General features: G+C 46.8%; 2 protein-coding genes across 2 annotated transcripts in view; both read left to right on the top strand.

The window, feature by feature from the left end:
- Positions 1–21,480: 21,480 nt before the first annotated feature.
- On the top strand, positions 21,481–55,070 carry LOC126522933 (uncharacterized). The gene is made up of 3 exons (XM_050171780.3): positions 21,481–22,620; positions 41,782–41,930; positions 52,746–55,070. The coding sequence occupies exons 1-3, from the start codon at positions 21,914–21,916 to the stop codon at positions 52,937–52,939; spliced, it is 1,050 nt and encodes a 349-aa protein (XP_050027737.1). The 5' UTR covers positions 21,481–21,913; the 3' UTR covers positions 52,940–55,070.
- Positions 55,071–69,736: 14,666 nt separating this feature from the next.
- The window catches only part of LOC126522932 (uncharacterized), a 12,008-nt gene continuing 9,655 nt past the window's right edge, over positions 69,737–72,089 (top strand). The window contains exon 1 of the mRNA XM_050171779.3: positions 69,737–70,103. The gene's annotated coding sequence lies outside the window, so the exon portion shown is untranslated. The remainder of the gene's footprint in view (positions 70,104–72,089) is intronic.

Genomic DNA, 72,089 nt, shown 5'->3' on the forward strand with positions numbered 1-72,089 from the left:
CATTTTTGCTGTAATTAATTGATTATTAAAATAGAAAATGAAGGTCAAACTTCTATTCTTTTTAATATTGCACCAAAACCCTGGCACCAGTACATTGATGTGACGTTAAGGATTGCAAAGTATTCTTTTCGTATTTGGGCAGTTTGCAGTGAAAGGTCTCAAAACTTGTAGAATATGTCCTTGTCTGTCTTAAAAAAAGATTCCAGTTGGCCTTGCTGACACAACATTGGCTAGGCATGAGCAGATGCCCTAAAAAATTTCTGACGTCGCTGCGAGCTCATACAATAACATTAAGGTGCTGTCGCCTTCCATCTTTCGTTCTCGTGTCGTTTTTGGCTTACCATGCCTCATTCCAAACTGAGCGGGTTTTTGTGTGTGTGTGTGTGTGTGTGTGTGTGTGTGTGTGTGTGTGTGTGTGTGTGTTGTAGAAGGCTAACTTACTTGCTAATAGGACTCGAATAGTTTTTCTCTTCAGAGTCCCTTTTGAGGAACCTCAAGGGATCAAACCTTATCCGGTGGCCTCCACTACATCGTCCCCGATAACTCGCTGTGTAGTTTTGGGACGTTAAAGCAGCTCACAATTAAGTCAGTTGCTCCCTAGTCCTCCACCCCCAGTTATCCCCCAACTGCAACCCCCCACCCTCCCTCTCCTTTGTTTTGCCATAGCAATTGTACATCGCCGATGTGAATGTGCTTAAGGCGCATTCACGTTGGCAGCGGCATTGTACTGTCTTGCTGGCGCCACTTATACAGCTCGTGCATGGAAGGGCAGAGAGTCTCCAGAGATGTGGAGTAGTCTGGCTGCATGTACAACAAAGCAAAGTGGACGCACCATCAACGATATGGTCGATCGTCGGGTGTGCTTGAAGCAAGTGGCAGCATCCTGCCTTCCACTTCTTTCATGAGTGTTGCGTATACACACACTATCAGCACACGAGTGTTCTTGCTGAGCTGCTGTGTGTGTGATTGGGTTTGAGCAGCAAATGTCAAGCTATCATTATCCACTATTTCACTGGACACTGAATAATGCCAGTGGTTTCCTGTCAGTCTCATCTCGTGCACCGTTGAGGTGCAATGCCTGGTAGCTGCAAGGAGGCTGTTCCTGCTGCCCTGCAGGAGTTTCCTTGCATGCTGCGTCATACACGCATATAGTTAGCACACCATCCAAGGATTTCAAGCGCCACCTTTAACCCTGAAATTTCTTTCACACCAAGTGTGTCTGAACGTCCTTCAGCTAAAGTTTGCAATGAAAAAAGCAGCATAAGGCACGATTCTGCAGTTTGATAGTTTATTTCGAGACAAGTACTATACAAAGAACACAATATATATGTTGCAAGAGGTATTGAAGTAAAGTATATCTTGGCCCTCCTATAAAATTTGTGTTAGCCATATACATTGTAAGCAAACAGGAAGTTCAATACAAATGGATGAAGTGGATAACTATTCTTTTTTTTATTTATGAGAGAACGCAGTATGGAAAATAGAACGCAAATATAAATAATGCAAGGTTCACTGCATGAAGGGAGGGTGAACACATGATGTTGTTTTAGCCTAACAATGTATGTTGGCAGGGCTGCAGTATAATACAGTACTATAGCTCTGTGAAGGATGCAATGAATGCATAATAGTGTCCACATTCCCCAAAAGTACAAACATAAGAAAGGCAAAATGTAATAGCAGCTGTAGGGCACAGTTTGCAACAAATACTTCTTGAACGCAGCTTGACACTACGATGGTGTATTTCATCACTTGGTGGGAGTATACGAGTAAGAAACAGCCGCTCCAATACCGCTGTCTCTTCCTCTCTTACTTGTACAACCTGCTGTCTGTTCCTGTGCCTGTTTGGTGGATTTACTCATAATCGCACCACGTAGGAAGAAAGCATCACATTTACTCTGTGCCTTTCTTGTTTCTTTGTAGTGTCAACCATGGGCTGGGCTGCCTGTAGTTCTGACAGGGCCAGCGCTTTCGCTCAGTACTTTGTAGCAAGAAGTAAGCACACCTTGTGCAATGACCATGCCATTGTAGTGAGCCTTTTCCTACATGCATAGGAAAACACTAATGTGAGAAAAGTGAAATGCTGGAGGAAGTACTGCACTGTGATTTTGGTGTGATCTACGTACACTAAACACTGGAGTTGTACAAACATTCCAAGTACAAGCAGAATAGCTTAGCCTTCAATTTGAATTCAATTCAAGAACTGTGCATTAAATATCTTCAAATACTCCTCTGCGGCTCACTGTAGACTGGTCATTAGAACCCACCTGGGCAAACGGCTTTACCGGGTTGCCTAAAATGCTTTTTAATTATGTAACACAACCGAAAATACAGCAGTTGGCAATGACTGCTCCAGAGAACTATGCTTTGGGAGGCATTCTTGCATCACAGAGGCACATGTTTCTCAGCTAATTTGTGGGTTAGTATACTATTCTCGCACAAAATCTTGCAGTCATCCCAGTGGCTGATGTTTGCTCCATAAATTACATGTATGGTAGCTCATTGTATCTGAAATATTATCTTTGTTTCATCTTGTTACTGTTGCAAGTGATGTTTCATTTTTTTTATTTAAAATAATACATGGGGAAATGCTCAGCATTGAACAAGGTAATTGATTATGAAACTGCAGCGTGCAGACAACAACTGAGACACAAGGCAAAGGTAACAACACACAAGTGCAGTGCGTTACCTTTGCTGCAGTTTCATAATGAATACCTGCCCACTCACCCAGCTTTCAGCACATTTATAAGATAATTGAAGCCCAGCTTTTCTTGGATACTCAAATTCCATTCAGTTAAGAAATTTTAATATTTGAGCACCTGTAAGAAACATGAAGCGTGTAGAGGCAAATCTTGCAAGTCGTAGATGCGCAGACAGTGTGCTGTGTACCAGCATATTTCACTGCATAGGACTCTTGCGACTATGTTTCCTAATTGCCAGATTTGCGTTTAGACATTTTGCTGGCGAACTCTTTGACGAAGCTGATGATTTCGGTCATTGACACCTTGGTACCCTGCAAACAGAGCAAAAATAGGAAAGGCAAGAAAGCAATCAGTAATTGCAAAGACATTCATGTACCCGTATGGTACCACACATTTAGTAATGTTTGTACTGTTCTAATGGTTCGATACTGGAAGTTACTTTTTGTGTACAGGCTCGTTATGACTGGGTTTTAAGCCAATCTTTGTAGTGTCTCGTTTGGTGCCAGTTGTGTGGGAAACACACAGGTTGTGGCAGTAAACTTTTAAATCTTGTAAGGGAAAGCTCATACTGCAGGATATATGGATTTTGGAAAGAGAAGGGAAAGGTAACAATAAAAGAAGAATTTAGGAAAATGGAAGGAATGACTAGTGCTTCCCAACATGGCACCATGAAGCAATCGCAAAATTCAGTTAGCATTACTTACGCTAACAGATGAATCAGGTTCTTCTGCGTCTTTTTCTTTTTCAGCCCTTTCTGAAGCAATGGCAGCTCGGTCTTGATGTTCTCTTTATAGGTAGTGGTAAATATAAGAAATAAATCATTACTGGATACATTCTCGCAATAGACACATAGAAACATTGTTGAATTTCCAAATCAAGTTCTTGTTTTGGAACCTTTGCAGATTATCTTATGAGTTTAATTGCGAAAACACTACAATATGATCACTCACTTGTTCTGATAAATATACTTGTTAGCTCTGGCAAATTCGTGTCAGCACTATGGCCTCTGAGCTCACACGACCCGAATCACGGAGGCCATGCTGGTGCCGTGGCCTCAGCTTGAACAAACCATAGCTGTCCTGCCCTATGCATCAATATTTGATGTACTTAAATTTTCGACCTCGCCTGTAGCAACGCCGCTACCTATCTAAATTTTGGAACAGTCTTGATTCTGCTGTGTTTGAAAACCATAATTCTCCTAACACATTTCTAAAAAGGCTGGAAATGCTTTTTGTAGAAGTACTTTTTCCCACCCTGTAACAGCCTGGAAAGTCTAAAGGTATTGAAAATAAAATAAAAACACTCTACGGAAGGACCACCAGACAACGTCTGTTGCTGAAGTTGTGACTGACTGGTCTAAGGTATGTCAGAAGGAGACAGCCCCCCCCCCCCCCCCCCTTTCCCCCCAACCTATCATCACTCTAGTAGCATGTGAAATGTTCATGTCGACTAAGTGGACCACTTACAAAATATACCCCCCCTCCCTTCCCCCTGTCTCGCAATAAATAGAAATGCAATGTCATCAAAGTGCATGCCTGGTTCCCAGAAAATAATGCTGCAATCGAAACCTGGTACGAGTCTGTTGTTTCTGAACTAACGACGTCGGGAATAATCCAGATGAAGAGAAACTCAATAAGGGCAGCTATATGGGCTTGTTGGTACGGCATGGATCTTCTTTGTGTTGTGCGTAAATATGTGCCTCTCAAACTTGCGGTAAAAATTCACCGTTGTTTCACTTTAAAAAAACTGTTTTATGCATAACGCACAGAAGTAACTGGAACAGCAGTGTATTTCGCCACACACATTGAAAATCTCGAAGCTGGTGTCATCTTGAGAATTCATTTCAAGTAGTATGCCTTGTGAGCTCCCCGGCTATAAACAGTAAATTGCTTTTTGATGTAAGGTACTTAGCTAAAAACTTAGTGAGTGAATTTTTGTTAATCAGCTCTACAGTTCGATTTCTTGTGCAAATAATGTCCCTACATTTGAGCAATGCGACTCAAGGACTAGAATTGTGCTTTCTGTTTAAGACAAGTTTTAAAAATTGGCTCATATCTTCAGAGAAACACCTGGTATATAGCTGCTTTTACGAGCAACATATACGTGTATGTATGTCTTTAAGATGTGTATTCTTTTATTCTTCAGAGGGTGTCAGTCGTAGTACGAAGTTCACTGGGTTCACCTACGATTCCGTGTTGGCAGTTGGCATTATCAGCATTACGTGTGGCGCAAGAAAAATAGATGTGTGTTGCGGCGCACTTGCCCAAGTTCACGCAAAAGCTAGTTTGATTTCAGACAAACTGTTGGGCAGATTGTACTCATTATAAAATTTGTCTTGCCGTGCAGTGCGTAATGCTGGCCAGTGAGTGGCCCAACGTAGGCCCCCCCTGACGACCGACCTATGTAAAGCCGCTGTTAATCTCGAGCTATTTTGTCATGCCTGCCCCAACCACTCCTTCGCTGGCTACCCATATCTGACCGAGGTTGGGCTAGAGGAGCTTTCCCTATGAGTTCGCATCGTTGAATCTCTTTCAGAGGATGATCACTTCATGCTGACGCAGACATATCCATCAAGGGTAACGGGAGGAATCTCATCATCAACATCAATTTTATTGCAGTAACAATTATATGGACACTTCAAGCGCATTTCTGCCGTCGCCGTGAGGTTCCGTATAAATTCCGAGGGCGATAACACCGTCGGCGCACGTCCTACGCTGTATGTGCGAGTGGAGCCCACGATCGCGGCTCAATCTCGCCGGCGCGTAAAGGCCCGTTCACACTACACGATATATCCCGCGAGCGAAGCGGATTCGGCCGCTTTTGACGCCGAGGAGGGCGGAAAGCGGCGCGGTGAAGGTAACCGGTCCAGGACCCATTTTTCCCGCTTTCGCCGCCACCGGAAGTTGCCTTTTGACGTCGCAACCCGTCTAATCTCAACATGGGATCCAGAATGTCTGAGCGACCGGCCTTCTCCGGGGAAACGGCGCAATACAAGCAGACGCAACAAAAGCCCGCGAACGAGAGGCACACACGGGAACTCTCGTCTCTGTCGCAAAGTCGCGAAACCAAAAAAGAAACTGCCGCGAGACCTCGCTGTCGTCGCGGAAAGGCTTGAAGCGACGGCGGATCCGCCGATGCACGCGTCAACAGATGAGAACACGCTCTCTTTTTTCCGGCGAGCGGATTCGCTTCGCTCGCCGAATTTTTGTAGTAGTGTGAACGGGCCTTTGAGACGGAAACGGGGAGGAAGCGCGCTGTCTCGGTCTGTCGTGCGCGAGGCACCGAGGGTAGGGGAGAGGGGGGGGCGGTGTTCTATTCCGGCTGCGACTGCGCATGTGGCTTCTGCGCGCTGTCGCGCGGCCGTATCCCGAGAGCGATCTGTGCTCGCGGAAGGGTTTAGGGGCGGCGGCGGCTCGTAACATGGTGCGTGTCGTGTGTTCTCGGCGCTCACTTTGCGTTGAAGCGATAGGCAGCACGAATGTCACTTCGCTCGCTGCTGCTGCCGCGTTTCCTCGCGCCAACGCTTTGACAGCGAGTTTCCGTGGTTTAAAAGGAAATCATTAAGACAGTTTTAGCAAAGCGTTTGCTTGCGCTCCGCTCCGCACACGTTTCACGCGCACCGGTGGCTGCACAGAATGCACTGATTTCGCTTATCTAACAAGAGCGTCTTCCAGAGATGCCACTGACGTGCTCTCAGCTTGGCGGTAAAACGATTACGAAAGCAACTACACGCTCCCTGACGCACCGCTAAATCAGTTTCCTAGCGAAACGTGGTCAGCGTCCCACGTTCCGCTGCCGCTATGTGGGCTGTGCGCACGCGCGTCAGTGTTCCCAGTAGCGTTTTGCTGAGCGGCTGCGTGCCAATTGTTGTGATATTCCGGTCTGAGCGGAGCGGGCCGTAAGCGCTCTGCTAAATCTCTCTATTATGAGGTTTTACGTGCCAAAACCAAGGTCTGGTTATGTGGCACGCCGTAGTGTCCCGGGCACTCCGGATAAATTTGGACCACCGGTGTTTTTTTTAACGTGCGCCTAAGTCCGCGGTTGTTTTCGCATTTTGCCCCCATCGAGATGCGGCCGCTGTGGCCGGGATTTGATGCTGCGACTTCGTTCTTGGCAGCCCGACACCAGTTTCCGCGGTCATCGAGTGAGATGTGTTCATGTTCTTTCTAGCGCGCGTAGCACCGCGCTTATTAATTTAGTTAGTATGCCTATGTTTACAAGTTTATACGGCCGATAAAAACTACTATCTTGACTTCGTAAAACTGTGCACTAATTTTGCTGTCGCAATGGATGCTTCGCTTTTAGGGCGACACTGCTACATTTTATTTTTATTATTATTATTATTATTATCGATTTTTCCGGTCGCGCCAAGACTGCGTAGATCTGTGACATAGAATCGCCCATGTGGTCCAAAAGAAAGAGAAACTTTCAAGGAGAAAAGTTTCACACGACTCGCGTGCCGCAATTCGGGCCTACGAAAGCGGCAACGTATGTAAAGAAGTGGCGCACATACTACTAGCGAGCTCAAAGGAGAGCAAACGACGCCTCTCCTGGTTCCCCGCTCACATGGGGAAAGACATTCACCCGCGGAAACCAAACCTCAATGAGACGGCCCACGACCGTGCGCGAGAACTTGCCCGCCGCGACGGTCCCACGGCCTCCGAGGGGCTGGACATTCAGTTTAATGACCCGCTACTCACCTATCACGAAATCACCTCATACTATCGAAAAGGCAGAATGAAATATCCGCTCCCGCACTCCAAACTCGAACGCGCGCAGGCGGCCGCGTTTCGAATGCTACAAACAGACTCGTATCCGTCACGAGGCCTACTAAGCCACTACAACTCAGAAATCCCGGCAAATTGCCCAGACTGCCCAGAACTCTATTGCTCACTTTCGCACATGCTTTGGCAATGTACCGCGTTACCAGAGGGCCCTCTCTCCAGTGAGCCCGAATGGGAAGAAGCCCTCAAAAGCCCGGACCTCACACTCCAGCTCAAGGCCGTCCAGAGGGCCCAAGAACTGGCGGAGCGTCACCACGTTCCCGTCCCGACTTGGGCGTCGCCTACGGTTTCGGCCCGAGGAGCTCCCCGTATGGGATCTCTAACGGCTTGAAACTCCTCAGGACCTCACTGAAGTTCTTGACTGACTGACTGACTGACGAAACTATGGACAATATGCGCACAGCGTTTCTTGCAGGAAAAGACAAGCCACATAAGAGTAAATGAAGAGTATATAGCCAGAAATACTCGTGATGTGCTCTGTAGCTCAAAATTATTACTTGCCGCAGTAGCTTATGCATGGCGCGGCGTCTCAGGCGTGGATCCAAGTTTTCTTTTTTTTTTTTCAAGGAGCCATCTCAATCAATTACCCATCTCATAGCTGCCTTTGAGATGGTTATTGATGATGATAGCGATGAGTTTTTTACATGCTTGCGGATTCTCTTCAATGATCATTAAACCTTTCTTGTCTCTTCAGAACAAAAGAAAAGTAACAACTTTGAAGAAGGACTTCATGAGTTTGTCACGCATACAAATTTTTAGGGGGGGGGGGGGGGGACAACATCCGGGCATCCCCCTGGATCCGCGCATGATTTCACTGCTGAGCTCGAGGTTGCGTGTTTGAACCCAGCCGCATTTCGATGGGGGCGAAATGCAAAAACGCTCGCTTGTGTACTTAGGGTTAGGTGCACCTTAAGGAACCCCAGGAGGTCAAAATTAATGAATCCTCGCACTACCGCGTGCCTCGTAATCAGATAATGGTTTTGGCACGAAAAAAAAAAAATTAGCCCAAAATAATTATGGCGATCAGCGTGCGTTGTTATGTGCTGAAATGCACCAGAAAGGAGTAAGACTTGTTCATGGGTGTATGTGGAGCTTCGGCGGAAAAAAAAAATGAAGCTGTACTCACTTTCTCAATCCATTGGCTCCTGCAAAAGCGGCAGAAATTACAGCCGTCGTTAAATGGCGCCATGTGGAAGAAAAAAAATTATTAGCGCTATTTCAGTATACTTTCATTCTGTAGCTCAACCACATTTTAGACGCCTCTTTCACTTGACGTCTCTCCGCTGGCGCATTATCGTATACTTCACAGTATGATCTACAGTGGTCGGACTAGGGATATCTCGCGCTGCAACTCACGGTTTCGACACTGCGACTTCGTCAGAGCTGTCTTCGCCCCGACGTGGAGAAGTGCCCTTGTCGAAACTCTAGCTCCATGCAGCCTGAGGTATATATTGTTCGACCAGTTTATCGGTTATCAGCTTAAGCCTCCGTATATTTCTGCCAACCTCCGCCTTGCTTGGACAGTAAGTTTAAGTACTCCGACATTAAACGGTGTCACCCGATGGAAATGTGGGCACGAATGTTAAAATAGTTCGCGGTACCCCATCCGACGGGCAAATACGAAGTCAGAATGTACAGGCTGACCCGTGTTCGCCTTTTAGCTCATCCTTGGGGGCGTTGGCTTCACATATGGTTGTGGCTCTTAAAAGCCTAATGACTGTTGTGCTTCCGCTCACGTCCCCAAGCGTTTCGCGTCGCTACAGATATAAGGGAATCTGAATTCAGGATTGCTATCAGTGTCGCGTGCATCAGAGGCTTGTTATCTCTTCAGCTTTTCATATTAGTCCGCATTGTTGAGAGCAGCTGCGTCTTCACTCCCCGCGTTTTTCGTTTTTCCATGTCTATGATGGGTGACGAAAATATGAAATAAATTGAAAGCTCTTCAGGTGAAAGGGCGACTGAAAGGAGTAAAGCGATAGCAGCTTCAGGTCTCGTACACTCTAAGAAGAGTTTACACCCTTTGGAGTGTATATTTGTCACACAACGATAATCGTCATCTGTCCTGCCCGCATTTCCTTTCTTGAAAACGCTGCGCTCGTTACTTTCCTGTCGGTAATGCTATGTCATGCTGATATCACGCATGCCGTTCGTTACTGGAAAGTACCGGGCTCGCCGCGTTAAAGTTAAACAGTTAAACGTTAAAGTTAAACAGTTGCACTCAAAGGGTGCAACTGTTTTTAGAGTGTACATACGGTGCCGCTGAAGTATGTCCTCTTGCTCATCAGAGGTGGACGTTGGATTTTCCCTAGCCACGTACATATACAACGCACTTTAGTGATCTTTCCGAGTATGCTGTGACGTGGTATTGTGGCGCCATCTAGGATGCATTCGGTGTATGGTCGATGTATCTCCTGTGGCGTTGACAAACGCCTGCCCTGAGTCAAAAGGGATCAGGACCACTTACTTACTTGCTTACTTACTTGCTTACTATGATGGCTGCTACCTTCGAGATATCGGTGCACGCACATCTTTGCGTTTTTCCCGCCTTTTTTGTACCCTCTGTGACTATACATATGGCACCCAAAAGGCTTCAGATAAGAGCATTCACAAATCGCTGAGTATAATTACCTTGCTATGGCAAGTAAAAAGGAAAGCGCAGCCCCCACTTCCTCCCACTCTCCATTCAACCTTCGATGCCACTGTCTTTCACTATTCGCCCTGTGTTGGTTTGCAGCATGTTTGCAGCTCGACAAATGCAGTTCTAGCGCTATATTCCAGGGAGTCTACACCACAGAGTCTGCGACCGCCATCGCACGTGCCGCGTACCAGTTTCCTGAATCTAAGCTCTCTCCGGCAAAACAGCAAAGCTGGTCAATTGGCGTCGGAAAGGTTACGCGTCCGACAAGTCTACTTCGTGTGGTATCAAATTGCTGAAGTTTTATGCACTCACCGAGGCATGCGTTCAAAGCGACAAGAACGCAGATGACGAGCAGACACCCGACACACTTCATTGCGTCTGTAAAATATTAGAAAATAGAAAGAAAACGACCACCGTTGTTTTTTTACTCGCTCTTTAAACGCACCATGCATTCGCGGTTGTCTCTCGCAACCACTACTATATACTGCTACTAAAGCGAAGGCTTCTTCGTAGCGTCCGATGGGTTTAAGTGTAATTGTACATGGTGGTGGTTCCACTATGGAGAGGAGCGCAATGGGTGGTGAGGAGGGTGAGAGGTGCGGAGTCGTTCGCTTGGCGCAAACGATGACGTCATCAGGCAAGTGGACAGACGGCGCGCGCCGCGGCTGGGTATCATGCAGTGGCGTAGTAGATGTCAGAGCTTCGCCTTATACTCTTTCCCAACTGTACTCGGGATCTGCATTATGATTACGATTATTAATTTATTATTTGTAACTGCTTCACTCTCTTTTTCAAAAGGGGATAGAAAGGTATCGTGGGTTATTTTACAGAAATGATGTGGGGCACGAAACTTTTTCTAGCTGTTAATCACGAGATCATATATAATTTTTGTTTTAATGCTGAGCGCTTACGTTTCCGTAACACCACTTCCTTCATTCACTCTCGTGAACGTCGTAAGCGCTCGTAACTGCCGAAGGAGCCAACATTTATATTATTTGTATTTCTAAGCATTTTTTTCATTAGCCAGTGCCTCGGCTATCGACCCGTATACCCATAAACTCGTATGCACATAAAGATTGGTCGGTTACCGTTACGAACAGAGTTCATTTCTTAAGTGGGCGACGACGCCGTATTTTCGCACTGCCACTCTTCACCGTGTTGTCGCGGATAGAGTGACCTCCAGGTGAAGTCTCGGTCAACTTGGTGGACAAGGTTTTTCTTCTTTTCAACCACGTCGTGACGTCTCTGCCAGTACGGCAACTGCCGTACATTCACATCCGCTGCACTTGCATGCAACTAAAGCAGGACGTCTTGATAAGTACGACAACAATCGTACATCCGTAACGGATGACCGCAAGCTGCTCTTCGATTCGTTCACTCCGTGTACCATATATCGTACATTTAATGCCCACGGTGATTGTAGATTCAGCCAGAAGCGGTATATACGCACTGCGTATAGGGTAGGTGCTACGCGTTTCAGCTCCATACATGAACTGTTCTTGCTTCGTCGCCTCTCGCAAGGCCACGCTTATCACCGCGCTGTGGAACTATCGAGTCCCGATAAGCGCTAACTGTAACCTCAATCTATATCTCGCTACAGATATCGAGGACGTAATCTCTAAACTGGCCTTACGCTAAGCACATGATTTCTTCTAAACCGATGTGGACTTCATTGGGTCTCGGCTTCAATCCTGCGATTGGGACACGTGTCCTAGAGCGAATAATCTCCAAATTAACGATCGTGCTGCAATGTGTCGCGCGTGTCAGATTCTGCGAGTAACACCGCTGATGTAAGAGACAGAGCTCACAACCACATCTGCAAGATTTATGGCTTTCCTATTGCACGGAACAAGGTTGCTGCGCATACCTGGCTTGAAGAGAAGTAGTTCGACGTGTTGGGCGTTCCGCTTGGCGTTTTTTTGTCGACGGATGTACCGACGATAAAACTGGTTTATCTTATACCCATTTCAAAAGCGGTCACCGTGCCGCAGGTTTCTGGAACGCAGCTTGCGTTGATCCGCGCTGCTCTGGAAAGGAGCAGTAAAAAAAAAATAAATGAAATTAAAAAAGAAAAGCTCCCGTGAAAGCACGGTGCATGTCGTTTTCCGAATTTAGGGTCACTTTATTCATGCCCTACTTCTGTGTGTCTGGAACAACTTCAAAGGGGAGCGCCTAAATTCCTGCTGCCTGCAGTTTTTGCTTTACATAGTGATGACGTGCCGGTGACATAATAGTCTGATTTGTATGCCTCCAGCTATGCGAACTACGATTGACTATATGCATAGGAATGGTCACGAAATAGATTTTTTTTTCATGTTTTCCTCTGCGCGAGTCACGTCATGGTCGTTCATTTAATTAGTAAGCCAATGCTTACTGCAATTTGTACGGCCTAAAAACTACCGTGCAGCTGTCCAGTACTTTGCTATTGCTATGCATGGTACGCTTTCCGGAAGAAACTGTCACATTTTGGGGGCAAAATTCTGGTATTTTTAGTCAACAAACATGCTCAAATAAATTTTCAATATGCTCCTTCCGTGTCAAAAGGTTGAAGTGATCATGCCCATTTGCGCTATCTGTTGTTCCAGCGCAGCATGTGTATACCGCAAGGTTAATCTCTAACGGATGTTCTCACATTTTTTTTTTTTTTGTAGGTTTCTGCCTGAAAGATCGACTGAGCTTGAGATTAACATAATAGAAACTGGCGACGTCATTCATATACTGCTAACAAGTAATGCTACTTCCGCCCAAAATGATATAATTAAAAAGAAGCGTGAAAAAAAAAAAAAAAAGAGAGTGACGAAGAGGATCAAGCACACATCTACAGGAGTCGGAATACTGAACAGCCTGGACTGCTTCAAGAGAAAAACAGCATATGCGCTGGAAGCAAGTCGTGTTCGATATGTGAAAAAATATGAAAGATCTCGTCCGTTACAATTTGCTTATCTTGGAACGTATTCTAGTTATTTTGTGAAAAATTGACGTCACTGCAACCAAGTCAGCGTTATTATTATTTATTATTACTTTTTCTAAAATTTTCGGATGGGGCCGAGGGTACCTTGTAGAGATCAAAAGCGTGGCAGTTTGGGCGAGTTGGTATGTCATTACTTTTTTAGGCTTGTAGCGCAGCTCAGAAATAGCAAAAATGAAGGTGGAAGGTGTAATGAAAGGGAACGGAGAACAGAGTGAGTGCTAACTTCCAACTGATGGTTTATTTCGTGACACAGAAGGCTTATACCTATGTCCGAGAGCCCGATGTGCGACTCCTGTGGGTGCGAGGAGACCATCGAGCCCCTATTGTGTACCTGCCCCCGCTACGATGTACAACGCCTCTATCTGCTGGCAACTTGACACCAACTGGACTTAAGACCGTTCACCGAGTCAAAGATACTCGGGCCGTGGCCAAACCCGTCACTGGCACGAAAAGCTCTTGCACTAGGGCAATACTTGAAGTGCACCGGCTTAAGATACCGTTTATAGTGTCCCTGTGTATAGTGACCCGCCCACACGCACTCGGTGCTCACTCTCTTCCTTTTTCCTCTTCCTGCTCCCCTTTCCTCCAGCCCCAGTGTAGGGTAGCAAACCGGGTGCTCTTCTGGTTGACCTCCCTGCCTTTCCTGTCCTTGCTTTCTCTCTCTCTCTCTGAGCTGCGCTACAAGCCTAAAAAAGTCCTTGTTGAGAATAATTTTGTCTTGGTCAGTGACTTCAACTGCTCACTTTTTGTGACATGCTACCTGACCAGACGAGCTTTGTCGAACTCTCGGCAATGAAAACGCGCAAAGAGAGAGAGAGGGGGAGGGAGGGGGTAAGGGCGGGCAGTACGTGTAGACTTTCGCCTTTGCTTGGGAGCTCGTATATAAATACATATACGGGAACGGGAGACATCGTTTTTCTCGGCAACGTACCGCTGCACCGAATTTGACGAGGTCTGCTGCATTTAAAAGAAAAAGTTAGAATCTACCAACTGTATGAATTAGATGTTTAAATTACGCCATCAATTTAAGATAGTTATAAAAATTGCATCAGAATAAACAAAACTATCATGTTTACAGCTTTTTAACTCGGATATAAAGAACGATATCGCAATTCTGCAAACTGCGTCCAGTATTAAGGCATCTAAAGAGAACATACTTAGTGCACTTACACCACTCTGTAATATACCACTAATTTGTAAGCAGGATTTTTGCAAAAACCCTAGGCATTGCGGTAACTTCATGCACGTAAGCTATAAATTCATGTATCACACTTGTCCGCTTCAGATATGCTTGAGCAGATGCAGCTTATAAACAGCGGCATCTGTTTTTAGTACTGAGTTATGGATTTGTAAACTTCCTGCTACAAGTGTTTTTTTTTTTTCTTTTTAATGTTGCCGATCTTTGGCAATTTTTGTAAAGCATCGAAATCCATGAAACTAAATTCGGCATCCGACGGCCGGTAGAACGTAGTTTTCTTTCTTAAATTCCACTAATCTTATTGAAAGTGGTCCCCTTATAGGTTGGCGTTCCTCTTGAAACCACCTACTTTCGTTCTACGCACCGTGTTTTGATGTCGTGATGGACTTCGCGATGCTGCGTCGGACAAATTTGGCGCTAATTGAGTCACTCTTTTACGACAAGGTTATCGTTCTCCGAGTGTCTCACTCCTTCGTGGGCTCCTTCGCGCTCTGTTCAAAATTAAATTTTGGCGTTTCAGGTTTGCCAGAACCACGATCTGATTGTGAGGCCCGCCGGATATAGTGGGGGATTCCTGTTCGATTTTGACCGCTCGCGGGGTTATTTAACGTGCAGACCACCGCACGGTATACAGAAGCGTATTTGCCAGCCGAGAGGGGAAGGGGGAGAGTTGTCATCTTCGCCAATGCCTCCGCCCCGCTGTCAGACTAAACGACGCACGCAACAGCCGCGTGACATCAGGGAGGAGCTTTGCGCGGATCCTCACTCTCTTGCCTGCGCAATCATGCGAATGATAATTAAAATTTGGAGTGGGATATCTCCGAGCACAGACACGCTATAGAAAAATTCTTCCAACTGATACCGTGTAAAAACACGACTGCCTCTAACTTTTCATTACAAACATACCAACTTACTGTAGTCAACAAAAAGTTAATTATTCAAATTTAGTTTATTGGGCTGCTGACAGCGATAATTATCATCTCAGTTTGTGCCCCCCTGGCCACATAACTTATTTGCACAGGTGGTCTTCGCGTGCCTCCCAGTGCCTAACTTTAAGAAAATTTTGAACATCCTGTATAGTTAGCTGGTGTACCCTGCAGGCCACGACATGATATTTTAGTTGGCAGTGTTATTTAGGGTCTCGTTCTGCCTTTTTGCTTAGAAACCAATTTTGTTACTTATTGATTTTTCACCCTTTGACTGTAACAAATTCTGTTATTCGTTTTTTTTTTTTTACACACAGTATATCTTTTCTTTTTTTCGCGTGTTTCGCGCCTTACTGTATGAAACAGTTTTGTTAGGTACCACCCCTGCTCTATGATCTCTCTGAGATCGCGGTATTCATAAACAAATACGTGAACCCAGCATCGAGTCCTGTCGCAATTGGCTCCTCCGGCCTCCATGATACCTCTCGTCGAGGGGACGCATATTTCTGCAGTGCAAACAGCATTTCCCGACATATACCACTGCAGGAGCGTGTCTACAGCTTGCACCTTTCTTCTCGCAACAAGCTGACGGGCGTTTCTCGCGTGGCTTGCGCGAGTGCTGTTTGTTCTAGGCTCGCACTCGTTTCCACTGCCGACAAACATGCGCGGTTAGAAAAGCCCGTGGCCCCACAAAGGCTGTCCCGTCACTATCTTTTCGGACAGGTTGTGGGGAAGGCTTGCGCAAACAAGGAACAGCCCGAAGTTACACACTTCGCGTGCTAATGGTTTTGTTGCTGCCCACTTTTCCACGCATTTCCTGGAGCAGTAGACAGACACAAAACAAAGCAAGAAAAAGTCAGACGAGTAACAACGTTTTGAGCGTTAAGCACCCGCATGTATATACCGCGTCCACGAATGGCAGGGCATGAACACGTCATTTTTCTTCTAATGCGAGGGTAAATGCCTCAGGGCATACATGGGTATGGGATGGGGGTGAATAAGGATGACTAAATGAATGAGAAAAGATTTGCTGATCCAATGAAGTCCAAGAGGGATCGATAATGTGGCCCCTGCGTCCACGCAATGTAATCGCTTAGATTATGCGTAGAAAGTCCCGCTGCTGCGAGTTGCCGGAGCCTCGTCGGTTTCAATGCATGGCAAACCCACAGCGGGTGGTGGATGTCGGCTTCAGCATTTCGCGACTTGCATACTGGACAGCCAGGGCGGGGATATAACTGGCGAAAGTGCGGCCATTTCCGAGTCACGGCAGGAGTGAAGGCAACCCCGACCCGGATCCTCCGAAGCGCAACCTCCTCTGCACGGGTAAGACCGCGGGGGAGGTCCTCTGCTACCAGCACAATTGCAGTCATCATCGACAGCCTAATTTAATTATCTCGACTGAAGTACGAAGGCCTCTCCCAGCAATCTTGAATTGCGCGCGTCTTGTGTTGTCCGGTGTACAGGCTGTGCTTTGAAACTGATTTCATCACACTGCCCGATCGTCTCCCGCCCATTGCTGCGTTTCTCTTCGATTGGCACCTTGCTCTGCGCGTTAAATAGCCTGCCTGCCGAACTCCTTTGCTTCCCGTGCAGTCTCGAATATAGGGTATCGGCTATCCCCTTTTATCCCCGCTGACTTCCTTTGCCTCTTAACGTTAATTACGCCTCTCAGTTCTCTTTCCGCTGCTCGTTGCGCGATGATAAGTGTGATTCGTTAAGCATAACATGATCGTCATCACGATCATTATCGGCCAACTTTGATGTCCACTGGTGCAGGACCTAAGGCCTCTCCCATCGGTCTCCAATTACACCCGTGTTGTGCAAGCCGATTCCAACGTACGCCGGTGCGTTTCCCAGTTTCATCACTCCCTCTAATTTCCTGCCGTGCTCGCCTGCGCTTCCCTTCCCTTTAACAGACTTAGATGGGCTAGTTGGTTGCTGGCTTGATGGAACATGCTTATGACGGCGCGATTTCAGGACAGGAGGCAGAAAGAATGCACACAGGACAGTCGCCGAACTTCAACTGAGCTTTACTGCGTAAAGATTACACGAGCAGCGGTTGCTGCGCAGAAACTTCAGAAACGATATTGCCACAGCGCACTTTGTCAGCACAGAAGCAGATCGTCATGTCTCACTTCACTACTGAAAGTTCTGATCTGCGCATCCTGATCACTTCCCTTGGCATCCATTCTGTATCTAATATAGGAAGCTATAAGCATATAGGAACGGATAACCTGCTTCGCGGCGAGCCGGCTTGGACGAGCCGGCTCTCTGTATGATCAAACGATGTGGCCGTTTTCGAAAAAAAAGAAAAGATCCATGCAGATCCAACACACATTTTTTAATCTACGTGAAGCAAAGCTTTCGTGAAGGGTTTCATTCAAACGACGTACAACTGCAACGCGTTTTTTCGCACCGCGCGACCGCGGAATACACTGCCTCCGGGATTCGTGGCAAGTTTTCGTCACGCCGTTTGCGAGGCCAGCCCCAGTTTACTGTCCGACACTATCTGCAGGACCGCCGGTGCGCAAGACGTCTACCGAGCACACGCGCCATACAGTGAGAAAAGAAGTCGTGGAAAGCTTGGATTTAATAAAGGAACTATGCGCTTCAGGTAATGTTTTTTTTTTCTTCTTTTTTTTTCAGTGGTGATATTTAGGTACCGTTTGTTGTCTCACTGCGTAATTCCGTAGAGAACGGAGCCGGTAACCGGCACAACTCCAGGGTTATAGATCCAGGAAAGACACGGGGAAGGCGGGAGATGGAAATTCAAGACGATGAGCAAAACGAGAACAAGGTGAAGGCATGGAGCCGACGTTTCGACAATGGGCTTGTCGTCAAGTCCACCTGTCAAAACGTTGGCTCCCACTTTCACCTTGTTCTCGTTCTGCTCATCGTCTAGGGGTATAGCGCAGATAAGGCTACATATAAACCGACCTTGCTACATGAGTGCTCTCCTGCGTGTGAGCTACTCGACAAAAAACAATTAATGCGCCATCAATGTACTTAACCATTGTGTACATTGTATGTATCGAACATCATTTTATACACGTAACAATTAGTTTATGTGTAACTGTGCCTTTCCGTGGGTCTATGTGGTCATATGTCAGTGAGTAAGGACTCGGACAGGACACTACTTTGCAATGCCTCGTACTTTTTACTTTTTTTTTTGTATATGTTGTCGTCGTGCATGGTGCAATTGTGCAGCGATTGTGACTCCGTGTTCGTATGCTGTCGTTGAAATAAACTTTTTCTAAACACATAAATGCGCCGCCGCCGCCGCCACAGTCGGTAAAGTACGGGAGGGTTCGCCTATAGAAAGCGTCGCCTTCAAGAAGAAAAAAAGAAAAGAAAGAGTCTGTGGCGATTTAGCGGTGAATACGAGAGAAATGCGTCGTTAGCAATACACCTCAGCTCTTTGAGGTCCAGGAGCCGTGATCTAAACCGCGTTCGCGTCATTTCGAAGCGTTATTCAAAAGCTCACTCAGCACACGTCCTGCCGCTTCGAGGAGCGAAGTGCAACTGGCGGTGGACTGGAGCAGACCCACACTCCGCTACAATGATGATGATATATATATATATATATATATATATATATATGCGAGAGAAGAAAGGAGACCGAGGGGCTCGATTTTGTTAGTCATGACCATATATAGCCAATGGAAGAACAGATAAATTGTCGCCGGTGGGGGCCGAGCCCACAAGCTGAGCATTACGGGTGGGTTGCACTACCAATTATGCTGCGTCGACGGCTATCAATCCATCCACTAACTTAGGTATCTATGTTTACTTGACCTAGCACTTGGAGTGTTAGCCAGCGCCACTCAGAGCCATGGTGGGCGGATGTGGAACATCCTTTCGTCCACTTCCATTTCGTCTTGCTAGTAAAGCCAGCGAGAGAAGAGGCATGTAGGAATAGGGTTGGTAATATCGATGAACGATTAATCGATTAAAGGTACCCCGCAAAACGAGTAATCTTCATCGATGCCCACCTTTCATTTAATCGACTTAATCGAATAGACCTGTTCGATTAATCGTTTTCTAGAGTTTGGCTCACAAATTTTTATATCGCACAAGAATGGCGGAGCACGAGCAGAGATTCTGCGGCTGTAGGTGAAACGAATGTCGACTGTTTTTACGAGTTCCGAGTCATGCCGAGCCGAGCGCTTCCACTCTCTTCACCACTGTAAGGATTGGGGTTGGGCATGAAAGAAATGGTAGCTGGCCCATGCCGTCGTCCGACTCATCCACGCTGAGGACGTTGTTGAAGGGAGTGACTTGTTCTCATCGAGAACGAGGAATATGAGATTTATTTACAATATCTACATGAAGGCTGGAGAACGTTACACTTCATCAGTCTAGCATGACTGAAAGAGAATGCACACCGAAGAGCCGGAAACGGCTGCTTAAAAACACTCTGTCCTCCCTAGATCCCTAGGTGAAGAAAAACTGCCGTTCAACCTTCGACCAATGGGAGCGTCCAAAGTCATCGTCGTCGACCCGCCTTTGAGGGGGAGGGTTAACACACTCACTTCCGCACTATGGTTTCACTGAACACACCGAGGTGAGAGGGTTTTCGTAGACAGAGGTCTTGACCCGAGCAGGCGCCTCTTGATCCCAGAGCTGACCCCGCAGTTAGTGGCCGCCGCGTCTGTCCATTGACTGTGACGACTATTGGGGCCAAACATCCATTCCAGGAGTTCTCTCGCTCCAAGCAAACCGTGAACGCGACAGCGAATAGAGTAACAATACTCGGCCCGCCGAACATGGCTAGACATGCCGGCGCCGTTCGGTTGTTGAGGCGGCGCATTGTCGTCTTTACAAAGCGAGTCGTAGCAGCGGGCTGGGAAGGGTTCGGAGGTCGCTTCTCCGAAGATCGCCAGCCCCCGCATGCCGATCGTAACACCCCTCACCGCACACGTCGTCCGAAGCTGGAGGCTAGAAATGCTCTCGCAACTCAAAGTACACTATAGCAACCCAGTCGTTGATTGCAGTGTCACTGCCACTTCACTAAAGACCTTGGCACAGCATTCGCGCCGGTAAGGAGCACGTATTTGACATAGCGGTGGAGTTCATGTCGAATCCAGCAAATCCATAGCGTCTATTCTAAATCTATTCTCACGTGCTGGTTGTGCGGCCATTCAAAGAAGGCGTCGGTTTCACTCAAACATCCAAGCCAGTTGACATACCTTCGCTCTATAGAAAAGAGCATGTGGCTTAAAATCCTAACCCAGTAATTTTCTTCTCCCCTGTGCATAGTACATTTTCTTGGATACTTTAGTTGAATTTCACCTTTCACTTGTTGCCATTTTTCTTATTTATTATTTAACTCTACTGTACAGGAATTCACTAGTGTCATGCATCCTGTTTAATTCTACTCTAAGTGCCATTTTATTTGTCTTTTCAAAGACCAGCAGTGCCAACTCTAATCTTTAACAAAGATGATTCTCTATCAGAATATATACTCTGGTATTTCTAACTTGGTTCCGCATCTCAAACGTTCAAATTGGTTCCTACAAGAGTAGATAACTGTGTTTCAACCTTTTTAAAAGTTCCCGGCAAGAATTTCAGTTAATCAATTAATCAATAAAAACACTCAGTCGAAAGCAATCAATTGATTAAAGGCTAAAATGATGAATGATTAATCGTTAATCGAATAAGAAATGTGTTAACGGATCATCCCTAGACAGGAAAGAACTTAAGCAGCAGCAGCAGCCTTTCAAAAACGACTGTCAAGCGGAATGGCACAGCGATACGGGCGGAAGCTATAAGCGTGCGGATATGGGGCACACGACGCAACAAGGAGTTGGCGATAACGGGGCAAAAAAAAGAAGAGTAACGATAAATAAGACCTCGACCTTTCCCTACGAAGAACCAGTTCTGACTGCCAAAACTCCTGCAGCACGGCAACGCGAGCGGGTTCTGCATGGGACGCTAATGGGGCACGTGCATGATACACGAACGGTGGAGGGCACGCTAGTATACGAATAGCCCGTGGGAAACATTTATCTCAGGCACGCTCTTCGGCTTGCTAGTGCCGCTCCTGCTTTTTTTTCTTCTCCGAAAGGAGCATGCGGCAAGACATCGGAACCCGGGAACAAGTAACAAAAGGAGAGACGACGTGCCCGTCCTCTCTTTATCGGGCTCGTCCCACGCGACTCTGGAGTGGACTCCTGCGCGTCCGCAATCTTCCGCTACCTGGTGTCGTATCTGCGAAATTCGGTTGTCCCTTATCGGAGCGCTCGGCGATGTTAATTCCCGGTCTGGACATTGGGGGCGACACGCTCGCTGCCCGGCCGGTCGCGCATCCGAGGTTTCGCGTGGGGTGGTACGGTAACAAAAAAGAAAAATGCATCAAAAGAATTTTGGAAAGAGCAAAAAGAGATAGAGAGGAGAAGGAAGGTGACGTCCAGCGAGCAGCAGCGGCAGCAGGTGAGACTGTGGAGTCACTATCAGCGAGGCCCGCCGCCAGCGCTCCTCTCCTCGAACCTCGTTGGCGCTTCTTTTCGGTCCCGGCTGTGACAGCAACCGCAGGCGGCAGCAGAAAGGCTGGGCCCCGGAACAGCGGCAGCAGCAGCGGCGGTAGCACGGTGGCGTCGAGGCAGTAGCTTCGAGGACGGCAACTTCTACAGACACGGCGCGCTGGCCAGCCGCTATCTACATCAAGAAAACTACATCCGCCTTACCGTGTACACTCATGGCTTCCCACTCCCGGAGATCGGGCCGTCCTGTTGCTACCCTGGCCACGCTGCGGCTGCCCCTGCTCGTGCTCCTCCAGCTGGCGCTCGGCCCGTGCGTCGAGCCCGTGGGCACGGCCTGTCTCAAGAAGGACTTGCTGCGGCCTTGCAGTTGCTTCAGCTACCACAGCTACGAGCGCGTCGAGTGCAAGGACGTGGACCGGCGGGCGCTCAAGAACGCGCTGACCGCGCTTCGCGGCTCGTCCGTGTTCGAGTTCGAGCTGTCCAAGTACAACCTCAAGGACGCGCCCTCGGACGTGTTCAGCGGCGTGCGCGTGACCGAGCTGTACACGTACATGGCCGACTTCACGAACATCTGCAACGCGAGCAACCTCTTCGACGGCTTCGACGACACCCTGGCCATGATCGAGATAAAGCGCGCCAAGGGGCTCGAGCAGCTGCACTGGAGCGCCCTGGGACGCCTGAAGAACATCCAGCGGCTGTTCATCTTCTCGTCGGACTTCCCCAGGCTGGACAAGAGCTTCTCGCTCATGCCCAAGAGCCTCACGCACGTCATGGTGCAGGGCGGCAGCCTCGAGCACGTCGACGAAGGCGCCTTCCTGGGCCTGGAGATTCGGGATCTGGAGATATCGTTCACCAGGTTGGAGAAGATCACCAGGAACGTCTTCCCGACGCCGGCAACCAGTCTTACCGTCCTTTCCCTCAGGTGAGCATGTTGTCTGCGATGAAAGAAACGTTGCTTGTTGACCGCTGAACCGATGAGGGACCGGTGTATACCAACGCGTCCTTCATAGGTCGGAGGGCTATATGCATGCGGGTCTGTATAGCGGGCGTGTGCGCAGCACTATATAGTCTGTAGACGAAAAAAAAAAATATCACCGTGACCTTCGGTTTCGGCCGGAGGAGTTCCCCGCGTGGGATCTTCAACGGTTTGAAACTTCTCAGGACTTCAACAATGTTCTTGACTGACCGACCGTGATCAAATCAAAGTGTTTACAGATGAGCAACGTGTTGAATTCCGGCAAATTGGCATGGAGTTGCAATCGACTGCTCGCGAGACGTCGCCGCGCTGCCGAAACGAAACCACGCTCATCAATCACGAGATCCTGCTCGGCAGGATAAATTATACGAATTGGTCAAGTCGGTAAGGGTCCACTGAATGTTGGTAACTGTCGGTCCCGTGGTTACTCTCATTCCAGTCCTTGTTTTATGTAGTGCAGCTGAATTCAATGGAGAACTCCGTTTTCCCGCCCAATTACCTTGTTCACTTATGGCTCATAGCCGTTGTGTTTCACCCACCACGGGACGCATCACACAGAAATAACGTTAATGTTCAAGAACGTCACGTGGGGTTCAGGTGTTGTGGCTTGAACCTTAGCCTTCTTGCTGCTATAGGTTCTTTTGTCAGTCCGTCGTACAACTATGGCTAGTTTTCTGACTTCCGGTTGATACTGCGGTCGGAACACTGCCGTGTGCTGCAAATCTGGGTTATACCTACTCGAAAAGAAGCAAAAATCAAGCATGGTATCTGAGTTAGCCTTTCACATAACTCTCGCATTTAAGTGCGGATTTAAAAATTAAACGGTGTAGTATGTGTACGTTTCAATGCCCTCGTAATCATTCCCTTCTTCGTGATTTGTCCTCATATTGTATTTTTCGAAGTATCGGTGGCTCTTTTTTTCCTAACGCCTCCGAGTTGTTAGCCGTCAGTTACCCAACAATCTGGCACTCGTTGCAGCCTTTGGTGAGTCGTTATTCAATGTCTGTTTTTTGGATATACAGCATGTGAGTGCCCCTTTACAACATAAATAAAAATTGTAATGATAATCGACAAATTCAAGGCAAATTCTCATTTCACGCTATATCTGTTTTTCTCCGTATATTCGTTCCTGCTTTAGACTGATAGCTGAGAGAAAATACTTCCCGTACACGTGCTGAGAAGAATGCAAATTTGATGCACTCTGTGGTTTAATTCCTTGCGCGAAGAGCTTTAGAGAACTATTAATCTTGCGAAATGAAACGGTGTGGGAAATTACTACGGCACCCTCGCTATACACCGTATTTTCTATAATACATGCAGCAAGCATCTGCAAGTTGAAAAGTCGGCTGTTACTGCCGCCCGTTCCCTAAATACTTCGACATTACACGGAACAAGCGTCTGTGTCCGTCGCTGTAAAACAGAGAGCAGCTAGTCTAACGGGCTCTTCAGGAGATCCAATATTTTCCAACTGTAAAGACTCGTGCTTCATATCGACAACAAAAACACAATTATGCTTTCGTGTTTTGTGGTGTGCCGCGTACAACGAGAACCTATTATGTTTTCGCGTATTGTGGCCCACGCGAGTCTCTCGTAGCTTGGCGTATAGCTGTCGTGCGTGCTGTGAGATGCTAAAATGCTCCAATCAATAGCTTCTCGAGAAAGCTAACGCGAGCTTGCTTTCAGATGTTCAGTAAAGTTATACATTCACGCGTGAAATTCAATAGTAACAAGTTACACATTTGCGACGTTTCGGGGGCCCCCATTTTTTCACGATGGCGATGAAAAAGTCATGGTGACGGGCCGCAATACAGTTCCCTTGATCATAATAGGGAGTTTTGGAAATATCGCGCCCAAGCAGCTTTGTGTATGCAAAACCCAAACTCAATTGTAAGCCCGTTGCGTTATCTTGTACTCTCTTTGCGTTCTCTTGTAAGTTCGGAGGTTTGCGTGCCTGATCATTGGGCGCGAAAGATCTAAAACCCCCTAATGCGTTTGAAACATTAAGACGACATGGGTAAGGAATCAACATGCTATGCCTTCATTGACGAAAAACTGCGTGTGAAAACAAAATAAAATAAACTAGCAAAAAAAAGAAAACTAGCTGATCAGACCACAACTATAGACGAAACGTTGCAACTCAGAAGGTGGCAGACATGTTATGGTGGTGGGCTTGATCCACGACAAGGCCACCACCGTATAGCCTGCTATCGAGCTGTGAACCAGTGAACGGTTTGGGCAGCGAAACGTAGAAATCTCGTTCTGACTTTTTCTTAACTTAGCGAGCCCATGCTGTTGCTCTTGTCGGGCTTATTCCTCACGTGACATTCTTCTTTCAAGCACCTGACCATAGAGTTTCATACAGTTACTAGACGTAAATCTGGCGCTGCGATCCTTCAGCCACCATGGGAATATTGGATAGTACGTGGATTTGTCTGGTCTTCGTGCTTGTGGCTTTAGAATTTCTTGTGGCTTCGTTTAGTGCGCTTTATCTGGGCCTAAATTGGCCTAAATTTGAAAGCAGTTTATACTTTTTTTTACAGCGAAACTGTTATTCTTTCGATGGTCGGCATGTTTCGTGTCCGACCGTGAGCAGAAATTACCATCATCTCTAATGGCTGTACCCCCCCCCCCCCCCCCCCCTGAGCAAGTAAAGTAATGCAATGGCTCATCTCCCTCGTAAGGCAGAGGCTACAAGCACTCAGCAAAGCGAAACGGACAGTGCATGCATTCATCGGAATCACGCGTACAAAACACAGAACAGCGTGCGTTTCAATAAAGAAGAAGGTCAAAACAAGCACCCGAACCATCGATAAAGCATCGCATACCCCTCAGCAGTTGTAGTGGTGGTTTTGCAACAGCATCGCTGGACACCCGCTTTCGTAGGGCCGGAATGGCGAGTGAACTTGTTTTAATGCAGAAGGTGATAAGACTCGGCAAGCACGCACAATCACTGGTGGTTGCAATGGTTCCGCTTGTCCTTGGGTTCGTGGCGTAATAGTTTCGATATCGGGTCTCTGTGCTAGAGGTCCTCTGTTCGAATCCTTCCGTCGGACAATTTTAATAATGTTTACGGAATTATGCATAGCGCTTTCTTAAAGATGGTCACTCTGCAAAGTCACGAAGCCATTTAAAGCCATAAGGACGAAGTTGAGGCAAATCCATGTACTGTAGCCATCATTTCCATCCTGGCTGAACTGCCCTGCTTGCAGTTCCTGTAGACACTAGCGCCACAGTTCACCCTAGTGACTGTACGAAACTCTGTGCATCGGATTGTGTTTTTGCGCCGTATCACCCTTGTGTTTATGCGAGGACCTAGGGCACAATTCTCGAAAACTAATGTCTCAACTGCTTGTCTCCTTCAAGTCGTTTGCTTGCTTTTAATTCCACGAAGTTTCGACAACACTGTATACGCGCGAGTTGCGGACATTACCGCCACGTCGTTACTAAACGAATTTGTGTGCATTCTTATATTTCCGTATGTTTTCCGTGTTATTCGTACGGAAATGGTATGGAGAAAGCGAGCTAGGAATAATCTTTGTTTTATAAGCGCTTCCCCCCACTCGAGTGTGAGCTTTGACCCTTCCACGCGAAATAGTGTTGGAGCTCGTATGTCGCTCCCGAATAACGCGGTAAATTTGGTGGTGGTGGTAAACTTTATTGAAAGCGGGGAGGAGAAAGGGGGGGTGGCTGAGGGATCGGGCTCAAGTAAGGCGCTGGGCCTGCTTGGCGTTTTCCGCCCAGTCCACCAGTTCAAGCAGTCGGTCGCCGTCCCCGGACCTGAGCCAGGCTGTCCGGTCAGTCTTGCTGCTGACGGGGGGATGAGAGAACGGGAGTGAGGTGCATTCCCACATTATGTGTGCGAGTGTCCCTGTTTGTGAACAGAGCACACATAGGTCGTAATTTTAAATTACGAGAACACGCGCGGAACATTTCCCACGGGAACAGCGTGCGGTAACACTTGTTGTCGTCCGGCAAAGAGGAACAGATGGGATCGATCACGATGATGATAGCTCTGCCGTACATATTTGGGCAAAAGAAAGAAAGAAAAAAACGCAATCCTTGTTCCGTTCTTAGCTTTCGCTGTGCTCAGTGCAACGTGCGCACGATAGCGGTTTCGTTTCTCACACGGCCATCGGTGCCGGGCCAAACCGCGGCGTCTTGAGCAGAGGGAGGCCCCCTCCTCGAAAACCACGCTGGCGTCGCGCTGTATGGCGTGCCGCCGATAAGCGTTCGGCGGGTACTTGACCTTTTTCGTTTGTTTTCCGCACTTTCTCCTGGAAACAAGTATGCCCCATATTGTTCGAAGTCACGCAATGGTTCATGCATCGCTGCTTGTTCTTATATATATATGCCTCGACTCTTGCGTATTACTCGTGTAGTATACGTGTGGGAACTGGAGGCGTTGGCATCTCGAGTGTGCATGCCGGCCGCTCCTGTTTTGTGGGCTGTGCAGTTAGAGTTGTACGAGCAAGTGAAATTGTACGGCGATAATGTCTCGGCGACTGTGGCGTTGTGGAGCTGAGCGCAAGGTCGCGGTTTGGATACCCGGCCTTGGATGCGGTTATATTGAGCTGTGCTTTAAGGTATATACTCCAGGCGGTCAAAATTAAAGCGGGTCACTCCAATGCACGCCGAGTCCCTCGTAGCGGATGTGTTGCTTCGAGACTTTAAACTCTGGTCGGTAAGTCAGTCAGTCAGTCAGTCAGTCAGTCAGTCAGTCAGTCAGTCAGTCAGTCAGTCAGTCAGTCAGTCAGTCAGTCAGTCAGTCAGTCACTTAGTCAGTCGGTCGGTCGGTCGGTCAATCAATCAATCAATCAATCAATCAATCAATCAATCAATCAATCAATCAATCAATCAATCAATCAATCAATAATGTTGCTTTTCGCACACTGAAGCGGGGAAAATTTCAAACTGCATGATTCAACACACGTAAATGTATACTGCGTCGTTAGAGGTAACGAAGCACATGAAAAATGGTCGAGTAAACTTCGGTCGTGGCCTTTGAGGCGCCTAAATTGAAGTACGCGCATACTGCGCGTCGTAGAGCTGCACGTGAATACGCTGCACGTGAATAGATACTGCACGTGAATGATAATAGGCTCGCACGTACCTTACAACATGAGCTTAGCAACGGGGTGACAGGTACGTTTCCAATGAGCACACCGCGTGAACTCAGTACCTCTCAGTTTATATATTTCGAGGACTCCTATAAAGAGTACTTTGGGCGCGCTAAATGCATTGAGCTTCAGGTACGACCTCAAAGCACGTTGGGCACGGGGGCTCGAGAGTGACGCGCTACCGGCTCAAGGACAGTGTTAGCGAAGTGCAGATGCGAAGGTCCGCCGTCGATCGAATTTAGCGCGCATTATTCGAGAAGCGAAACAATGCAGCGCGATAAGGATAGCATGCGTGATTGGAGAGCTTCTATTTAGAGCGTACGAAAAAAAAAAAAAGAAGCCCATGAGGCAATAACCGCTCATCATCGGGAGCTACGTTCCGTGTACCCTTCGTTTGGCGATAGCGGCAGTCGCAGCCGCGTGATCCAGCAATTCGGTTCATTTCACCACTCTCCCGTTTGAATAATGTTCGTCCCCTGTCTTGATGTGTCCCGAGTTCAGTACTATACATATATATATATATATATATAGTCCCGATTTCAGTACTATATATATATATATATATATATATATATATATATATATATATATATATATATATATATATATATATATATATATATATATATATATATCGTGGCGTTCACCTTCCAAGCTGGAATCGTCGTAAAATGCTGACCTCCTACAGCGGACTATAGTACGAATTTCAAAACACAAAGCTCTCGTACTTGAAGCAGCAACGATGTTGGCTCTGGAGAAGCGTAACGCGGCCATTCAGGGCGGCGATCTCGCGTGTAGCGTCGCCACGTGACCTTTTGCGTTGGAGTCGCCTTCCGTCACGAGCCTCGAGTGCCCAGCACGGCCTGGTATGCGTATAGCGCAGTCCGCCGCGACAACATTGCCATAGTTTTGTGTACGCTATAAGCGGCTTGCGAGGGCCACTTCCAAGTTTCTCTGTGGTGTTGCCGCACTTGCATCGGAACTCCGGCTGAACTCTTTTGGAACAGGTTTAGAACAGGCTTTCACCCTTTCATACTTGCATTAGCCTGTTACCCTGTGCTGGTGCGGGATTCCAACCCGGACGCTGTTCCGAGTAAAATTTCCCGATTGCCCGTCTATGGTTGGTGTTGTTGTTGGTGGTGTCGCAGCAGGCTGGGGGCTATAGCCTGGCAAACATAGCCGGCAATTGTTGTGCCCGAGGCTTCTGCGAGTTGAGCTCAGGGGTGTGTCACCAGGTGTCGAAGAGCCCCGTGTCTCGCGTGATTGCAATCAGCAGTCGTTGCACTCTCTTCCCGATTGCCGTCCATTGTTCTCTGTAGCGTTCATGCGTTCACTCCGCCTCACCCACCCCTTGTGGCGCAGCCCTGACCACAGGGCTCGTGCTAACTGATCAGCAACGAGAACCGACTGCGTTTTCCCGAGAAGGGAGGGCGGCTAGTCAATTGTGCGCCAATAATCGCTCCGTGAAGCTTCCGCATACAAACCGCGTCGCGCGAAGGTCGTTGAATGGCAGCCTGTATATGAGAAACCCTTTTGGTTCTCCTCTCTAGGTGATCGACGCGACGCGTATGTTTTTGCTGCATTGCGCGTAGTAAATGAGATCGAGCACATAGGTGCCTGCAACTTGACCGTAATAATCACATGCAGTAGCGGTGCTTAGACGAGCCTGACAAAGTCGGGATGAGTTGGACCACCACCTGCATCACATCGACTCATCAGGCCACCGGTAGCGCACTGACTTTAGTGCTGGTTGCTTCATCGGAAACGAACCCAACTACAGCGCTAAAAGACTCAGATACACGCACGGGGAACAGGGCGTCCTTTTCCACATGTGTTTTCTTAGCCCAACTTTTTTTTTTTTTTGCGCTGCTTTTACGTTGATTCAGGTCACTGGGTTCATGCGAACGCTAGCATGTCGAGGTGAGTGGGCGTCAGGTCGCGTTTAGTCGGGCTTACCTTCAGCGAGTGGTTTGAATGGCTGGACGCGCTTGGCGAAATACGTGTCAAAAAGCGCTTGGTTGCGGCTTACAACGGGGGGACAGAGGTCAACGGGGGAAGATGGGAAGCTGGTTTCCCTACTCGTGCCGTGGCCTCCGAGCTCGCCGCGTTAAGTATTTATTCGGCTCGGGAGAGTGCAGGCGGCTCTGGAGAGGTGTTGCACCAATGCGGAGGGTTGCCCACAGTGCTTTGCGGCACAGCTACTGCAGGATTCAAGAAGGAACTGCCTTGGCTGATCTTGCATGGCAACGGAACTGATTCTGACTTGGAGTTAAACAGCTCGCGATGGTGCAGTATTGGAGCTGCACTTTACGGCGTTATATGGTGTCGCGGGATTTTTTTGGCTGTTGATGCGTCCGTTCCCGCCACCGTTGAGAAACCACAGCGGTGGCCTTGTGGGAAACCACTGGGGAACCGAGGGAAAGTATCCGGCATGGGAAGGGGAATGGTGTCCGTATGCATAGTTCATGGAGTAACAACTATGTGTAGTCGTCTCGTGCTTTATGTACGCTCTCAGTTTGAAGTCAGGGTCCATGCGGGCTTGTACACCCTGTACGCTTTCCCTCTTGGTACCCGGTTGTTGAAATGCCGCTTATAGCCTGAACCGCTGTATACCACATTGCCCGACTAATGAGCCTTCTTCGTATGGTGCTCGTGTGATCTCCCGCCAGCGTAATTGGTGGCCCCGTGAACAGCCCGGGCCCCTCGCAAGAACGTTCTTCAAACAGCTTTGGGAGCTCTCGTTCGCCCATTGATAAACGATATTAATCGCTTGCTACCCATCGCCTTGCGAAATCTTCTCCGTTCATTTTTTATCTTCGGTTAGAGACAGTGCATTCGCTTCGCCCTCTCTCTCGCTCTGCCGTTCGTTTGGGGCTTCCTCGTATTGTGAATTTGGTAAGCGGTAAGTGCGAATCCCAATGCCCAGCTCCTGCAAACCTCCTCGACGTGGTCTCTATACGATCTACGTAATATGTATTCTTCGTGTTGTATCGCCCGAAGGGTTATATAGCGTTGGCGGCTTTGGCTTGGCTGCACGGCCGTTGTACACCGCTCGTGTGTTCGCCGCAAGAACCAATAAGCTGAGTCGGACGGCCGGTCTGGTCGCGGCGCCGGCAACGGCAGCTGATAGGCGCGCAACGCGCGACACTTGGTCGCTCGCACTCCAGAAAGTGCTGTCGGCCGGCAACAGGACGCGGTGTCGACCGGCTCGAGTAGAGTGCGTGCGCGGGGCACGCGTCGGTCGCGAGCAGTTGCGCGGGTCGGGGTCGCGGGATAACGACTCGCAAAACAAGACAGCGTGCGCGCATGCGCGCACCGGCCTATACGTTAATTCGCATCGTGGGGATTATAACGCCACGAAATTTCACAATGGGTCACGAGGGACGCCGTAGGGCGCGACTGCTGGTCAACTTTGACAACCCGCGGTTCTTTAACTTGCACCCAAAGCACCGCATACTTGAGCGTTTTTCTTCCTTCTCTCGTTTTCTATTGTTATTTTTTTTTGCATTCCGCCTCCATCGGAATGCGGGCGCGCCGCGACGGGTGTCGAACCCGCGACCTCGTGCTCCGCAGCGCTATGTCATATACACTGACCATAGACACTAGCCTTCCGCGCCGACTCGCGTTAAGGTCGTATGCATGGTTGGGTAGATGAAGCCATCCCGTCCCGTCTACTCGAGTGCGCGTAACGTGAAACTGATGAGATGTAGAAGTCTAGAATTGAGGAGAGGGGATAAGTATGCTAATCGAAGGGGACACTAAGGGAAAACATAAAGCCGACTAAGAGCAAAAAATTGCTCACCTGGAAGCCTATCGCCGTTTTTCTATTCGCCATCATAATCTCACTCTGCTGCGTCGAAAATTGCCACCGAAGGTCTCTTTGTTGCTCCTCAATTTGAATCTCCCGCGCCAAAACGGTCGAGTTGGCGTGATTCTCACGCGACCTTCCTCTCTGCCGCTCCCTGTGAATATATATATATATATATATATATATATATATATATATATATATATATAGCCTGTGCATTCGGTGACCACACGACCGTACTACAAGATTTGGTATGCTGAGGTCAACCTGTAAATGCAGGATCTGGCGTTATCGACAGTATCATCACGACGTGACACACAGAAAATTTTACTGACGTCGTGTAGCAATAAGGGTAGGTGTGATGACGTCGCTTATGAGAAAATAAACAAGTATGCTGTGCACGCTTTCTCCCGTATCATGACGTCGTGACACGTCCAGCTGCTGGGTGGGTAAACCGAAACTGCTTTATAGAAACAGCTATTATATATTTCATCTCGAAAGAAATTAAGAGGAAGCTTTAGCTCGGGTGCTCCTATCTAAATACATGTAAAAGGAGAATTCGTTTTTCTCGGCAACCACTGCACCAAATTTGACGAGTTTTGTTGCTTTTAAAAGAAAAACTTAAAATGTAGTGACTGTTGGTTTCGAATTTTTGATTTATGTCGTTAATTTTTTATTAAAATTTGACAAATCTCGCAAATTTTCAAAAAAAGAAACTATAATGTTTACAACTCTGTAACACTAAAACGAAAAATGATAATACAATTCTTTTAATTGCATCTAATAGCACATCTAAAGCGGACAAAATTGATATGCTATACATGAATCTAAAAAAATTTAGTAATATGGAAATACAGCTTTTGCAGAACCTTTGTAAACAACGTAACAAATTCACGTAAGATATAAAATGACATATCATATCTGTCCGCTTTCAATGGTCTAATGGATGCCGTTTACAGAACCGCGATATCAGTTTTTGATGCAGAGTTATGAATTTGTAAACTTCGTCCTTCCATTTTTTTCGAACTTCCGTATTTTTGAATATTCTTTGAACAAGATCCAGGACCTAAATCGAAATTCCGCTTCCAACAGTCACTAGAATTTAACTTTCTCTCTCAAATGCAACAAACTTCATTAAAATCGGTCCAGGGGTTATCTCAGAAAAACGTTTTTGCGTTGTACATGTATTTGAATAGGCCGCGTCGGAGTTGGGCCCGAGCTAAAGCTTCCTGTTAAGCAACACAGGACGTCGAGTAACACTATAGAAACAGAACAACAGGGATGCGTTGTCTAGCCATACGCGTGATTCTCGTTTTTGCCGTTTCTTCTATAAGATAAAGTACTTACTAGTGCACCAACGATCCATACTCAAGTACTACAGTAAATTGTTTAGGGAGCTCTGACTCTTGTCAGTATTTCTTCCACGGAGGGCGTAAAAATCTTCATTGAACGAAGAAGAATGACAAATCAAGAACGTCGTGTCAATTCTGTAGCGTCGTATTAACGGCCACGCTCTTCCCCTTCTTTCTTTTTCTCTCGCTTCTACGAGAAGCCCACGCGGCACAATGTGTGCGTAATCTCCGACGGTTGTCAATGGCTGTCGTGCTTATACGCGCAGGGCTTGCGCATACCTTATCGCTGTAAGGCCGGCACGGATGATCTGCGTACGAAGCGAACGCGCCCTCAAGAAAGGCCGCGGTACAGTTTGAAGTGTTTTCAATGCTCGATGCATACTGTTTACGTCCGTGCACCACCAGGCGCGTGCCGACGCCCCCCCCCCCCCCCACACACACACGCAAACGTACACGCACACACACACACACACACACACACACACACACACACACACACACACACACACACACACACACACACACACACACACACACACGCACACACGCACACACACTGTCAGAGTTGGCAGTCGTAGCTGTAGGAAGGAGCTTGACTCTTCGTCGGGACTTAGGAGAGCAGGATTTAATTGCAGTATTTACATTTAAAACAAGATGTATACATTGGCAGTCTAGCGTGACTCCCAAATGGAGCCCGCAACACTAACATACAGCAAACAGCTTACGAGCACACAGCTCACGAGTACATTTCGAGCATGACAACGAGCACTCAGTTCACTACTACGAGCACGCACTAGCAGCCGGCAATCGCTGCTTATAAGCACTCCACTTGACGTCATAGTTGGACGTCATTGAAGATGACCCGCCCTTTTGGAGGAGGCGGGCTCACATACACGTGTTGCACAGGTTTCAGTGCCGCACAGCTTTCAGTGGTCCGGAGCCGACGTCAGAGGGGCTTCGTAGAACTCTGAGCCGTCCCTGTTTACGCGGCCGGATAGCACATTGTCTGGTTTCTCGAAAAGCTCATGGGGAGGTTCCGCCAATTACCTCCCCTCGAGAACTCCCCTGAGCTGACCCCGCGCCACGTGGCTGCTGGTTATCCGCAGTTCTCTGAAGTGTGCCCCGTTCGGTTGGATTGGAACACGTGCAGCGGGCTGAAATAGCTGCAGGCCGATCTTAACAACACACACGCTTATGTTCCTTAATATTCTGCAGGGTCTAAAGCATCTTTTGAATCTGGCTTAATGGTATGAATCTGGAATTTGAATCTATTCTGGTCTAATGAATCTCGTGAAGCACGGCGACAGCGCAGCACAATGCGTAGTGGCATCGTATATAACATTTAACTTTCGCTCAATTTCGACAACGGTTCCTCCCGCATTAAAAAAAAATAATAATTCCCTCTCATCTTGTGGTGCACCGTGTAAATTTTCCCACAGACGGATTCCCAGTAACAGCAGAGCGTTGACCAAGCGCGCAATCTTGGTCTCAACGGCAGATGTTTTGTGACGTACCTGAATAAAATACAGTAAAGGATTATTATTTTTTTTAGCCTTGCGGGTATTGACTTGGTAACGCAGATAACGCAGTTCTTAGTCCACTTACTTATCAGAACTGAATAGCGTTGCTGCCTAGTATCTTGCAGAGAGCACATGACTGAAATGTAACGGTAATGTTGTATAGATTGTACTATGTAAGCCTTCTCTTGTCTTTGCCTTTGTTAGCTCTGCACATCATCATCGTGGGTTATCAGCCATGCACTGAGGGCAAAACAGAGATATTGAATTTTAAGAAAATAGTTATGAAGGTTGATCAATTTTAAGTTTTAGGGAATTGTTAAAGATTGCCTGTGGCAGATGGCATAATTCTTGTACTTGAGCTCGATTACTCGAAGAGGCGGGCCTTACTAGCACGAGGAATCGAAATACATATTCAGCTAGTTAACAGAAATTAACTAATTGGCTTCCCAATTAATTACGTTACGGCACATATTGCAACTGACGAATTGTAGCTGGTTAGCTTGCAAGACGTACCCACTTGAAATTAATTTCCAGGATGACATCAGTTTCGAGACGTTATTTCCCAAAGTGGTGGAACGAAGTACATGGGCGTACCAGTTACTTTTGTGCTTCAATGCATGAACGAGCATTTTGTTAAAAAAGTAAGTGGAACAACAGTGCATTCTTACGGAAATTTTGATGACACATATCTCCAAACTGGCGTCATTCTATAAGCTCATTTCAAGTGGATATGCCTCGCAAACTCTACGGCTACCATTCCTAAATCACAATGTGCGCCGGAAAGTAACTAATAAAGAAGTTAATTAGTGCATTTTGGTTAATTAGTTAAATGTGTGTTTCGATTTCTCGTGCAAGTATTGTCCGCCTGTCTGAATAATCTAGCTCAAGAGCTAGAAGAATTATGTTATCTGCAGCAGACTATTTCTAAAAAGTCTATAAAACTCAAGAATGATCCCTCTGTATAATAAATTTACTTACCCCCATTTGTTTTTCTAATCAGAAACTGAACCTCAGAAGATGTACGTGTATCAAACACAATGAACGATGTTAAGCAACGACAGTTCAATGGTATTGTCATTTACTTCCGGGAATTCAGCAATAGAAGAATGTACATTGTGTCTTCTGTGACGACCAGGCCTCAGATGCAGTACGGCAGAATACTGTAGTACAAGTGTACTTCGCTGCAGATTTTAAGTTATCTAAGTGTTTCTCGAAACTGCTGCAAGGCTCTGAGTTTCTATCAAGAGGCCATGCTCTGAGTACTGGTTGACTCCACATTTTGTAAATATAACGTGCGCGCTAAGGTTATTAGCTGAAATGTTAATTAATGAAGCGTGTTAAATAATAATCGGTTAATCGATTATCACAAAAATGTTTGACGCTTTCCGCTGCTAAGCGAAGCTTCGTCAGTGAAAATTATCGTTTTTCTTTCGAGCCCTTTATCTTTAATAATGGGATGCATCTTTCTCATACAGAAACACGTAGCCGGCGCGCTATGGTTTTCGCATCAGAATGTCTTTTTATCGAGAGTTAAATACCGTCTTACTACCGCTTTCTTTTACGGCATTCTGCTGTCACTAGATCTGGATTCTTCCAGTGATTTTGAATTCTTCTGTCTAGTTTCACAGTTTTGGTCATCCGCGCACGGGGCAGCGCCTCTCTCTCTCCTTTTGAATTAGCCTTCTTTCTTTCTATTTCTCATCCCCTCTCCCCCGCCCAGGGTATCGACCGCACGTCCCCCTGGTTAACCTCCCTGCCCTTTCCTGCTTTTCTCTCTCTCTCTCTCTCTCTCTCAACAGCCTGCATCGAGCTGCCAATATTTTGTTTATTTATTTTAAAGGAGAAAGGACGATGCTCCCAACGTTATAAGGGCACAGGCCTTGGACGCAGGCTACGAACGGCATGTTGGTTCGTAGTTGTCCTCGGTTCCGGACGAGGATTCATTGTTTTTGGCACGCTGTCCCTCGAACTTGCCACATCGCACAGGGTCGGTACACAATGCCACGGCTCTGCTCGGCCTGGGTGGCCGGGAACCCTTTACACACATGTGGAGCGATAAAGCTTCTATCTGTACTCGTGATTTCGCGCGAAAATCGAGCTAACTCGCCACGTTCTATACGGTCGTTGTGCAACATAAATGCGCGTGCCCTTCGCGCCTTCATCGCAAGGTCGTGCGCAGCACGGGATAATTTAAATGTAGCTGTTTGTTATACGAAAGTCCGAGAAAAGTGCGCATAACGAATAGCTGGTTATCATAAAATTATCAAAGCAATAAATTCCCACTGAGCTAATAATTCATTTAATTATGGGGTTTTACGTGCCAAAACCACTTTTTGATCATGAGGCACGCGGTAGTGGAGGACTCCGGAAATTTTGACCACTTGGGGTTCCTTAACGTGCACCTAAATCTAAGTACACGGGTGTTTTCGCATTTCGTCCCCATCGAAATGCGGCCGCCGTTGCCGGGATTCGATCCCGCGACCTCGTGCTCAGCAGCCCAACACCATAGCCACTGAGCAACCACGGCGGGTTCCCACTGAGTTAAGAAATATCAGAAAAGAAGAAAGGAACAATCAAACATTCGAAAGTTACCTTTGCGAACATTCTGTAAAATGGCGAAAAAAGCTGCTTGTAATTCTGGAGTTCTTTAACCGTATCCTTTCTTACGGATTAATTATTTTGGCATTTCTCGAAGTCTCGGGTATGCTGGAAATGAGGAAAATTGCGTGTACAGTCATGCAGTTATGAGAAACTGGTCGCCCGACTTTACGATCACGATATACAGGCCAAAAAAAAAGAGCTCTCCCAGACTTGAGGAACCGGGACTGCTGTGTTACCTACATCGTAAAAAAACCAACCTCCACTTCAACGATCATGTTTTTATTATTTTTGACAAGTTACTGGCGTCGTTGAAACGAAACGTTTCTATCGCCATGACCAAAGAGAAAACGAGAGCCATAGTAAAAAAAACAAATAAAAAAATTGTTCGTGATAAAAGCATGATTCGATTGGGTACCATGTGCAGTATGTCGTGATGTACGCCTTACAAATTGGTGCGACCTGCCGTCACTTTCACGCTGAAATGCTTGGAAATACAGCTGCCAAGAATTTTCCCTTCATCTGCTGTAATTTCTTTTTTTTTTTTTACTCTGTAACAGAGCAGGTGCGCAAGAGAGCATGTGCGCGAGAGACCACGTGCTCTCTGGCGCCAGAGCACGTGCTCTCTAGGTCAAAGGCGTGGGAGCCAAACCGACAAATGACAGTCAACCTGACCACTTTCTTTCGCGTCGTACTGCTCTCTTCGCAAACTCACCTCGCCATTCTTCCTTCGTCGAACGTCGAACACAGCCTTCGTCCTCGTGACCCGAGTACGTCGGTGTCTCGACTGGCGCATTAGCGTGAACCACTGCTGTTTTTGCGTTTCTCGGCGCATCTTGTGAACGGCGTTGTGCGTGAGCACGAGTATTCCGTGCGCATTAAAGTTGTGCCCCACGTGTAGCACGTAAACTTTAAAACATTGCGCGAGATTACACGCTGCACGAGACGACAATCTTAAGAATGAAAAATTCTTAAGATCTGCTTTACACCTGCGCGCACGCTTTTACTGATTCTGAAGATGTAAGGAATGTGGTTAAATTAAATTTTCAGTGGACAGAGTTAACTGGCGCCTGAAGCGGATATTTAGATTTTTTGGTTACTTCTAACAGATGGCCTGTTTTCTGTCTTGGTATGATGTACTCCACATTTCATTCGATATTATTTTAAGGCCTCATTCATTACTTATATGCTATCCCCGTGCTCCTGTTCTAAAACTTCGTATTTGTTTTTTTTTCTCTGAATTTGTTTTGAGGTCTTCCGCTTTTCTCCAAACAACGCACAGGCAATCTATAGGCAGCCTAATATAATTCGTATGAGAGTGGTTCACTGGTCGGATGCTTCAGTGAATGCAATTCTCTGTTGCTTTGATTTCGTATTTTTCGTCACTTTACCTTGCGGACGAAGTTACGAATGCGTTTCTGTATTCCTGCTTCTGCACATGCAGCGAGGACCTTGGCACGAACCTTGAGGTAATAGCATTCCTCCGAGATATAGAAGGCGCTGCCTGATAAGAAGCGTCAAGCAAATGCTAAAAAAGAAAAATAAAGGAAAAAAGCGACAAGCTGCGGAGAAAGGTTCTGCCACGGAAGTGGCTGATATAGGAGGCCTCTTCAACAGGTATAGGTCTCTGGATTCCAGAGTGATCAGAGCCGTGGGTGATTTCCGCTGGCACGCGGTCTGTTTTCGAAGGTGCGTTCCAACTGAGCTTTAGCTTTTTGCCTGCATTGTTTACTTGATTTAAGGCGGTACATCCTGTTTACACTGGCGCGGCAACTATCGGCATTGGTAATCCGCGCAAGCGGCCTTCATACGGTGCGTATATAGAAGCCGCACGAGGTTTGGAGCTTCGCGATATACTCTCGCGTCCGCCAGGCGTACGACCGAAGGCCGTCACGTGACGCATTAAGAACATTACCGCACTTCAGCAATTCCTCTGGTGCCTAACTCGTTCACTGCAACAGCGGCAGGCTGTCACAATGGGGGTTTCAACCAATGAGCGTTGCGTGTGCAGCGTCTCGGGCTGCAGTCCTGGGGTGGCTTGCACGAAAATCTAATGCCGAAAATTATAGCGAATTTAAGCACGTGTTGTTGTACGGGACTAGGCGTTGTCTGTTGAAAATTTAAGAAGGTGTTCCTAAATTCGTTGTTATTTTCGTTATTAAATGTTCGTGCAAGCCGCCCCTGGTCAGTGTGGCAGGGATTCGTGGTAAGCAAAGGCAGGCGTGCAAACAGTGACGTAAGTCGAACGAGGACAACAAGGACAACGGCGCTTGTGTTGTCCGTCTTGTTCTTCTTTTTCCATGCTTTGGAGCCTGCCTTTACATGTCACGAACACGCGTATGTCGCCGTTGCTAATTGTACGACGTTTCAGCATAACTGCATGCCACCAGAGCGCCCTAATACCTATGCCGCTTTTGTTATGGCTCCGAGGCCTTATCATGAAAAAGCAGTTTACCAAACACAGCCCGGAACGACAAATCGAAGATGCCCGGTGATAACCGTACTCAATATCTCAATTGCAGTGCACACGCTGCCTCAGAAATGCGCGCAGGGACAGCACTTGTCTCGGAGTCTGTGGCACGCCCGAAACCTTGCGCAAATTATCAGGCGCCATTGTAGCGCGACAGCCAAGCGGTTGGCGCGTCCGCAGCTGACGGGCGCAAGTTGCCGAAACGAGGGAAGTTCGAATCCCACTGGCGGTTGTCGGCAGCTTCGTTCTAAGTGGGTTGGCGCTTATTTAGATACCTTCACCTTCTTTTGCAGTGTTTGTAGGTTTATAAAAGCCAATGTGTTGGAACTAGCTTAGTTCGAAGTGGTGTAGTGTCTTAACCCTGTGTCCTGCACGTTCTTGCCCTAGTCTGAGTTTGCGTTATTTGACCTTTCTCGCTGTCATATTATGCAAGCGAAAACGGCGATTGGTCACTCGTAAAAATTTTACAGCCAGGCCCGTTATTAAGCCGCCCGGAAAGATATTTCCTAGGAAAATAGCAGGACAGTGAGGAGATACCCTGGTAATGATGATGATCGGGGTTGTGGCACAGCACAGCGCGATGGTTTGGTGGGCTGTGCCAATAGCCGACGGCCACATTGCAGGCCCCGGCGACGGCTCCACTGCAGCTTCCGGAAGCGACCACTGACGTCACTGCCGCTGTATTTTGAGAAAGCGCATATGCAGTGCTCTATAATACATACACATAAGTCTTTAAATAGTTCTGTACCTATGGGGTGTAGTTCTGACCATCTCTTGGCACTCCACGACCAGCACTATCAACTTTTATTGTACTTCCTTTCTTCAGCTCTGTAAAATCGGCACTTACCTGCCGGGAGCGCTATATACGGGATCGCTGGCGGATGGACTTCCGCCATGTTGGCATTTTGAGCCAATGAGAGGGGCCGAAGCAGCTCTGTTCAGAGCCAATCACAGCTGACAACTAAGGCGACGAATTCTCCCCTCCGAATTCTCAAACCCCGGCAAATTGTCACCCTGGAATGTGGCCGAATTTGACGGTCGAGAATAGCATCCCGCGACGTAGACGCGCATGGCGTCTCATGCGTCCCGTAAAGCACGTGATGGGTAGTATACATGTAGGGTGCGTAAAGTACAGGATGCGCAGTGTTTGGAGACAATGACATGCGCGCAGTATTAGCTGATGGCGGTAATTGTTGCGTGACAAAATTGCACCCCTCGACGGCGTACAGCGTACACCCTGCTTGCGCCCAATTGGAGCGAACTCACTCCGCAGTCGACCCACGCGGTGCTTTAATCGCGCTGTGGGTGAATATATTAATCGCAGAGCTTCTAAAGCGGCGCCCACGAGTTCGATATCGGTCGTGATGTGCGTATTCTTCTTCCTTCTTTCTCCCCACCAAGGCCTTGCTTACAGATATACTGAATTAACAAATTCGTATCATACCCCACTGCGGGGCCCGATAACACTCGAAAATGGAGTTAGATATCGCACTCATAAGTAACTTATAAGTTTGTGCCATTACGGAGTTATTTTGTTCCGATAAAATCGCGATCTACCCTTCGCGCCTTTCCTTCCTCTAACTTCGGCCTTACTGATTGTCACCTTCTCCACCCTGCTGTTTACATTGTAAAAAGCTTTTGTCGATTAAAATACCGTACTTCGCACCCAACACCTCGTATTGCATGGCGCGCCATCCGCCAGGCACATACCTCCTGAGAGAGAAAGACAAAATGATAAGTGATCTGCAGGGAGGTTAAGCAGGACCGCGCCTGGTTGACCACCCTGCACAAAGGAATGGAAAGGGAGAGGAAAATACAAGGAGAAGGAGAGATAGAAGATAATGCGCACTGTAGCAAAATCTGACGGAACCTGGCACCTCAGCAATCTATAGCACTTGATTCAACATTGCAGAAGTTACAAACACCTCATTTCCCGCACCGTCGTTTGCATTCACACACCTCCAACTTTTCATTAAAGTCAGGATCTCAATCTCGTCGCTGTGACTCTCGCCCGACAGCAAGCGCACTTATTCTTCCCGCACCCATCATAGACTCTTGTCGCGCTGAAATCGCAATCACGGATGAAATCCGACTCCCTCCCCCGGCTTTCATTTATGGCCCTCAACGTACCGAATCTTGGGATGAAGTTTCATTTGAGTTAAAGTTTGGTTTGAAAGCGTCGCCGTCGTTCTGTAACGCTTCCGGGTGTGTGTGACCTTCACTCCGCTGTCCTCCGCCGCAGGCACAACCGAATCCGCTCGCTGCCGGAGGACATGTTCAACGACATGCCCGCCCTGACACTGTTGGACGTGAGCAACAACTGCCTGCAGACGCTCTCCGAGAGCTCCATGGCTCCCGTGCTCAGGAACCTGAGGCTACTCGAGATGAGCAGTAAGTGCTCCGATGATTTGCCTTCTATATGGGAGGAGACAGCAGGGTTCCCACCTTTGCCGTGACAGAAAGCCGGCGCTTGGGGAAGTGAGTGGTTGATTTCGGTGACGTTAGGTTTCTTTTGAAGGGTGGATAGATTGTTTGATAAGCCTATCAATTGACTGACTGATTAACCGACCAACTGATTAATTGATTGATTGCAGAGAGAGGAAAGGAGAACAAGAGAAAGAAACGGGGTGGGAGAGGCAGGCAGGTTAACCGGAAGTGGTCGTGACGGATTCTCTGCCTCTTTGCTCCTTCCTCCTTCACTGCTTCTGATGGCTCCCAGGTTTTGCGAGCTTTCAAATAGTTTGTGCTCCCTCATTTAGCTTTGATTATATTTGGGTGTCAGGACAGAGAGGTTTGGGTGTCAGGACACAAGGTCCTAATTCTAAAAGAAATGGCAGGTTTGTTGGCGAAAGCGCCCCTCAATTGCCCAGTCATTGAAACCCTATACCGGCATCAGCTTTCATGTGTAGGGGCGAGATTTTCGAGACAAATGACGCTGCGTGAATTTCACGCCCCTTTTTTAACTATAGATTTTCACTATTTGCCACATTATTGGGGTAGTAAACTCTGTCAACCGCAAGCACTTGAAGTCACAATCACTAGACTACACTGCCGAATTCCATTGCTAAATTTTTACCGACACAGAGCTGGTCTGGCTACCCCACCGAACTGTCCCTCCTGTGGGGAACATATGAAACAATAGATAATTTTATAATTGATTGTCAAAGATACTCTGAACTGCGAAAAAGGACATTGGAAACGCTGTTCCGCCTTCTTAGATCAGACTTAAATGTTCAAAATTTGCTATCTTTGGGGGCCTCGACCTTCGGGCACAGCGACAGGAAGGTTGGCGATGTCATCCAGGATTTTATTGCGAGGTCAGAAGGATTTCTACTATAAAATCAAAACTTAAGGTTTTGTTATATTTCCACAAAATTCATTATAATAGGTGTACTTTTGTTTTCATTTATTCCTACATTTATTTAAAATCATAAGCTAGAATCCTGCCTATTACTTCCCATAGATACCTCCTGTTCATCAATTCTTTGCGATTATTTTATCGTTCTTTTTTTTTCTTATTGTTACATCACTTTACCCGGTTCTTGGCCAATCCCCCAGAGTGGGTATAAGCCACTAACGTCTAGGGGGAGGGGGCTATACATTTACGTCTACCGGAAGAAAGGCGCTTCTGCGTGGTTTGTTACCCTATACAATTGGTGGAAGGGTAAGGGGGAAGGAAAGACGCGGAAATAACAATGGATAACTAACGCAAACGCACGAAAATTCAAACACAGGTGCTGTCGCCAATTTTAGAGTCTACGAAAAAAAAAAAATTGCGCGATAGCGCAGTTGTGAGCACAACACGCTTTAAAATGCAATATAGATTTGTATCGGACCATTTGCATTTCGCTTCGCTTTTAGCAAAGCAGCGTGAAACCCACCGAGAGAGATCACTAGCTATGGCGTTCTGCTGTTGAGAGCACGTGATCGTGACCAACCGTGATCGTGTGTCGGTGCTCTCTCTCTCTCTCTCCCTCTCTCTCTCTCTCTCTCTCTCTCTCTCTCTCTCTATATATATATATATATATATATATATATATATATATATATATATATATATATATATATATATATATATATATATATATATATATATATCGACTTTTACCTTGTCTTTCAACATTCTCCATCCTCTGTGTAGGGTAGCAGCAAACCATATTGTCAGTTGCGGTACACCTCCATGCCTTTCTCTCTTGATTTCCTCTTTCTTCCTTTTGTGATTGAATTTCTGTCCGTTGCGAAACGTTGCTACGGAAATTTTTCTTTGCGCGCATTATCACGGAGTGACCTCGTTGCATCAAGGGGCTTCCCTGATTGTCCTGTAGCGTCGAACGATCTTACTCTTTCTCTTTCATCAGAACTGCACATGACGGCCGTGCCGAAATCGCGGCAAACCACGAGACACGTTCGATCGGTCGCGCTCTTCAGGCCAGGCTCATCATGCGGTCGCTTTAATGGCTTCTTGCTATCAAGGCGGAACACTCGAGCGCTTAATATAGCAATTTACGTCACGACGTCACGGTCACAAGGGCTTGCCCGAGTCACGAGTTGAAGCAGCCGAAAGGCCATTTCAATTCAATGTCACTTCATCGTCGCATCTCTGTCTATTGGCAGCGACGGTATTCAGATAACGGCCTAACGCCACGCCTCTCTCACACAGCTGCAAGCGCTGCTGCAAGTTTCGGGGAAATCCTCACGCGCATACGCTCTTGTCGCGTCAAGTACCTTGATAAAGACGACATTTTGGCATTGTTGCGCGATATACCCTAATTAAAAGCTACGGCTCGCTATATAGTCGTTTTCTTGGTTCTTCATTTTTCAAGTCCACCCGCTGTTGTCGCTTAAACTGTAAAACAATTTACACCCTTAAAGTAAAAAAAGGGAGTAAATCAGTCTGTAACTCACACCCTTACATCCAAAAAAAGGGTGTAAGGATGTGAGTTATGGACAGACTTACACAATTTTCTTACGTTTTAGGGTGTAAATTATTTTAGTGAGTGGCTGTGGCGTTATTTCGATCTACACTAGGTAGCGGGTTCGATTGCCTGCCGCGACGGTCTCATTTCGATGGGAGTGAAATGCGAGAACCCTCGTGAATGTACCTGGCTTTGGACGCGCGTGAAAGAACCTCGTGCGGCCAAAATTGATCCGGGGCCTTCCGGCACCGTACGACAAACCCTCATGACCCACTGCGGGGGTTAGGGATGTAAAACTGCATTATTTAAATTTATTTTCTTAAAGTCCGCGCGTGCATTAACTTGTGGGGTCACAAGAATGCGAAAATAAATCTTTTAATAAAGGTTGCCGCGATGAAGGACTACGCAAAGTGCTTGAAACTCCTCGTGGTGCTCAGTGGCTATAGCATTCCGTTTCTGACCGCAGTTAGGTCGTGGGTTCGATCTCCTGCCACTGTGGGCGCATTCCGACGGCTGGCGGAACGCGAGAACTGCGAGCGTGTTGCAGTTTCAGAGCACCGGTGAAGATTTTGGCCTCAATAAGTTACACGAATCAGTCATGCTGTGGCATAATAGCTGCATAAGCCGGAGTGAATTGTGTCACGTAAAGACAGGTAGTGTTTCGACCGATGGATCTATCTTTGTCAAAGGCGGCCTTGTTATCCTTGGCCTGCTAGGGTTAGCGGGTTAGTAGAGTGACGTCACGTGATGTCGCTGTCCCGTTAAACCTAAATCGCCAAGAGAGAGAGGGATAGAGAGAGAGAGAGAGACAAAAGGGGTGGCAAGACAGGGAGGTTAGCCAGTGTAAGTACCGGCTGGGTATACTCTGTGCTGGGGAGAGGGGTGAAGGGAATAAAAGGAGAAAGAAGAAAAAAATGAGAAAAATTCACACAATAACGCTATGCTACGCCCTACAACATTCAAAGCCGGCCGCACAATTTAGAAGCCGTTAAAGAAACTTCAGCAGAGCCCTTAAGGCCTTGAGTGCCGAAACCCGTCTGGACCAAAGGATGACAAGGCGACCTTTGACAAATGTAGGTCCACCTATCGGAGCATCGGCAGCCCATCTGAGGCACTTTACCTCTGTTTGAAGAACTTTTATCTCACTGCGGGTTACCATCTGTCAGTTGGCATCTTCACTTCGGAGGAATTGTTCATGATTACAGCGTTACGACATAGCTACTTCTGGCCACATGCGGAGGAACAGTGGTGTGATTTTGGATCCAGCTTCTTCTTCTGCTTCTTCTTATTCTGCTTCTCAGCGCCATAAGTGTTGTCATTCTTATCAGACGACCCGCAGGCCTGGCATAGCGCGCCTACGCGCGCCGGTGCAGCTGCAAATGAGAGCACGCGATTGGGCCTATGAGGACATGTCGGCACGCTTGGGCAATTAGCGAGGTCATTGCAGTGCAATCGAGATAAAAAGATAGCCAAGATGCAAAAATTCGTGGGCATTGTCATCTTATCTCTGCGCACAAGTACTGCAGTCCAGGCGCGTGCCTTGATGTATGCCATATCTGACTTGCTCTCTCTCTCTCTCGCTCATCTTTATTTCTTTCTCTCATCCTTTCGCGCAGATAAGTAGGAGGCAATCGTAACTCAATAAACCTTTCAGTATAGACGAAAACCTCTCCACAGTGCTCTCTCTCTCGTTTCTTTTTTTTTTTTTTGTCTTACGCCGTGTTTTTATATCAAGAAACTTGTTTGAACTGCCGTCTTTTGACTGAACTAAAACTGTTGAAAGTTCGCGCCCAGTCAGGGCCCTTTCCCTCTCGTCTTTGTCTGCGTTGCGCTGCTATTGAGCAAAACGAGGGAATCGACGGAGAACTGCGGCGTATGCACCGAGGCTCTGCCAAAAATTGCGTTCCTGATAGCAATGGAGATTACGTCCTCGTCGGGGTTTTCACGCGTTAGCATTGTGCAGATTAAAACGGCCTTCGACAATGTCAGAGCGGGAGCGACGGTGAGGAGGAGCAGTGTGACGTACAGAGGCACGTGACAGGAGGCGTGGCGGCGGCATTTCGCAGTGCTGTCCGTCACAGTATTCTGCGTAGAGACAGCTGTTAAATGCAACGTCCACGGATAATCCTCAAAAATAAAGAAAAGAAAAGTCGCAGTTTCGTCCGAAAGGCGACGCATCGATTGCGATAGGAAATTAGTGGATAGCTATACGAAGTAAGGATATGTAGTATTATCGGCCGTGTAAACTCTTAAACATAGGCAGAATAACTAAGTTAGCAAGCATGGCGTCACGCGCGCACAAGCAAACATGAACACATCTCACTCGATGACCGCGGAAACTCGCTGTCAAAACGCTGCAGTGAGGAAAGGCGGCAGTAGCAGCGAGCGAATTGGCGGTTTGCAAAATAGGGAGCGCCGCCTGTCGCACAACAGGCGAAGCTTCAGCGCTCTGCGTGCGAGAGTATGTGACTAGAAAGTGAGTTTCGTTTCTCGGCATCTGCCTGACCTCTGCGCAGGCAGCCGCGTGTGTTCTTCACTGCGGCAAAAATAATTGAAGACGCCGTCACTCCGTTCCCGTTTTCGTACATGACATGGACCTCCGACTTCTCGAAGCGTACCATTCAAACTGATCGTGTGTAGCAGTATCTGCTTTCTAAAGCTGCCGCTATTCGCCTGGCTCGTCGAGGCTCAGCACGGAAGGAAGAAGACTACATTAAATATATATATTTGGAGACTGCTACCTGATGCCAGAACGGTACTAGTGCGAGTGACATGCACTCCTTCAACAAAGAGCGGAGTATACGTCGTCGAAACACGCTGCCGATGTCTCGCCGAGTGACCACACTTGGTTACGCAGATTGGCCGCACGCAGTGACCACCGTGCAAGGCGACTCGCCCGGTTTGCTCTTTGCTGCCGACAGAGCTAGTATAAAGATAACCAGCTCTATATTCATTTATCCACGACATAATTGTGCACACTCTAAAATGCTCACGAAAATAAACGCTTTATGACTAGCGGTGTTTTCGTGGCAAGCGCCGTCGGCTGTTGCTTCGACAACCGAGATCTAGGCCTACCGGCTCGAGCGATCGGCGGCTGCCAACAAAGTCGGCGGGCCGAGCGTGATGCTCCGCTTAGGATAGTTTACCGTGCTAATATGGCCCATCTGCTACAAAGTAAAGTTTCACAGAGCTGTTTGTCTTAATACGACGGTGGTTCTTCGCTCAGGGAAAAATCTCAAACGGCTCGCCGTTCTCTCGACTGCACTTCTCGTATGTAACCATTTAGAAGGCGCACGTGACATCCGTGTTCGCGCATGCGCAACACCATTTTTGCAAGCCGTCAATTCACCTTCGTGCTGCCACTCGAATAAATGCAAAGTAAGCCGAGCAACCGCTGCGCAGCGCGGACTCTGTACCCATCGCAGATGGTTTTCAAGATACAGCGGGGCCGCTCGTAGTATAACGCGCCCCCTCCTCCCTCCCCACCCGCGAAGTCTTGCGCGCGGCGGAAGGCAGCGCGCTTCCTCCCTGCTTTTGTCCGCTGCCTGCGCGAGATTGTGCTGCGATCGCCGGCTCACCCTCGCACGCTTTTACTCGCGCACCAAGCATACGGCACGCGGCTACGATTTTATCTTTCTCGTACTTTGTGCGGAACCTCACGGCGACGCCGACGGCATAAACGCGCCTGGAGTGTCCATGTGATTACTATCGCGATAGAAAGAAATTGAATTACAGGTTTCGACGTTCCAAGACAACACACGTGCTCTTTAGAATCCTTTATAGTGCACATAACTGTAAGTACACTCTATATATAGCATTCTTGCATTCCTCCTGCGTCAGAATGCAACCAACGGAATCGGACCCTCGGCCTCCTGCGCAGAATGCCAAGAGGACAGGGCATTCAAGCCACATGAAGACCGTCTTTTATTGAACTGCACTCTGTACAAGAGAATGGTCGTTAGCGCACAAGCACTGGCCATCTCGCTTTATGCTTTATCTTTGAAATCTTTCGGCACGCGTGCCTCTGGTAGTGACAAGCGCCCCTTTCCGTTTTGAAGTGCGCCCGTATGTCAGTGCAATCCGCAATGTAAGCGTCACCGCATGTATAGCCGTTACGGAACCACTGCGCCGAAGGGGTGTTGCGAGACCCGATGCATAGATAGCCTTATCATGCACTGCGCCCAGTATAGAAAACGGCGTTGCAGAGAGCTTATTGAACCGCAAAATGGTGTGATTACGGTGCTGACGATCACGCGGAGTTGCTAAAGCCGGTGTTGCGACACCTGGAGCTGCAGATAAGCTTGCGCATGTCCTTGCGGCAGTGCTTAGTGCACAATCAGCTTTGCACGCCGACATCTCGTATCCAACGACGTGATCGTAAGGTCATTGGTTACGTGCACCGTATATTCTTAATAGTGAACGCGTCAAAGAGAATTCTCGCAGCAGACCTATGGAGCTTTGCTGTACCACTCATCGAATCGATCAAATGAAACGCCGTTGTGATGGGCTTAGGGTTAGTTTTGCCCACCTGGGGTTCTTTGACGTGCAGCCAAATCGCGGTATGAGCACGCGTCTTCGCATTCCATCTCCGTCAGAATTCGTGCACCGCGGCCATGCTCAGCGGCAGAAAGCCACAGCTACGTAGACACTGCGGCGAGTGAACCAGTAAAAACCTATAGAGAGGATTTGACACGTTCCTGCCAAAGACGGCCACGCTAGCGTGACGCACACCTCTGGACACTATATTTTGTAGGCGCGACAAGTGCGTTTATCACATGATATCTCCGCTATACTGTCGCCGCTGAGCGCACCACTTTGTAATTAAAACGCTTATTAACCATGTCTCACTATGTAAAGCAATTTACAATACTAGAATTCCAGCATAAAAAAAAAATAGCATTATTGGTTTTCGTTGCATGGTTAAACACCTGGTGTCCTCGTATTTTTTTTTTAATTTAACATTTTTTGAATGTTTGTAAACTAATTTAGTCTAACTCAATATTATGCTCCAAACACTCTCCTCTGTATTAAATATAGAAAATTTCATTCATGTCGTTTCAGCAGTTGTCTAGTCACAGCCTTCCTGTTTATCACATGTATTTGGGCAAGGAAATATGAGCTTGCTCCCAGCCGTACGCGCCCTCTTGAGAGGTTTACATATTCCTTAAATGACACTTTATCTCAAATACTGAGCTTGGTATGTTTAAACCTTCGAATATTCAAGGGCTGTGTTCGTTTCATCGCAGTGCTTAACGTGAAACAAGGCATAGCTTGAGGTTATAGAGTTTATTGCATTACTCGTAGTGTTCGCACCGTAGCTCCTTTATTCAGTTTTTTAAAACATGTATTTCGCGTCTGTACTGAAAGAACTGCCCCGAAATGGCGTATAGACTTTGAGAGAGAAAGAAATAGCAGTTTCATCTGCAAGGCGAAGCATTGATGCGATAGCAAATTATTCGACAGTTATACGAACTAAGGTTAGTAGTTTTTATCGACCGTTTAAACCGCATGAAACATTCGCTCGCTAACTAAATTAACAAGCACCGTTTCACACTTGCACGAGAAAACAGGTACGCACCTCACTGCTGTTACAACTCTGGCGCGATGAAAAGCGGCAGCAGCGGCGAGCGAATCGCCCTTCGTACTGCCTCTCGCTTTAATGCGAACTAGGTGTGCGAAAACACAGCGCGCACCTAGATCAGGCTTCTCGAGTCGCTTAACGTTTGCACCCGCCACAAAAACCTCCAAAAACCACCTTCAGGGCGCGCGGGGACGCGCCATGCGCAGCTCGCGCAGCCGCAGCAGAGAGAGAAGAGAGAGAGAGATGCAAATAAGAGAGAGGTAGGGAGGTTAACCAGAGTTAAACCATCCGGTTTGCTACCCTGCACTAGGGGAAGGGAAGGGAAAGTAAAGCCGGAGTAGAAGAAGCGATGAGCGCTATCTTCCCCCGCTATCTGCCGACGCCAATGACTGAAATTGGCCTGGAGTGTGCATAAAATTGCTATCGCAATAAAGATAACTGCATACGTTTGAATCCGGGCCCGTATTCACAAAAAAATTGGAGGACGCTTAAGCTTTGCCTTTAAGAGTGGAACGCCCAATAGCATTCAAATGTCCCTGACTGCTTCTCGCGCTTCCCGGAAAGTGCAGCTTACGGTAACCGTAATGTTTTCCTGGAAACGCTGGTGGCGAACGCTATGCTCAAAGGCGAGCTTTCTATTTATTTTTTTAGTGGCAGGATCATCGAGTGACACTCTTGCTTCTTGTGCGGCACTTCCGGTTCAGCTCCTGAGACGACCGGGGTCGAAATTCAAGATAAATCAGAAAAAGATATAAAAAATAGTAGAGTACAAAATTCATGGGTTCCATTATAGGTATGATATCAGAGCATGTTAGTAACAAGTTGAGTAACTGAAGTGCCTTGAATAATTAGAATTAATTTGAGATCACTGGTTACCGCACATACCCATAGACTTCGAGACCCGCCACGTGAGCACGACTTTGGCGAAATTCCTAGAAACCCGGCAGTAGAAAGCGGAAGTAATGACGTCAGTAATGACGTCATTACAATTATGTTTAACCGGCAAATTAATGAGAAATAGAGAGCAGATGTGACGTCATTCCCTCCTCTCCCAAAGCGTGCCTGCTCGTTCGCTCGCTTGCTTGCTCTGACGTCAGCGCCGGAGAGGTGTGCTTCGTGCGGCGCTCGATAGGGAGCTACGCCACGCCATGTGGCGCGCGCTGCGCTTCCTCCTCGCCCTTCCTCATTCCTCGCCCGCATACTGTGCCAGGGAAAAGTCGTTCGCTCGTTTAACCCGAAAAACACCAACGCCGAGGTGCGATCGAGTGCCACTAGGATACACCTAATTCAAAGATCAGGGTTCACCTACCATTCTTTTTTGTTTCCCCCACGGCGGGCGCCGCCGCTGCCACGGATGCGTGGAGGCGAGCGCCATCTGGATGGGGTTGCAAGGAACTGAGCGGGGCGTGCCTCGCCTACTCAGACAGACCTCAAACGGCAACTGGAAAAGGGGTTTGTGTTTGAGTTTCCGCGTAATAGAATTACATTTTCTTGTATATTAAGATTACATTCCGACGCCATCATGTCGGGAAGTTGTCTCCAAGTCGTACTTTACGAATTTCCTGACCTATTTTGCTTTCAGAAATTCAATTAGTTCAGTAACGTCTGTGCGCCACGCGGAGGGCCTGCGTGAATCGGGATGCGTGGTTCGGGAGTTTTCGCATGCTGAGAACGTCGTCGAAGCGGACATCGACACGAACGCAGGATCTTCTGCGCCATGGGGGCCATATGAGGAAGCTTTAGCTCGGGCCCAACTCCGACGCGGCCTATTCAAATACATGTAAAACGCAAGAACCTCTTCCGAAATAACCCCTGGACTGATTTTAATCAAAATTTCGATTAAGGGCCTGAACTTTTTACTATGGTATTTTCAAAAATGGGTAAGTTAAATGAAGCAGAAGCACGAAGTTTACAAATTACTAACTCTGCACCTAGAACAGATATCGCAGTTTTGTAAATACCATCCATTAGAGCATCGAAAGCGGTCAAATTTGATATGTCAATATACATCTTATGTAATTTTCTTATGTTGTTTACAAAGGTATTGCAAACGTTTTACTCACAATTTGGTGGTCTATATGAAAGCCATGTATCATACATAAGGTTTTTTTGCTTTAGATGGACTATTAGGTTCAATTTACAGAATTGTGATATCATTTTTCATTGCTGAGTTACAGAGTCGTAAACGTGATATTTCCGTTTTCTGAAAATTTTCGATTTTTGTCAATTCTGAAAAATTCCCAACGAACATTCGCTTGGTTTTAAGTTTTTCTTTTAAATGCAACAAACCTCATTTTCTGCAGCGGTTGCCGAGAATAACGATTTCGCCTTTGCCGTGTATTTAGATAGGAGGCCCCCAGCTGAATCTTCCTCTTAACGCTGTCGCGTTAAAATTGTGTACATGTAATAGGGTGTCCTCGCTGGACGATGTTCTTGTGCGCGCCATCAGTGAAAGTGGCTGACATTATAACGGTTTGGTCGCCGCCGCAGCTACGTTGGATTCCGGATGGCAACAGGGGAAGTTTGATGAATACGTGCACTAAGTTCTCGCACGGAACTACGTGGCAAGGGGTACCTGACACGTGAATCGCCGCGCCATGAGGCGTTCATGACGTCACACCGCCGAAACCGAAATTCGCTTTCGTCCCAGATGAGCGCGTGCTCGAGCCGTAACTATATGCCATCCTTCTTTTCCGTATCGCTTCGCAGATAACCAGTACTTCTGCGACTGCAACCTGACGTGGGTGGGCCGGGCGTTCACCAACTCCAACTACCTGGAGAGGTTCTCGCAGCGCAACGACATCACGTGCAACACGCCGCCCCACCTGCACGGCACGGACGTGCTGACGCTGACCGACGACAACCTGGGCTGCGCCAACCTGGTCCCGCTCAACATGCACTGAGAAGCCCGCACCAACTGCGCCCGACACCACCAAGGAGCACCGTGCATGCCAGCTAGTCTTCCGTGCAAGTCCTCCGAACCGCGGCCAACGCTCACAGCCACCCGTGTGTGTGTGTGTGTGTGTGTATTTATGAGTACAACGCCCAGCCGCTGCAACCTGCTGGACTGAAGAGTGCTTCGGACCATTGTTCGAGACCGGAACACGGCGTCGACGGAGCGCGCACTTGCGCGTTACACTGCACCGGTTCGCGCGCTGGTGACAATTCTCGTGCGCGCCACATTCAACAAAGGCGCTCTTCGCATCCGACGCCAGTCAACCCGTGTTGTGGTCGCGAGAAGCTGGTGAACAAACGGCGTCGGTGCCGAGAACAGATCGCTCGCTCGCTCGTCGTTCACGGTCGTGGATCTGTGATAGATCGGACACTCCCCCCCCTCCCCCTCCCATCGTTATCGAGCGCAATGCGCGATGTCACCGTCGCATTGATGTGGTCCACGCATCTGTCCGCCGCGTCGGCGCTGACCTTTCCAACGTCGTGGACTCGATGATACAATTGTGTGTGCCCTCCTCCTTCCTCCACCCCCTCTCTCTTTTCTCCTTCTCATTATCTTTCTCCGATAGCGCCTGACACTCAACATATGCAAAGTGCACCGCGAGCTATATCCAAGGAACATGTTGGCAGACAGGCGTCAGGTTTGTGCCAATACGTGCGAGAGAAAAAGGATCCAGTTGGGCCCGTATACTGTCGATCGGTCACTTTCTGGAATAATTTCACTTTGGCGCGACGTAATGTCAGCGCGAAGATTTTTTCACAAATTGCAGTGGCAGGGGATTCTAGCGTTAGATAATTTTAGCGTACTGTCAGTGTTCTATCGGTATACTATTACCAGGGGAAGATTGGGCTAGACTTGAATTGTTCGACAGGGGCCGAACGAAGAATTTCTTCGGAACCAACGCTTCAACAAAAGCACTGGTCGACCACTGTTGATCGCCTCTAATAGTTTAACGACTCCTGAGTGCACTCAAAGTGATATTTCCGAAAGTGACCCATTGAGCGTACAGCCCCAGATGAGCCATGTGTGTCAGGTCACCGCACTGTTACGTGGCTACTAGTATAAATGAATCTCGCGTTTGTTTGTCAACACGACGCAGTAATGTCCTTCGTTTGTTTCATGAAAATAATGTTGTCGTTTTTTTGTCAAAGCACAGACGTTCACACTTCTGTCTGGAGCGCTTGAGTGTTGTGCTGAAGAGAAAACAGAAATAGTTTCACGGTAGCTACGAGCTTGAAGATTTTTCAGGCTGGATACCGCGTGACTCTAGGGTCCGAGCAACCATCGCTGCCCGCAGCATTACCTCTCAGGCCAAGCACCAAACGTACATTACCATAATATTTGCTCCGTAGCGTACCACTGAAACGCTAAAGACAGAAGTGTGGGCACCTGAACTATAAAAATGTTTAGACCCTTAAGGGTGTTTTCTTGACGCACGGGTAACACCTCTGCCACTAGGGCACTGAAAACCTTTATAGGGGATGACAACGCAGCTGTAAGCTCTAACTAGACGTGCGATGACAAAAGACGTAGCTGAAAACTATATCATCATTCTGACGGCCCTGTGAAATTCTCTTATCGGATAATTTCTATGCGCTCAAGGCTGGCAGAATCATTAATGGCTTTCAACTACGCCTTTCGTCATCGCACGTCTAGTTAAAGCTCCGTCGTCGTCGTCTATAAATTTCTGTGGGGCACTAACGGTAGGGGTGTTACCCGTGCGACAAGAAAACACCCTTAAGGGTGTAAACATTTTTAGAGTGTGTAAACCGAATTTCCACTACACTAAGGCGAGAAAGCAATAAAAATTGCTCAGATGGGTAACCACGACTAAATTGTAAACGGCCAACGTACATGTTCCCCTGTAAAGCCGCATTCGCATTCCATATGTCTCCATTCCACATCAACCTAGGTGAACTCAATACAACAGCTGAAATCCTAGGATCCTAGATTGCTTTAAAATCAGTTATAGATGTCATTCGGTGACACGGCCTTCGTCATCTTTAATTATGATGTACAGTTGTTGTAAGGCTGCGATGAACTCAATTCATTCTCAAGTCTAATAAATGACTGAATTGACATCAGCTTCGGCTGGCGTACGGCTCCATTTTATTTGTCACGTTTTCCATGTCCATTTCTAACACAGTTTTTTAACGAGTAGCGAGGGAGGTCATGTATGCCATGACGGTGTTCAAATTGGGGCCGCAACAGGGTCCACATCGGACGTAAGAATTGCAAGGAAACACCGCGCTTTCATTCTCATCTGCTGTCAGACAAACTGCACATACCAGTTTAATCATCGCGTGAATCGGAGTCACCACGTGCATTAGCACGAAGAGCCATGTATATGCCCCGAACCGAACAACTTCCAGAAAAGTGAGCTGACCAGGCTGCGCGGACATTTCGATGAGCTATAAGGTATACGTTTTTTTTCTTTCAAGAAACTAAATCTGCGCAAATCCATTTATTCATCGTGCAAATCGGCGTAAGAAAGTGCAAAACTGGTAAGCCGGTAGCCCATGAAAATATCGTCTCGACGAGGTTCAAAAAGTTCTATCGAAAGCGCTGGTTCATGGTATACATAAATCGCCACGCACGTACTGATGCCGATTTACGTGATAAATAAACGAATAGGCACAGAATAATTTTCTCGAAAAAACTGAAAAAACGCTAAGCCATGAAGATGTCGTCTCGACCAGGTTCAATGGTTCTATTGAAAGTGCCGGTTCATGGCATACGTCACTCCCCACGCACGTGCTGATGCCGATTTACGTGATCAATAAACGAATAGGCACAGAATAATTTTCTCGAAAAATTGAAAAAACGCTAAGCCTATAGCCCATGAAATTATCGTCTCGGCCAGATTCAATAAGTTCGCTCGAAAGCGCCGGTTCATGGCATGCATCACTCCCCACGCACGTGCTGATGCCGATTTACGTGATAAATAAACTAATACGCACAGAATAATTTTCTCGAAAAATTGAAAAATACGCTAAGCCTACAGCCCATGAAAATATCGTCTCGGACATATTCAATAAGTTCGCTAGAAAGCGCCGGTTCATGGCATGCATCACTCCCCACGCACTTGCTGATGCCGATTCACGTGATAAATAAACTAATACGCACAGAATAATTTTCTCGAAAAATTGAAAAATACGCTAAGCCCATGAAAATATCGTCTCGGACATATTCAATAAGTTCGCTAGAAAGCGCCGGTTCATGGCATGCATCACTCCCCACGCACGTGCTGATGCCGATTTACGTGATAAATAAACGAATAGGCACAGAATAATTTTCTCGAAAAATTGAAAAAACGCTAAGCCTATAGCCCATGAAAATATCGTCTCAGCCAGATTCAATAAGTTCGCTCGAAAGCGCCGGTTTATGGCATACATCACTCCCCACACACGTGCTGATGCCGATTTACGTGATAAATAAACGAATAGGCACAGAATAATTTTCTCGAAAAACTGAAAAAACGCTAAGCCTATAGCCCATGAAAATATCGTCTCAGCCAGATTCAATAAGTTCGCTGGAAAGCGCCGGTTCATGGCATGCATCACTCCCCACGCACGTGCTGATGCCGATTTACGTGATAAATAAACGAATAGGCACAGAATAATTTTCTCGAAAATTTGAAAAAACACTAAGCCTATAGCCCATGAAAATATCGTCTCTGCCAGATTCAATAAGTTCGCTCGAAAGCGTCGGTTCATGGCATGCATCAATCCCCACGCACGTGCCGATGCCGATTTACGTGATAAATAAACGAATAGGCACAGAACAATTTTCTCGAAAGATTGAAAAAACGCTAAGCCTATAGCCCATGAAAATATCGTCTCGGACAGATTCAATAAGTTCGCTCGAAAGCGCCGGTTCATGGCATGCATCACTCCCCCACGCACGCGCTGATGCCGATTTACGTGATAAATAAAGGAATACGCACAGAATAATTTTCTCGAAAAATTGAAAAAACGCTAAGCCTATAGCCCATGAAAATATCGTCTCGGCCAGACTCAATAAGTTCGCTCGAAAGCGCCGGTTCATGGCATGCATCACTCCCCACGCACGTGCTGATGCCGATTTACGTGATAAATAAACAAATAGGCACAGAATAATTTTCTCGAAAAACTGAAAAAACGCTAAGCCTATAGCCCATGAAAATATCGTCTCAGCCAGATTCAATAAGTTCGCTCGAAAGCGCCGGTTTATGGCATACATCACTCCCCACACACGTGCTGATGCCGATTTACGTGATAAATAAACGAATAGGCACACAATAATTTTCTCGAAAAATTGAAAAAACGCTAAGCCTATAGCCCATGAAAATATCGTCTCGGCCAGACTCAATAAGTTCGCTCGAAAGCGCCGGTTCATGGCATACATCACTCCCCACGCACGTGCTGATGCCGATTTACGTGATAAATAAACGAATACGCACAGAATAATTTTCTCGAAAATTTGAAAAAACAATAAGCCTATAGCCCATGAAAATATCGTCTCGGCCAGACTCAATAAGTTCGCTCGAAAGCGCCGGTTCATGGCATACATCACTCCCCACACACGTGCTGATGCCGATTTACGTGATAAATAAACGAATAGGCACAGAATAATTTTCTCGAAAAATTGAAAAAACGCTAAGCCTATAGCCCATGAAAATATCGTCTCAGCCAGATTCAATAAGTTCGCTGGAAAGCGCCGGTTCATGGCATGCATCACTCCCCACGCACGTGCTGATGCCGATTTACGTGATAAATAAACGAATACGCACAGAATAATTTTCTCGAAAATTTGAAAAAACAATAAGCCTATAGCCCATGAAAATATCGTCTCGGCCAGACTCAATAAGTTCGCTCGAAAGCGCCGGTTCATGGCATACATCACTCCCCACACACGTGCTGATGCCGATTTACGTGATAAATAAACGAATAGGCACAGAATAATTTTCTCGAAAAATTGAAAAAACGCTAAGCCTATAGCCCATGAAAATATCGTCTCAGCCAGATTCAATAAGTTCGCTCGAAAGCGCCGGTTCATGGCATACATCACTCCCCACACACGTGCTGATGCCGATTTACGTGATAAATAAACGAATAGGCACAGAATAATTTTCTCGAAAAATTGAAAAAACGCTAAGCCTTAGCCCATGAAAATATCGTCTCAGCCAGATTCAATAAGTTCGCTCGAAAGCGCCGGTTCATGGCATACATCACTCCCCACACACGTGCTGATGCCGATTTACGTGATAAATAAACGAATAGGCACAGAATAATTTTCTCGAAAAATTGAAAAAACGCTAAGCCTATAGCCCATGAAAATATCGTCTCAGCCAGATTCAATAAGTTCGCTGGAAAGCGCCGGTACATGGCATGCATCACTCCCCACGCACGTGCTGATGCCGATTTACGTCATAAATAAACGAATACGCACAAAATAATTTTCTCGAAAAATTGAAAAAACGCTAAGCCTATAGCCCATGAAAGTATCGTCTCAGCCAGATTCAATAAGTTCGCTCGAAAGCGCCGGTTCATGGCATACATCACTCCCCACACACGTGCTGATGCCGATTTACGTGATAAATAAACGAATAGGCACAGAATAATTTTCTCGAAAAATTGAAAAAACGCTAAGCCTATAGCCCATGAAAATATCGTCTCAGCCAGATTCAATAAGTTCGCTGGAAAGCGCCGGTTCATGGCATGCATCACTCCCCACGCACGTGCTGATGCCGATTTACGTCATAAATAAACGAATACGCACAAAATAATTTTCTCGAAAAATTGAAAAAACGCTAAGCCTATAGCCCATGAAAGTATCGTCTCAGCCAGATTCAATAAGTTCGCTCGAAAGCGCCGGTTCATGGCATGCATCACTCCCCACGCACGTGCTGATGCCGATTTACGTCATAAATAAACGAATACGCACAAAATAATTTTCTCGAAAAATTGAAAAAACGCTAAGCCTATAGCCCATGAAAGTATCGTCTCGGCCAGATTCAATAAGTTCGCTCGAAAGCGCCGGTTCATGGCATACATCACTCCCCACACACGTGCTGATGCCGATTTACGTGATAAATAAACGAATAGGCACAGAATAATTTTCTCGAAAAATTGAAAAAACGCTAAGCCTATAGCCCATGAAAATATCGTCTCGGCCAGACTCAATAAGTTCGCTCGAAAGCGCCGGTTCATGGCATACATCACTCCCCACACACGTGCTGATGCCGATTTACGTGATAAATAAACGAATAGGCACAGAATAATTTTCTCGAAAAACTGAAAAAACGCTAAGCATATAGCCCATGAAAATATCGTCTCAGCCAGATTCAATAAGTTCGCTGGAAAGCGCCGGTTCATGGCATGCATCACTCCCCACGCACGTGCTGATGCCGATTTACGTGATAAATAAACGAATAGGCACAGAATAATTTTCTCGAAAAACTGAAAAAACGCTAAGCCTATAGCCCATGAAAATATCGTCTCGGCCAGACTCAATAAGTTCGCTCGAAAGCGCCGGTTCATGGCATACATCACTCCCCACACACGTGCTGACGCCGATTTACGTGATAAATAAACGAATAGGCACAGAATAATTTTCTCGAAAAACTGAAAAAACGCTAAGCCTATAGCCCATGAAAATATCGTCTCGGCCAGACTCAATAAGTTCGCTGGAAAGCGCCGGTTCATGGCATGCATCACTCCCCACGCACGTGCTGATGCCGATTCACGTGATAAATAAACGAATACGCACAAAATAATTTTCTCGAAAAATTGAAAAAACGCTAAGCCTATAGCCCATGAAAGTATCGTCTCGGCCAGATTCAATAAGTTCGCTCGAAAGCGCCGGTTCATGGCATACATCACTCCCCACACACGTGCTGATGCCGATTTACGTGATAAATAAACGAATAGGCACAGAATAATTTTCTCGAAAAATTGAAAAAACGCTAAGCCTATAGCCCATGAAAATATCGTCTCAGCCAGATTCAATAAGTTCGCTGGAAAGCGCCGGTTCATGGCATGCATCACTCCCCACGCACGTGCTGATGCCGATTTACGTGATAAATAAACGAATAGGCACAGAATAATTTTCTCGAAAAACTGAAAAAACGCTAAGCCTATAGCCCATGAAAATATCGTCTCGGCCAGACTCAATAAGTTCGCTGGAAAGCGCCGGTTCATGGCATGCATCACTCCCCACGCACGTGCTGATGCCGATTCACGTGATAAATAAACGAATACGCACAAAGTAATTTTCTCGAAAAATTGAAAAAACGCTAAGCCTATAGCCCATGAAAGTATCGTCTCGGCCAGACTCAATAAGTTCGCTGGAAAGCGCCGGTTCATGGCATGCATCACTCCCCACGCACGTGCTGATGCCGATTTACGTGATAAATAAACGAATAGGCACAGAATAATTTTCTCGAAAAACTGAAAAAACGCTAAGCCTATAGCCCATGAAAATATCGTCTCGGCCAGACTCAATAAGTTCGCTGGAAAGCGCCGGTTCATGGCATGCATCACTCCCCACGCACGTGCTGATGCCGATTCACGTGATAAATAAACGAATACGCACAAAATAATTTTCTCGAAAATTTGAAAAAACGCTAAGCCTATAGCCCATGAAAATATCGTCTCAGCCAGATTCAATAAGTTCGCTGGAAAGCGCCGGTTCATGGCATGCATCACTCCCCACGCACGTGCTGATGCCGATTTACGTGATAAATGAACGAATAGGCACAGAATAATTTTCTCGAAAAACTGAAAAAACGCTAAGCCTATAGCCCATGAAAATATCGTCTCGGCCAGACTCAATAAGTTCGCTGGAAAGCGCCGGTTCATGGCATGCATCACTCCCCACGCACGTGCTGATGCCGATTCACGTGATAAATAAACGAATACGCACAAAGTAATTTTCTCGAAAAATTGAAAAAACGCTAAGCCTATAGCCCATGAAAGTATCGTCTCGGCCAGACTCAATAAGTTCGCTGGAAAGCGCCGGTTCATGGCATGCATCACTCCCCACGCACGTGCTGATGCCGATTTACGTGATAAATAAACGAATAGGCACAGAATAATTTTCTCGAAAAACTGAAAAAACGCTAAGCCTATAGCCCATGAAAATATCGTCTCGGCCAGACTCAATAAGTTCGCTGGAAAGCGCCGGTTCATGGCATGCATCACTCCCCACGCACGTGCTGATGCCGATTCACGTGATAAACGAATACGCACAAAATAATTTTCTCGAAAATTTGAAAAAACGCTAAGCCTATAGCCCATGAAAATATCGTCTCAGCCAGATTCAATAAGTTCGCTGGAAAGCGCCGGTTCATGGCATGCATCACTCCCCACGCACGTGCTGATGCCGATTTACGTGATAAATGAACGAATAGGCACAGAATAATTTTCTCGAAAAACTGAAAAAACGCTAAGCCTATAGCCCATGAAAATATCGTCTCGGCCAGACTCAATAAGTTCGCTGGAAAGCGCCGGTTCATGGCATGCATCACTCCCCACGCACGTGCTGATGCCGATTCACGTGATAAATAAACGAATAGGCACAGAATAATTTTCTCGAAAAACTGAAAAAACGCTAAGCCTATAGCCCATGAAAATATCGTCTCGGCCAGACTCAATAAGTTCGCTGGAAAGCGCCGGTTCATGGCATGCATCACTCCCCACACACGTGCTGATGCCGATTTACGTGATAAATAAACGAATAGGCACAGAATAATTTTCTCGAAAAACTGAAAAAAACGCTAAGCCTATAGCCCATGAAAGTATCGTCTCGGCCAGACTCAATAAGTTCGCTGGAAAGCGCCGGTTCATGGCATGCATCACTCCCCACGCACGTGCTGATGCCGATTTACGTGATAAATAAACGAATAGGCACAGAATAATTTTCTCGAAAAACTGAAAAAACGCTAAGCCTATAGCCCATGAAAATATCGTCTCGGCCAGACTCAATAAGTTCGCTGGAAAGCGCCGGTTCATGGCATGCATCACTCCCCACGCACGTGCTGATGCCGATTCACGTGATAAATAAACGAATACGCACAAAATAATTTTCTCGAAAATTTGAAAAAACGCTAAGCCTATAGCCCATGAAAATATCGTCTCAGCCAGATTCAATAAGTTCGCTGGAAAGCGCCGGTTCATGGCATGCATCACTCCCCACGCACGTGCTGATGCCGATTTACGTGATAAATGAACGAATAGGCACAGAATAATTTTCTCGAAAAACTGAAAAAACGCTAAGCCTATAGCCCATGAAAATATCGTCTCGGCCAGACTCAATAAGTTCGCTGGAAAGCGCCGGTTCATGGCATGCATCACTCCCCACGCACGTGCTGATGCCGATTCACGTGATAAATAAACGAATAGGCACAGAATAATTTTCTCGAAAAACTGAAAAAACGCTAAGCCTATAGCCCATGAAAATATCGTCTCGGCCAGACTCAATAAGTTCGCTGGAAAGCGCCGGTTCATGGCATGCATCACTCCCCACACACGTGCTGATGCCGATTTACGTGATAAATAAACGAATAGGCACAGAATAATTTTCTCGAAAAACTGAAAAAAACGCTAAGCCTATAGCCCATGAAAATATCGTCTCGGCCAGACTCAATAAGTTCGCTCGAAAGCGCCGGTTCATGGCATACATCACTCCCCACACACGTGCTGATGCCGATTCACGTGATAAATAAACGAATAGGCACAGAATAATTTTCTCGAAAAACTGAAAAAACGCTAAGCCTATAGCCCATGAAAATATCGTCTCGGCCAGACTCAATAAGTTCGCTGGAAAGCGCCGGTTCATGGCATGCATCACTCCCCACGCACGTGCTGATGCCGATTCACGTGATAAATAAACGAATAGGCACAGAATAATTTTCTCGAAAAACTGAAAAAACGCTAAGCCTATAGCCCATGAAAATATCGTCTCGGCCAGACTCAATAAGTTCGCTGGAAAGCTGGAAAGTTCGCTCGAAAAACTGAAAAAACGCTAAGCCTATAGCCCATGAAAATATCGTCTCGGCCAGACTCAATAAGTTCGCTGGAAAGCGCCGGTTCATGGCATGCATCACTCCCCACACACGTGCTGATGCCGATTTACGTGATAAATAAACGAATAGGCACAGAATAATTTTCTCGAAAAACTGAAAAAAACGCTAAGCCCATGAAAATATCGTCTCGGCCAGACTCAATAAGTTCGCTCGAAAGCGCCGGTTCATGGCATACATCACTCCCCACACACGTGCTGATGCCGATTCACGTGATAAATAAACGAATAGGCACAGAATAATTTTCTCGAAAAACTGAAAAAACGCTAAGCCTATAGCCCATGAAAATATTGTCTCGGCCAGACTCAATAAGTTCGCTGGAAAGCGCCGGTTCATGGCATGCATCACTCCCCACGCACGTGCTGATGCCGATTCACGTGATAAATAAACGAATACGCACAAAATAATTTTCTCGAAAAAATTGAAAAAACGCTAAGCCTATAGCCCATGAAAGTATCGTCTCGGCCAGACTCAATAAGTTCGCTGGAAAGCGCCGGTTCATGGCATGCATCACTCCCCACGCACGTGCTGATGCCGATTCACGTGATAAATAAACGAATACGCACAAAATAATTTTCTCGAAAAACTGAAAAAACGCTAAGCCTATAGCCCATGAAAATATCGTCTCGGCCAGACTCAATAAGTTCGCTGGAAAGCGCCGGTTCATGGCATGCATCACTCCCCACACACGTGCTGATGCCGATTTACGTGATAAATAAACGAATAGGCACAGAATAATTTTCTCGAAAAACTGAAAAAAACGCTAAGCCTATAGCCCATGAAAATATCGTCTCGGCCAGACTCAATAAGTTCGCTCGAAAGCGCCGGTTCATGGCATACATCACTCCCCACACACGTGCTGATGCCGATTCACGTGATAAATAAACGAATAGGCACAGAATAATTTTCTCGAAAAACTGAAAAAACGCTAAGCCTATAGCCCATGAAAATATCGTCTCGGCCAGACTCAATAAGTTCGCTGGAAAGCGCCGGTTCATGGCATGCATCACTCCCCACGCACGTGCTGATGCCGATTCACGTGATAAATAAACGAATACGCACAAAATAATTTTCTCGAAAAAATTGAAAAAACGCTAAGCTCATGAAAATATCGTCTCGGCCAGATTCAATGAGATCGCTCCAAAGCGCTGGTTCCTCGGATTGCGCTTTTCGCAAGAAAGTTAATTTGCTCAAATAGGTTTATTGATCGTACAAATCGGCGTATGCAAGTGCATTGGCATGGAGAGCGATGTACATGCCGGAATCAACGCTTTCGAAAAAGGGCATGCATCTGGCATCACGGACATGTTATTAGGCTAATATAGGCTTACCATTTCTTTTTAAGGAAAGTCCATCAGTGATAATCTGTTTATTAATCGTAGAAAGCGGTGTAAGTAAGTGCGTTGGCGTGGAGAGCGATGTATGTGCCCGAACCAACGCTTTCCAATGAAGTAAGTGGACCTGTCAGCACGGACATTTTAATAGAATATGGGCTTGCTTTCTTTTTCCGGAAGAGTCCATCGGTGATAACCGGTTTGTTCATTGTGGATATCGGTGTAAGCAAGTCAGGGAGAGCGATTTATGTGCCCGAACCAATGCTTTCCAGAAGTGAACGAACTTGGCACCACGGACATTTTAATAGGCTTACCTTTTTTCCAGAAAAGTTCATCGGTGATAATCTGTTTATTCATCGTGGAAATTGATGTAAGCAAGTCCACTGGAATGGAAACCGATGTATATGCCCAGTACGAACGCTTTCCATGAAGTGGATGGGCCCGGCAGCATGGACATCTTTATAGGTTTGACGTAATAGTTCTGCGGAAACCCGCAAGGTGGAGAGAAGTAATTAATAAGGGGAAAATCAGACATCCACCCGTTCGTAGTAAATGCTTCAAAGGTAACCTATACGGGTTGCTCGAAATGTAATGCAAAAGGATAGACAGTTGGGCGAGTTGGTACGGTAACATGATCTTGGCTAGTAGCGCGAAGTGAACACGGACACAGAAAAGAACAGAGCGCTCGTCCTGTCTGTTCCTTTCTGTGTCCGTGTTCACTTCGCGCTACTAGCCAAGGTTCCTCGAAAGAAAAGCCTCGCAGTTAAAGAAAAATTCGTCCTGGTCCGGGACTCGAACTCGGAACCACCGCCTTTCCGGGGCAGCCGCTCTACCATCTGAGCTAACCAGGCGGCTAGCAGATGGTAGGGCGAAGTCGAATTTGTCAACAACTCGAAGCAAAAACAACAGCTTGACGTAATAGTTCTACGGAAACCCGCAAGGTGGCGAGAAGTAATTAATAAAGGTAAAATCAGACATCCACCCGTTCGTCAGTTGCCTTTGCTTCGAGTTGTTGACAAATTCGACTTCATCCTACCATATGCTAGCCGCCTGGTTAGCTGAGATGATAGAGCGGCCGCCTCGGAAAGGCGGTGGTCCCGGGTTCGAGTCCCGGACAACGACGAATTTTTCCAAAACTGCGAGGCTTTTCTTTCGAGGAACCCGTATGGGTTTCTTTTGTACTATTTGCTACGAACGGCTGGAGGTCTGATTTTCCCTTTATTAATCTTTATAGGTTATGCTTACCTTTTTTTCCTGAAAAATCCATCGGTGATAATCAGTTTATTCATCATGGAAATAGGTGAAAGCAAGTGCGTTGGCATGGCGAGCGTTGCATATGCCCGAACCAACGCTTTCCAGAGAAGTGAGTGGACCTCGCAGCGTAAACATTTTAATAGGCTTACCTTTTTTCCAGAAGAGTCCGTCAGTGATAATCGGTTTGTTCACTGTGGTAATCAGTGTAAGCAAGTGCAATGGAACGGAGAGCGATGTATGTTCCCGAACCAATGCTTTCTAGAGAAGTTAGTGGACCTGGCAGCGCAGACATTTTAGTAGGCTTACCTTTTTCCAGAAACGTCCATCAGTGATAATCTGTCTACTTATTGTAGAGATAGGTGTGAGCAAGTGCATTGGCACGGAGAGCGATGTATGTGCACGAACCAATGCTTTCTAGAGAAGTGAGTAGACCTGGCAGCGTGGGCATCTTAATAGGCTAGAGGCTTACCTTTTTTTCCAGCTAGTTCATCAGTGTTATTCGGTCTATAGATCGTGGAAATCGCGTAAGCAAGTACAATGGCATGGAGAGCGATGTGTATACCCCGAACCAACGCTTTCCAGAAAAAGTTGTATCCTTGGTAGCGGGGACATTTTAATAGGCTATAGGCTTACCCTTTTTTTCCAAGAAAGTTCATCTGCAATAATCAGTGTATTCATTGTGGAAATCGGTGTAAGCAAGTACATTAATTGGCATGGAGAACTATGTATATGGCCGAACCAACGCTTTCCAGAAAAAGTAGTGGACCTGGCAGCGCGGATATACAAAAGTGTTTTTCCAATTCCACGGTCGGTTCATCGATTACAATACACATTGAAACTCCTGCGAGGACACTTAAGCACGGGTATCAGGATCGGGCGACCCTTATCTACTTTCCCACAGATTATTGGATCTGCCCGCCGATTACAACCCCGATCAAAACCCTTGCGAGGATACTTGTCCACTGGAATCAGAATCGGATCATCTGGGTCTGCAAGCACACATATTTCGTAAACGGCCTTCCGAGAACAAAGGACGATTAATACCGGGTCATACGAGGACACTTACGTACTGGGATCAGCACCTGCTCACCTGTGTCTATACATTACTCAGATTCTGGAATCGGCCGAGTGATTGCAAAACACGATTGAAATTCCTATGAGGACACTTATGCGGTGGGTTCAGGATCGGCCCACCCGTGTTTACGATCCCACTGGATTCCACGATCGGCCTACTCGGCCCAGTCGTCTTCGATCCCACAGCTTACAAGTATGGTGCGTCGATTACAAACTACCATTAAGACCCTTACCATGAAACATATGCACTAAGATCAGGACCAGCCCACCGGGTCTACGATCGCACATATTCAATTCTAGCCGAATACAAATCACGAATTAAAATCTTACGAGGACATTTAAGGACTGGTATCGACCCACCAGCGCCTACGTATGCGCATTTCTTGATCGGGCTGCCGCGTACAAACCACGAATGAAATCCGTACGAGAACATTTATGTACTGGGATCAGGATCGGCCCACCCGGGTCTACGATAACACAGATTCCATGATCGGCCCGCCGATAACAGACCACGATTAAAAGCCTTACGCCCTAGTATCCGTATTGGCTCACCCTTGTCTATGATTACAAGCATTCCAGGATCCGCCAGACGATTACAAACCATGATTAAAAGCTTTACGAGGACAGTTGTGCAAGGATCAGAATCGCCCTATTCGTGTCTCCGAAAGCCTTATGCCTACAGCACCCGGCACGGGACAAAACAGCGACACAGAGCGGCCTACACGTGGCTCCAATTTTCAACGTGTTCATCTGCGGGATCAAAGCATACTTTACACTAGGTGCTTACTAGAACGCGTGGTCGCAGCCTACTGACATCGCCATATCGCGACATGTATGGGACCTGTCTTGCAATGAGATAAATATTCATGCATGCGCAAACATTCTTAATATGTTTCGTTTTGTTTTATTATGAGATAGATAGTTTCCTGATGCAAACGTCACAGCAGATGCCTATGTGTTGTGCCTAAATGAATAGCCTGTCAACTCGTTCACACTTTAACCGTGAACGAGTTCCGCGATCGGCCCACCGATTGCAAGCCTCGTTAAAAAACCGCGCGAGGACAGTTTTGCATTGGTATCAGGATCGTCTCACCGATGCCTACGATTACAGGAATCCCGGAATTCGTGTAATCGTAGGTGTGTAATCGTAATCGTGTAATCGTAATCGTACATATTTCGGCGTTTGCTTTACAGACCACAAAAAAAAAAAAAGCCTTTGCATTTATACATTCCGCGCACATTATGGTACCAGTATCAGCCCAACCACACCTTTAATTACACTGGCCCCGGTTCTGGCCTGCTTTATTATCTGTTTTTTTTTTCGGCCATCAAGAACGAATGCCTGTTTATGAGTTTCCCCATCGCGTTAAATATCGTAAAGAACCGCTCGGTGGGAGGTATTATCCATTTAAAGCAGCCATAGCTGGCCGGATGACTTTGACGATGATAACGTCAAGACAACGTTTACCAGGTGACGACGAGAATGCTGACGATGGTTCGGCATGGTCCGGCTATGACGCCAACAGCGGCATGACAGTTGAGATGTCACGGACTTGGGATCGAGCATATGGGTGGCAACGCACTAAATAATTTGACTGTTTCCGAGCAGGAACGCAATAATGACAAATACTATAATGGCCTTATAAGGTGATTTATGGACACATCAAGCCACCTATACGTATGTAACTTTTAGCCCTGCATGCATACATTTAAACTAAAATTGATTTCGTCACTTGATTAATAACAGCGAGCGACAAACGCCGCCGAAACTGATTGAAGTGTCCTGATCGTCGTTTCCTTTAAAACTGCCTTGCGAAATTGCACGTGCGCGATGCGCCATCCTTTGAAGGGGTTTCGAAGGTGTGGTTACGTCTGCAGTGCGGTCACGTTTACAGCTAACTGTTGAGCCTAGCGATGGCTTGAAGGAAAAGCAAGTGCGTACATTGTTCCTAAACGCAAGATCAACGCAGTGCTGTGTACAACTCGAACCACCCCATTTCACGATCAAATCATGACGAAATCCCCAGCGTGTCTTCCCTCGACACGAGCACTGCCGAAATCGATCCGTAGAGTGTAGCTGTAAGCTTATTAGCCAATCCGGGTTCGACTTCCACGGAGAGCGAATTCCCACGGAAGAGGCGGACAATGATGTGGAGTCGATCGACAAAACACAAGCCCTATCTTTGTCGCGCTTTACAGGTTCTCGTGCGTGCATTCTTGTTCTGTTTGCTCACCGTGATTGATCACCAACTACCGTAATCAGCTGTCTCGCTAAACGGTTATTGTTGTTGTAAGGGCAGCGCGCTTGTGGATGCAACCTTTAAGACCTTTATTCCACAACGTAAACCACAAATGACAAAGAGAGAGAGAGAATTGGAGGACGCTTGATCTTCGCCAACAAATGCAGCTTATGTAACCTTAACGTCTGCCGGGAAACGCTGGCGGCGAACGCTATGCACGAAAGCAAGCTTTCTGGTAGAAACTCGGCCTCTTGCGTGGGGTCGATATCCTCTCATTGTTTCGCACATTTCTCAGTCTGAAAAAAAATCTGCCACAAAGGATATGCGCTGTCGATGTTTTTTTTCATTACATTTGTTTGTGGGCTGCCGTTCTCGAAATTCCAAGGAATAACCTTGTAAAGAATGAAAGACAAGGTGTGAGCAACTCTGGTGGTAGAAGAGTGGTTGGGTGCGCGTGGTTCGGAATTAGGTTCGAAATTCTTTTTGCCGAAGCGACGTCCGACGCCGGATTTACCGCGACACTGGGCCCTAAAGAAAGCAATAAGACGGAACAAAGTCTTCACTTTGCGACACTCATAAGCGTAAAGAATCTCCGCATCCACGAGTAGCGCCTCCTTTACAACGCCAATGCCCATGCAACTATAGCTCACCAATATCTCATGAGGTGCTAAATGGATTGCGCTGTCTCCCCGCGGCCTATCTGTTTGCGACGAGGTGAGAAAGGTACTGCATTAGTTTTAAGTTGACTTAGTCTATCTAACCCGCAGAGCAGTGCATTTTTTTTTTCGAGCCGTGCCAGAACAGACCGATCAGCCCTGTTCGATCGACGCGAACGCGGTCACCTCGTTCGAGACTGTTGTATACACAGGCAGGGCGGGACAGAATCACGGAAAGTGGTTCTGCCCGAGGGCGCGCGCCCTCCCTATCGATTTAAGGGAAGTCGGTTTATTTTTGGGAAGCGCGGGAAGTGGAATGATCCCCCCCCCCGCCCCCCTTTGACGAACCGCTTCGCTCCCCATCAATAGGGAGCAACTCACGCCGGGGCCAACCGAGAAACGAATCCAGTGCGTCGAGCCGCCGCAACGCACCATCTGTCTCTTTCGCCCTCGCGGCGTTGTTCATCAAAGCCCTGTCAAGTGCGCGAGACAGGTGAGTGGCGTTCACCGAGCTACGCTGCATGATAAAGTCGCGCTTCATCTTAATACGTCTAATGTTAACAAGCATGATATATATTGAGCGCTATCGAAGATTATATATACGCTCGAAAAGTGTTTTACGCCATTCGGGACTTACCTTGTTCCTCGAACCCAAGCCGCAATCGTCATCAACTTTGCGTATACGTTTCCTTTATTTAACACTCTTGCGCGCTCGCTGATTTCCTGTCAGGAGCGCTATTTCTCGCGCCGATATCAGCGTGGCCTTTCGGTAACCAGAACGTGTACCGGAGACGCAGCCTTACACATAAAAAGAAAGAAGGAATAAAAGAAAAGGTGATAAAGTGAATATCGTTTGGGAGCAAGCTATGTCAGCGGGCAAATTTTATTGCGCTGTACTCTTTTGAAAACTTCATTCGGCGACATGCGAATTAGGCCGACTGCATTGAGTTTCAAGGCGCAGGATGAGTCTGCAAGTTCTACCTTCGAGGGACATTGGACTTACGTATGCAGGGAAATTAAAAAAAAAAAAACAGCGGGAAACTCACGTGCACGTTGGTGTTACAGGATGCTTAGGGATCAGGTTATGCAAAATAATCAAACATGTCATGTCTACGGCAGCATATGTAGCATTGACGCGGTGAAATGGACAGGCGGCCTATTGTTACGGAAGAACGGAACTACACGCAAGTTTGACGCCGAAGGAATGAGCAAAGCTCTATCGCTAAACGAAATGGCAGGCAAATTGGGCAGAGGGGAGGGGGGGGAGGGGGAGGGTGTTGAATTGCGCAACTGAAGGTCAGCACACGGCGATCGTTAGGCTTAACCCGTACAGGCGAGAAGTGCTTCTGACGCTTTTATTTAAGAGGTTGACAGCGTAAACAAAAATGCAATAATTGTATTTCAGGAGGGGGATAGGCCGGCATGCCACACATTCCACAGTGATGCCGCAAAAATTTTAAACCGCCTGCAGGAGAGATATAGCAACGCTCAAATCACTCGCCTCTGCTCATTTGCAGTCTGAATTATGTAGAACCGGTCAACTTGAAACGCGGAGGACTTTTCATCATTTTAATCGTCATTGCTGCCCCTCTTGACTATCGTTAACTATGATACCTACTTGCGCCTACACTATTTTTTTTTTTCATAAAGAAGTTATGATCCTAAAGAAAGTCACACTGCTTCCCGAGTAGGCACCGGTCTTCTTGACCAGTAAACGGAAATTCATTTTCTACGCCTTACTGCTTGCTATTTCAAGGATGTTTGAAGACTGCATTTTGTGTTGCGCAGAGAAGCCAAAGTGTCTGCTTCTCGCAAAAGTTATTTTCGCCGTGTCTGCTCTTTTGTTTAGTGCGGGAAAGTTATCGAGCAATTAAAATATTGGTGTCTCTTAAACACGGTTATATTTGCCTATTGCGGTGATCTTGTTAGGAAGGTGGGAAAGCAGGCAGTGATGAAAGACACAAGTCGTCGTGAGCATGTGCTTATAATATATATATATATATATATATATATATATATATATATATATATATATATATATATATATATATATATATATATATAGTGGACAAACTCTCTAAGCTAATCTACTACAAATATTGAAGGGGGAAAGTAGGGTTTCTAACATCCGTCGATTTGCGAAAAACCTCTTTTTTTTTTCTGGATGCACTCGTACAAAACAGAACACGAAGGAGAAAGAAAGAAAGAAAGAAAGAAAGAAAGAGAAACGTTATCTCCTTGCATAGACGCCATGCTAATTGTAAGTCGGTTCAATTAGGCAGCATGCCAAATGTACGAAAGTACGCGAATCGACCGTTCCGGGTGCTGTATGCCTGGGGTTTTACCCACGTAGAATCAAGCTGCAATAATCGTAGTGAATCCCTTATATTCGATCAGGATCAATCATTAGAAGAAATCGAACTGCCTAATTCTCGAATCGAATCGTCAGATTCGAATCAGAACTATTCCATTCGTGTTC

The sequence above is a fragment of the Dermacentor andersoni genome, chromosome 6 (genome assembly GCF_023375885.2).
Source record: "Dermacentor andersoni chromosome 6, qqDerAnde1_hic_scaffold, whole genome shotgun sequence".
NCBI classification, from domain to species: domain Eukaryota; kingdom Metazoa; phylum Arthropoda; class Arachnida; order Ixodida; family Ixodidae; genus Dermacentor; species Dermacentor andersoni.

What these genes read in the sequence shown, in the direction of transcription:
- LOC126522933 (XM_050171780.3), top strand. Translation starts at nt 21,914, where the DNA reads ATGGCTTCCCACTCCCGGAGATCGGGCCGTCCTGTTGCTACCCTGGCC. An exon ending in CTTACCGTCCTTTCCCTCAG is followed by an intron (nt 22,621 to 41,781) that starts GTGAGCATGTTG and finishes CCTCCGCCGCAG; the next exon opens with GCACAACCGAATCCGCTCGC. An exon ending in GAGGCTACTCGAGATGAGCA is followed by an intron (nt 41,931 to 52,745) that starts GTAAGTGCTCCG and finishes ATCGCTTCGCAG; the next exon opens with ATAACCAGTACTTCTGCGAC.